The following is a 72,089-nucleotide window of genomic DNA, read 5'->3' as shown; positions in this document are numbered from 1 at the left end:
ACTACCCAACCCTGCCCACATCCCTGGCCCAAGAGGAAACTGTATAAGGCCTCTGGGCTCCCGTGGGGGAGGGCCCAGGAGCGGCAGGACCCCTGCCTGAGACACCGCCAGAACCTGAAAGAAACAGACCGGATAAACAGTTCTCTGCACCCAAATCCCGTGGGAGGGAGAGCTGAACCTTCAGAGAGGCAGACAAGCCTGGGAAACCAGAAGAGACTGCTCTCTGTACATACATCTCGGACGCCAGAGGAAAATACCAAAGGCCATCTGGAACCCTGGTGCACTGAAGCTCCCGAAAGGGGCGGCACAGGTCTTCCTGGTTGCTGCCGCCGCAGAGAGCCCTTGGGCAGCACCCCGCTAGCAAACTTGAGCCTCGGGACCACAGGTAAGACCAATTTGTCTGCTGCAAGAAAGCTGCCTGGTGAACTCAAGACACAGGCCCACAGGAACAGTTGAAGACCTGTAGAGAGGAAAAACTACACGCCCGAAAGCAGAACACTCTGTCCCCATAACTGACTGAAAGAGAGGAAAACAGGTCTACAGCACTCCTGACACACAGGCTTATAGGACAGTCTAGCCACTGTCAGAAATAGCAGAACAAAGTAACACTAGAGATAATCTGATGGCGAGAGGCAAGCGCAGGAACCCAAGCAACAGAAACCAAGACTACATGCCATCATCGGAGCCCAATTCTCCCACCAAAACAAACATGGAATATCCAAACACACCAGAAAAGCAAGATCTAGTTTCAAAATCATATTTGATCATGATGCTGGAGGACTTCAAGAAAGACATGAACACACTCAGGGAAACACAGGAAAACATTAATAAACAAGTAGAAGCCTACAGAGAGGAATCGCAAAAATCCCTGAAAGAATTCCAGGAAAACACAATCAAACAGTTGAAGGAATTAAAAATGGAAATAGAAGCAATCAAGAAAGAACACATGGAAACAACCCTGGATATAGAAAACCAAAAGAAGAGACAAGGAGCTGTAGATACAAGCCTCACCAACAGAATTCAAGAGATGGAAGAGAGAATCTCAGGAGCAGAAGATTCCATAGAAATCATTGACTCAACTGTCAAAGATAATGTAAAGCGGAAAAAGCTACTGGTCCAAAACATACAGGAAATCCAGGACTCAATGAGAAGATCAAACCTAAGGATAATAGGTATAGAAGAGAGTGAAGACTCCCAGCTCAAAGGACCAGTAAATATCTTCAACAAAATCATAGAAGAAAACTTCCCTAACCTAAAAAAAGAGATACCCATAGGCATACAAGAAGCCTACAGAACTCCAAATAGATTGGACCAGAAAAGAAAGACCTCCCATCACATAATAGTCAAAACACCAAATGCACAAAATAAAGAAAGAATATTAAAAGCAGTAAGGGAAAAAGGTCAAGTAACATATAAAGGCAGACCTATCAGAATCACACCAGACTTTTCGCCAGAAACTATGAAGGCCAGAAGATCCTGGACTGATGTTATACAGACCCTAAGAGAACACAAATGCCAGCCCAGGTTACTGTATCCTGCAAAACTCTCAATTAACATAGATGGAGAAACCAAGATATTCCATGACAAAACCAAATTTACACAATATCTTTCTACAAATCCAGCACTACAAAGGATAATAAATGGTAAAGCCCAACATAAGGAGGCAAGCTATACCCTAGAAGAAGCAAAAAACTAATCGTCTTGGCAACAAAACAAAGAGAATGAAAGCACACAAACATAACCTCACATCCAAATATGAATATAACGGGAAGCAATAACCACTATTCCTTAATATCTCTCAACATCAATGGCCTCAACTCCCCAATAAAAAGAAATAGATTAACAAACTGGATACGCAACGAGGACCCTGCATTCTGCTGCCTACAGGAAACACACCTCAGAGACAAAGACAGACACTACCTCAGAGTGAAAGGCTGGAAAACAACTTTCCAAGCAAATGGTCAGAAGAAGCAAGCTGGAGTAGCCATTCTAATATCAAATAAAATCAATTTTCAACTAAAAGTCATCAAAAAAGATAAGGAAGGACACTTCATATTCATCAAAGGAAAAATCCACCAAGATGAACTCTCAATCCTAAATATCTATGCCCCAAATACAAGGGCACCTACATATGTAAAAGAAACCTTACTAAAGCTCAAAACACACATTGGACCTCACACAAAAATAGTGGGAGATTTCAACACCCCACTCTCATCAATGGACAGATCATGGAAACAGAAATTAAACAGTGATTTCGACAGACTAAGAGAAGTCATGAGCCAAATGGACCTAACGGATATTTATAGAAAATTCTATCCTAAAGCAAAAGGATATACCTTCTTCTCAGCTCCTCATGGTACTTTCTCCAAAATTGACCATATAATTGGTCAAAAAACGGGCCTCAACAGGTACAGAAAGATAGAAATAATCCCATGCGTGCTATGGGACCACCACGGCCTAAGAGTGATCTTCAATAACAATCAAGGAAGAATGTCCACATATACTTGGAAATTGAACAATGCTCTACTCATGATAACCTGGTCAAGGAAGAAATGAAGAAAGAAATTAAAAAGTTTTTAGAATTTAATGAAAATGAAGGTACAACATACCCAAACTTATGGGACACAATGAAAGCTGTGCTAAGAGGAAAACTCATAGCGCTGAGTGCCTGCAGAAAGAAACAGGAAAGAGCATATGTCAGCAGCTTGACAGCACACCTAAAAGCTCTAGAACAAAAAGAAGCAAATACACCCAGGAGGAGTAGAAGGCAGGAAATAATCAAACTCAGAGCTGAAATCAACCAAGTAGAAACAAAAAGGACCATAGAAAGAATTAACAGAACCAAAAGTTGGTTCTTTGAGAAAATCAACAAGATAGATAAACCCTTAGCCAGACTAACGAGAGGACACAGAGAGTGCGTCCAAATTAACAAATCAGAAATGAAAAGGGAGACATAACTACAGATTCAGAGGAAATTCAAAAAATCATCAGATCTTACTACAAAAACCTATATTCAACAAAACTTGAAAATCTTCAGGAAATGGACAATTTCCTAGACAGATACCAGGTACCGAAGTTAAATCAGGAACAGATAAACCAGTTAAACAACCCCATAACTCCTAAGGAAATAGAAGCAGTCATTAAAGGTCTCCCAACCAAAAAGAGCCCAGGTCCAGACGGGTTTAGTGCAGAATTCTATCAAACCTTCATAGAAGACCTCATACCAATATTATCCAAACTATTCCACAAAATTGAAACAGATGGATCACTACCGAATACCTTCTACAAAGCCACAATTACTCTTATACCTAAGCCACATAAAGACACAACAAAGAAAGAGAACTTCAGACCAATTTCCCTTATGAATATCGACGCAAAAATACTCAACAAAATTCTGGCAAACCGAATCCAAGAGCACATCAAAACAATCATCCACCATGATCAAGTAGGCTTCATCCCAGGCATGCAGGGATGGTTTGATATACGGAAAACCATCAACGTGATCCATTATATAAACAAACTGAAAGAACAGAACCACATGATCATTTCATTAGATGCTGAGAAAGCATTTGACAAAATTCAACACCCCTTCATGATAAAAGTCCTGGAAAGAATAGGAATTCAAGGCCCATACCTGAACATGGTAAAAGCCATATACAGCAAACCAGTTGCTAACATTAAAGTAAATGGAGAGAAACTTGAAGCAATGCCTCTAAAATCAGGGACTAGACAAGGCTGCCCACTCTCTCCCTACTTATTCAATATAGTTCTTGAAGTTCTAGCCAGAGCAATCAGACAACAAAAGGATGTCAAGGGGATACAGATCGGAAAAGAAGAAGTCAAAATATCACTATTTGCAGATGATATGATAGTATATTTAAGTGATCCCAAAAGTTCCACCAGAGAACTACTAAAGCTGATAAACAACTTCAGAAAAGTGGCTGGGTATAAAATTAACTCAAATAAATCAGTTGCCTTCCTCTATACAAAAGAGAAACAAGCCGAGAAAGAAATTAGGGAAACGACACCCTTCATAATAGACCCAAATAATATAAAGTACCTCGGAGTGACTTTAACAAAGCAAGTAAAAGATCTGTACAATAAGAACTTCAAGATACTGAAGAAGGAAATTGAAGAAGACCTCAGAAGATGGAAAGATCTCCCATGCTCATGGATTGGCAGGATTAATATAGTAAAAATGGCCATTTTACCAAAAGCAATCTACAGATTCAATGCAATCCCCATCAAAATACCAATCCAATTCTTCAAAGAGTTAGACAGAACAATTTGCAAATTCATCTGGAATAACAAAAAACCCAGGATAGCTAAAGGTATCCTCAACAATGAAAGGACTTCAGGGGGAATCACTATCCCTGAACTCAAGCAGTATTACAGAGCAATAGTGATAAAAACTGCATGGTATTGGTACAGAGACAGACAGATAGACCAATGGAATAGAATTGAAGACCCAGAAATGAACCCACACACATATGGTCACTTGATTTTTGACAAAGGAGCCAAAACTATCCAATGGAAAAAAGATAGCATTTTCAGCAAATGGTGCTGGTTCAACTGGAGGTCAACATGTAGAAGAATGCAGATCGATCCATGCTTATCACCCTGTACAAAGCTTAAGTCCAAGTGGATCAAGGACCTCCACATCAAAGCAGACACACTCAAACTAATAGAAGAAAAACTAGGGAAGCATCTGGAACACATGGGCACTGGAAAAAATTTCCTGAACAAAACACCAATGGCTTACGCTCTAAGATCAAGAATTGACAAATGGGATCTCATAAAACTGCAAAGCTTCTGTAAGGCAAAGGACACTGTGGTTAGGACAAAACGGCAACCAACAGATTGGGAAAAGATCTTTACCAATCCTACAACAGATAGAGGCCTTATATCCAAAATATACAAAGAACTCAAGAAGTTAGACCACAGGGAAACAAATAACCCTATTAAAAAATAGGGCTCAGAGCTAAACAAAGAATTCACAGCTGAGGAATGCCGAATGGCGGAGAAACACCTAAAAAAATGTTCAACATCTTTAGTCATAAGGGAAATGCAAATCAAAACAACCCTGAGATTTCACCTCACACCAGTGAGAATGGCTAAGATCAAAACTCAGGGGACAACAGATGCTGGCGAGGATGTGGAGAAAGAGGAACACTCCTCCATTGTTGGTGGGATTGCAAACTGGTACAACCATTCTGGAAATCAGTCTGGAGGTTCCTCAGAAAATTGGACATTGAACTGCCTGAGGATCCAGCTATACCTCTCTTGGGCATATACCCAAAAGATGCCCCAACATATAAAAAAGACACGTGCTCCACTATGTTCATTGCAGCCTTATTTATAATAGCCAGAAGCTGGAAAGAACCCAGATGCCCTTCAACAGAGGAAGGGATACTGAAAATGTGGTACATCTACACAATGGAATATTACTCAGCTATCAAAAACAACGACTTTATGAAATTCGTAGGCAAATGGCTGGAACTGGAAAATATCATCCTGAGTGAGCTAACCCAAACACAGAAAGACATACATGGTATGCACTCACTGATAAGTGGCTATTAGCCCAAATGCTTGAATTACCCTAAATGCCTAGAACAAATGAAACTCAAGACAGATGATCAAAATGTGAATGGTTCACTCCTTCTTTAAAAGGGGAACAAGAATACCCTTGGCTGGGAAGAGAGAGGCAAAGATTAAAACAGAGACTGAAGGAACACCCATTCAGATTCTGCCCCACATGTGGCCCATGCATATACAGCCATCCAATTAGACAAGATGGATGAAGCAAAGAAGTGCAGACCGACAGGAGCCGGATGTAGATCGCTCCTGAGAGACACAGCCAGAATACAGCAAATACAGAGGCGAATACCAGCAGCAAACCACTGAACTGAGAATAGGACCCCCATTGAAGGAATCAGAGAAAGAACTGGAAGAGCTTGAAGGGGCTCGAGACCCCATATGTACAACAATGCCAAGCAACCAGAGCTTCCAGGGACTAAGCCACTACCTAAAGACTATACATGGACTGACCCTGGACTCTGACCTCATAGGTAGCAATGAATATCCTAGTAAGAGCACCAGTGGAAGGGGAAGCCCTGGGTCCTGCTAAGACTGAACCCCCAGTGAACTAGACTGTTGGGGGGAGGGGGACAATGGGGGGAGGGTGGGGAGGGGAACACTGATAAGAAAGGGGAGGGGGGAGGGGGATGTTTGCCCGGAAACTGGGAAAGGGAATAACACTTGAAATGTATATAAGAAATACTCAAGTTAATAATAATAATAAAAAAAGATAAAATAAAACAAAACCCTATCACATCAATGTTGGATAAGACAAACCAACAGATGTTAAAATTCTTACAAGAGGACCTGGTGGAATAAGGCACTGAGTTATGAATATAGCAGTCATTAGGAGTCATTTTATCACTACTATCTTTCTTTTTTAGATCGGTATCAAGGAGCTAGGATAAAGTCAAATAATGCAGGAGCATTTAAGAGAAGAAAGGTAGAGATGAGTGGTAGAGATGTTTTAAGGAAATGAACAGAATGGGCAGGATTAAACCGGAAAACAGGCCAGATAAGGGAAAGAGGGTGTATGAACAGAACAGTAAATCCTTTGAGAATGCTATATGATAACCTACTACTTTAGAAGCTCCCTAATGCGTGTGTACACACGTACCCCGCCACTTAAAATGGAATTATTGTAAAGCAGGACGGCGTGCCCCTCTAAGAGCACAGGCTAATGAATCAATAATCCTAGTGCTTTTATGCCTTTCTCCTTTTGTACGCACTGGAGAATGAGTTCCCATAGGCCTCCAAACACTACAAATATTTCTAATGCTCTTTGCTACCCCAGAACTTGATTGTAATACCCTATTTCTGAAAACACTACCGAACATAGAGATAGTAAGCTGGTACTGACATGGAAGCTTCATCTCTACTGGCTAGACAGTGCTGTACCAGCTAGTAGAGGAGAAAGGGATCATCAGTCTTATCCAGCTCCCAGCCTTTCCAGATACAATAATAAGTCACCTGACAAGACATGCCCACTAGTGTAATGGTAGCATGAATCTCATGGGAGTTACTTCCCAATTTATGATTTGATTCATCTCCTGATTCACCCTCCCTGAGCCAAGAACCTGTGGCTAGATAGATCATAAGCCCTAGGATAGAAGTTTAACTGTTATTCTGCTAAATAGACATAGTATGAAACCAGCTCATAGTAAATAGATGCTATACCCATAGATTCATGACCAAGGTCCATGTAAGCTCATGCCGGGCCAATTCCGATAATGGAAATGAAGGTGACTACATAATTCTACTCCCAGCCAACAAGCCATTGATAAGTGATAGTTGCTCGAAGAAGGAGGGTCTGCTTTAGTTTAGAGTGTAGGTCACATATCCAAGAACACGTGGGTAGTACAAATTGGACTTGATGGGTTAAAAATGAGACATATGCAGCATTGAGTGCATTGAAATGGGGATTGATCTGGAAAAGGGGGACTGCATATGATCATAACACATTCTATGAATTGCTCAAAGAAGTAGTAAACATTTTTTAAATAAAAATACTAGATAGTTTCTTTCCTGATTGAAAAATTGTTATATAAGCGTTTAGTAAAGATCTAATGAAATTCACTTTTAATAGATAAAAGAAAACACAAATACCAATCTAAAAATATTTAAGCCTTAAGCAATAATGTCCTACCATCATCCACAATTAGAGTTTGGATCTGTTCCTAGTTTGTTGCATTGCCTTATTATTGATTCCAATTCCACAGTGTTCATAATACATTCCTTTTCTTGTTTCAACTGCTCAGTTTTTAGGAGGCCATATCTGGTTAAAGATGGTGGCTGGAGTCTGGTGTCTTACAGCAATATAAATTGTCCAAATTATGTGACCTGTGTGATCTCGGTTTCTTCCTGTACAGAATAAAGGTAATCGTTTCTGTTATATTGACTATTTGTAAATATGTACACATTAAATAACTGCATATCTAGAAGGTGACTGTCACAAGTCTGGGCACAGGTCCCAGGTTCAATAAACAATGACTAGAATACAATCCCATTTGGGAGCTGCTCAGAGCCTCTCAGTCTGCTCCTTCCCCTCTCTCAGCCCCGACATCTCATTATTCTTGTAGAGCTTTCTGCATACAGTCTTGGTGTTACCCATAATGCCCCAGCTCAGCTACTTCCCTTGAAATCCAGACTTTGGGTTCACTCTCAGTTTTGCTTTTCCAAATCAGATGACAATGCTGAAGGAAATCTCCCTTTATCATTTCTCCATGGCAACCAACTGGTGCTAGAAATTCAATAGCAAACCTACAGTTTACAATCTCTTCCCACCCCCTTTCCCCAGATGGATTTATGTTAGCTATTTGGCAGATTTTCTCTGATTTTTATAGAAAAAATAAATGCCTTCCAAAAATAAGCATGTTTAAATTTGAATATATTTCCACTTCTTGCCTCTCCTGTTCATACAGAGACATACAAAGAAAAATAACAGACTTTGTGGTTGACCAGACTGTTTAACATAGACCAATGTAAACATTATCTTCCACTGGATAAGTGTCAGCCACCTCCTATAGGCTTATGGAGAGTTTACCAGGACCATGCTGCTTGTTGCTTCAACCCAGACTTCCAAGCATGACTGGATTATTCCATAAAATTCTATATTTAGCATCTCATGCTTTGCTTGAGTCCTACTGTTTTCCTCTTAAATGTTTTTGACCAGGAATTCCTGGTGTCAATCACCAGGGCTTAGAATATGACATCAGCTTTGTTTCTGTAACCCTTTCTTTTTTATCTTGGCCATGACCTTTGGATACCTGTTGATCGCCTGTCTCCAGGACGACCGCCTCCTCGTGCCACTGTGGCTACAATACTGTGCAGTCCATGGAATAAGCCTGAAATGTACATTTAAAAAAATCAATACAGTGGAGATTTGTGTGTCCTCAGTGGTTGTTCGGTTTATTTATGCTGTTTTTAATACTTCCGAACCTTGTATAGCAACTTGAAAATGGGAATACACACAAAATGAACACATCCAATATTTTTCCTCTGGTGTTTAAGTTGTAGCTGATTTAATGAGACTGAAGCTCTTGATAGACATCCTTATTCGAGTTGAATATTTGTGTTTAGATAAATGAAGAGAACTTATTGGCCCTAAGAGCCAAAACTGACTCTGATTTAAGTATAATGTTTATTTTGAGATAATTATAATATTTTATATGCTAGATTTTTAAGAATGCTATTCTTTTTCCTTGTCAGCCTAACACTCCTTTATCAGAAGGCTGATGTGTAAATTTTGCTATCCTACATTTTGTATCTCCTGAAATTTCTCATCAGAATATAATAGGGGGATAATTCTGCAACTGGTTCAGTTTCTGCATTAGAAAAAAAGGAGTAAATGTTTTCATTGCATTTGGATTTTGATACAGGTCCTTTGGTGGCAGATGATTACCTTCAGTTTTGATCTTTCTGCCTCTAGCTTCTTGGTACTGGGGTTATAGGAGTATAACAGCAAGTTTTATGAGATATTGAGAATCAAACCAGGGGTTCCTGCATGGTAGACAAGCATTTTAAAAGCCTGTCTATATCTCTAGCCCTGAGATAGTTAATGTTAAGACTCACAAACCCCAAAACATATGGGGAGCATATCTGAAGAGATGACTCAGTGGTCGAGAATGCTTAAGGCTCTTGCAAAGGACCCGGTTTCAGTTCTAGCATCCACACTAGGAGGCTTGCAACTGCCTGTACCTCCAGCTCCAGGTGAATCCTATAGCTCTGGCCTCTGCCTTAAACCTCTACACATACCCATCCCCCTATATTTATATATTTTTGAAAGGTAATCATAACTATTTTTAGAAAAACATGGTAAGAGTCTACTGATAATGGTCTCTGTCCAGAGTATCAAAGTGTTTTGGAAAATGTGAAAAACAGGCAACATTCTGTCCTGGGAAGAGGTAAAAGTAGAAGATGAGTTGGAAGTCTTGCATCTCAGGTCAGCAATTAGGCATGTCCCTAAGAGTAATAAAGAAAGGCTAAAATGGAATCCTTACTCCCGTTTGAGTGATCTTTTGGTTAGAAAGGGAAATCTCAGAGTGTTGTAAACTGCTTGGAATCCATGTTAAACTTCCTTGGTAGACTCTGGGAGCTGGCTCTCTACGGACAAGAACTCTACCTTTCTCATCATTTCTGAATTATCAAGGCTTTCTTCATTTCCAGTTGAGTATTGATGTTGATTGTGTTTTATTACTTTTTAATCCTGTGAATATTGGGAAACTGCATGTGATTGGTCTAGACTGCTCTCTTTGAATCCATTTGCTGCTCCAGAGACTTGTTTTATTTTGTTATTAAAATACAAATCTTATCACGCTGCTCAGATGTTGGGAACTTGCCATTCTGTTTACATTGCTCACTGAATAAGGCCAGAATTTCTAACCTGCCAACAGCTTCCCAAATAGTAATTTCCTAACTCTTCTGCAAATTTTACCCTTCAGTGGTATGTTTGTTCTTTGGGGCCCTTGTCAAGAAAAAGACACATTTTATTTATTACTGCTAAAATTTAATCTCCATGGTGCTATGAGCTACCAGGATTACTCCCCATTCTTTCTTGACTGGGCACCAAGCCTGGCACAGGGCAGGACATGTGCTCTTTAAAATGTTTAAAGTGAATTGTTAATGAAGGACAACAAGAAGACGTCTGATGCTCTTACTCTGAGCTGAAGATAAATCAATATTGAGATAGCAAGAGTAAAATAGATTAGATTAGAGGAGGGAAATGTGGGTCTAAGGAAATAATTTAGAATTAAATAGAGAGAATATTTATTCTTTAGAGGCCATTAAGAGTGAAGAAGGATAGAGAGAAAGGATACGGTGACAAGTGAGTAATGGGTACAGAAACACAGTGGGGAAGTTGTATGGCATAGTAGAACAGTCGTAATTTGTAACAAGCAATGCTACATTTCAATATAACCTGGCTCACAACACATAGAAATAAAGAGATTTCTATGTGTAAGTACAGGGAATCTAGTCACCCTGATTTGATTATCAAATTAATACATGCATCAAATTATAAAACTAAAGCACATAAATATTTACCAATTATATACATTGACTTAAGGCAAAAAATGAAATCATTTATTTATTTCTGGTGAACTACAACTTTATAAGTGAGTTTTATGAAATATTTACTATGTATGCCAATAAAAATAATTTGCTCTGAAATGTCTCAAGGTAGACCTTCTCTTCTCTTTTTCTGTTTTCCCAGACCCAGTCCCTCAGTCATGTCCTTATCACTGCAGCAAAACATGGGAGCAGAATTTCCCTACTCGTACCCACATCTCCACAGATCCTCCTCTCTTAACTCCTTCCCACTCATCGCCTTTTCTTTCAGATACATACTATAGTAAGCAACCCTCATAAACCACAGGTCACACCTGCCAGAAAGCTAGGTAGACGGCCCACAGACATTCTCCTCTCTCTATGGCCCCTGAGATGCAGTCCTCCAGCCTCATCAGCACTCTGCAGCAGAACATCTGTGGCAACCTTCTCTGCTCTCCCTACTCCTGTGGATCTCTCAGATCTTCCCCTTCTAACCTCCCTTCCCCAACATGTTGCTTCATCCTAAATCCCCACTCCAACCCCAACAGGCACCCCTGCTAACTCAAGGGCTGCTCCCCTAGTGCTCTGATTACCACCTACATGCTAGCACACCAACAGACACTGACTTTTTCTTGAGAAATATGAACATAGTAGTTATAAAATTCAAGAATTTAACATGGCCTGCCTGGCTATTGTGTAGAGACAGGAGAACTAGTTTAGGCGCTATTTCAAAGCAGAAATGATATGCACATTAGACGAGTAAATACCACTTTAAAAACGTTGAATTTAGAAAACTTTATCTCACAGGCTCTTACAAACTTTATTACAAGGTATTAATATGCAGAGCACAACCACTTAGATATACTGATGTAGCAAATATATGATGATGTAATAGGTATGCCTTAAGATTGGTGCTCAGGTATAAAAGGTATGATTTACTCTTTTGTCAAAGTTTATAAGTTCTAGTTAGAATGCCATTAGACTTACTTATTGCCTCATACATTTAATCATGGGATGCTTTGTCAGATGGGATTTTTAAAAGTTCAGTTGAAGAATTTCTGCTTTTTTTCATGGTGAATATTTCACACTACCTCTCTTTACTTAGGGGCTGGTATTAGCATGTGAGCACCAGATTGTCCTTGCTAAACTATGTCAGACATAGATGAGTTGCTTCTGGATTTAAACATTTGTTCCTGGTTTTATAGGTTCCCAACCTCTGCAAAGCCTATCCTGTCTGTCCCATCCCATCCTAAGTGTTCCTGGGAAGAAAACAGCTGACAATCGAATTTTCTCGTGTTTCATGGCTGTAAATGCTGAGAGGAAAAGAAGAAAATGCTGTCTCTTTCTTTATGCCTTCTCCTTTGTCAAATGATAACTTGAAGTATGTTCTACCAGGATTGACTGTCCTAATCCTTAGACTCTTTTCTCTCCAAGACACTCTTTCTCTCTCATGTAACATTGGTCAATGTAAAAATACTAGTGAATGTAATAAACAATGCTCAATGGTGCAGTATAGATAAATCTCAGATCATGCACTGTGTAAACATACTTTTTGATACATAAAATTCAAGGCAAAACAAATTAATTCCCAGAACAGATAGAAGATCGGTCCATAAATAAGGCAAAAAGAATAATTTGCCGAAGTCATGAAGATTTTTTGGGGTAAAGTATAGTAGTCTTGCATTTGTCCTCATATGCAAAAACATACCAAACTATATATTTAGATATATTCAGTGTGCATATGTTAGTTAAAATTCAATAAACCTGTTAAAATGAAGTGCTTTAAAAATAGGCTTTCGGAACAGTTATATTATTATAAGAACTAACTGAAGCGGTTGAAGCCATGGCACTTGACTTCTACATCTTTAACTCTAGTCCAATTTTAATGGATTCCATGGTGGAAATATTAAATTTTTACTAAGATTTGTATAGAGTGAGAAGAAAATACAAAGAGTGCTGTGGTTTACACTTACAGTTTGGGTCTTACGTTCAGTGATAAGAGATCTCTTGATAACCATCACACCAGTGCATGTAGCCCTCTTTTCCTGGAGACTATTCCTCTGGATTGAGACAGTATCTTGGAAGGTTTAATGGTTATCTATCTGTGTCAATAAACTATTTATTGTTTTCTACCAGCTTTCCAGATTCTAGGCTAGCTTCGGACCCAGGCACTTTCTGACTGGAGATCAGTCTGTCTCAGTACCACTGTCTCCGATAGCTGGTGAAATGAAGCTGGTGACCCCTGGTTTATGATTCCATTACTGATGATGGAAACCCCAGTGGGCACAATCATCCCCTACTATGTATGTAGAGGAAGAAAGGAAGAAAATGATTCTCAGTATTGTAAATTGTACCACCCTGTCGCTAATTTTTCAAGAGTTTGGAATTGACCCATCTCAGTGTAATTGCTGCCCTAAAATGTCCAAGAAGCTGTTTTATTAAATCAAACTTCTCATCACCAAAAGATACTTTCCAAAACTATTGTCATACCAACAGAGGCATTAGACTGCTTGGAACCATCAAGAAGTTCAAGAAATGCTGTGGAGGTGAACTATGCAAAGGAGGGTTCAAAGTCTCCAACTCCAATACCCAACAAAAGCATCTAGTTCATGGGGAAATCTAGATTCCTTTTTCTTCCTGTAAAATACTTCACAGGAGTATAACAGACACTGAGGAAGACGAGTTTGGACTGTGTGTACAGCCCTGTACATTTTCAGAAATGAAGGACAAATTCGGTACGGGACCAAGAAGCAGTACTTGTCAGCATCTAGATGGCTCCACCTGTCACATTCTCTTCTATTTCCTATGTACTCATCCTACCATGTCCTGACCTCAAATACCACAGAATATCTTTTCTTTTCAAACTTTATATACGTAGAATTATTCCATTATTTACTGTCTCTGTTTTTTCTTTCGCACTTTGTTTATGAGACGCGTTTGTTGCTTACGCTGAGTTCATTCACTCTCATTGCATCTCATTTTCATTCTATGAAGGTACTACAATTATTTGTAATCTGTTCTGTCACTGATGGACATTTGCAGGGTTTCCAGTTTTTAGAAATTACCAAGAATGCTCCGATAAAAATGTATGCATGGATTTGTTATATACACCTCATCACAGTGTTTTCTAGTCTATCTGTAGATTTTTCCCTCACAGAATAGTCTTTGAGTATATCTTATTTTATCAGATTACAGATATTTTTCACAGTGGCTAGTAGTTGTTATACACTGTGGACAAGACTCAGGTTGTAAATATATTTTTCAAATTACCCATCCCTTTCTTCTGGAACTGAAAATTTTCTAATATTCCCCTCTTATTTACAGGTTATGTGATCTTGAAGTATTATTCCATTCTCACTAAATTGGAGCTTTATCGCCAGTAAAATGAGATATGTGTTCTTTCCATTTGAGTTTCCTGAGATTGCATTATATACATTCTTTGACAAAGATTGAGTAAAGTTCTAAATCTAAACAAAAATTGAGTTTCTTATCAGCTATCTCAGAGTGGAAGTTTAGGAGGCAAAGGAGCACTGGTGTCTCTGAGCCTGGGTGACAGTAATAGGTCACCTATACTCTATTATTTTCACCTTCTTATGGTTCAAATACATCTTTCCCAAAGGTACATAAGCTATAAAGTTAATCTCTTTGTAGGAAACATTAACACATGGTGGAAGCTTTGGGAGGTATAGGATAGGCCATTCGAATATTGAATATGTGCCCTCAAAATAAATTATGGAACCCCAGGATCTTCTGCCTCCGTCTTGCCATCTTGATCATAAAACAGGAATTTATGTCTGTGGTGTTTGTAGTGCTAATCATATTTGTCAACTTGATTATATCTGGAATAAACTAAAACCCAAGAAGCCTAACACCCTTCTGTGGTATTTTCTTGATTGGATTTCTTGAAGAAGACCCAGCCTAGGTCTGGGTCATTGAAGGCAAGAAGACTCACCCTACCCTTGGATCATTTCAGAAGACTGACTGTCAGATCAGAAGACTGACTCTAACATGTGACATGCTTCCTATTGATTAAGATAATGGAAAAGGGAAGCATTTGCATTTTGCCTGCTTGCTCTCATTATTGCTGGCAAATGTATCTATCTACTGCTGAAGTCATTCACTAGGACCAGGACCTGGTTTATGATTTTTGGTTTTGTTGTTTGTCCTTTTTTAAACTACAAGTTAGAGTGTAGCTGAGGCATGTAGACTCCTAGATTAATAAACTACCAGACTTTTTTTTTTGCTATTTATTGGTAAACAGCCATTGGTGGACTAACAAGGCCACAACCTGTAAGCCACTCTAATAAATCACACACACACACACACACACACACACACACACACACACACACACACACATTCATTTTATCAGTTTTGTTCCCCAGAGAGCCCTGACAGTCCAGAATAATACAGGTTGCTCTAGAGTACCAGAATGATTAGGATAAATTATTTAAATATGTGGAACAGACTTTCTATTTTGTTGATACCAAGACTTACTAATATCTTTCCTAGACACATGGGACCACTAAAAGTCGATTGTGAACTATATACAGAATTTATCAAGACAAATGAATTTGTCTACTAATTTACCTACTGTAAGGAGCAAGGCAGCAAACTATCCTGCCATGGTTTCTGCTTCTGTCCCTGTCTCCAGATTCCTGCTTTAAGTTCCTGTCCCGACTTTCCTTCATGATGGACTGTGGTTGGGACATGAGAGATGAAATAAATGCTTTTCTCCCAAGTTACTTTTTTGTTGTGGTATTTTATCATTGCAATATTAATTCTGACTAAGACATGTCTTACTTATCAGTATGAGGAACCCGTCTGACTCCATTTTGTTCCTGGGATCCATTTTGAGTCTGTAGTTAAGTTTCTGTTTAGTTTACAAATTAAGTTTCTGTTTCTCAGAACCGGTGTGTGTCCCACTCTGTAACCATAAAACATCTGTAACAAATCATTCCAGGAAGATTTCATTAACTACTTTGTAAAATATTAACTGTTTGAATTCACATTGTGCAACCACACTTGTTTGCAGATTCCCCTTACCCTAAGGTAGTACCCTATAATAAAGGCAAGGGAAGTTGGCTATGGGCTGATCTCTGGAACTCCACCTAAAGGTGGTGTCAGCTGCCAGACCAGTTTTGCTGTGTACAATAAATCTTATGTTGATTTGGACATAATTTGTGGTCGGTGGTCTTCCTCCTCACAACTATGGAGTTAACGTTTGAGATTTATCTCCTCCAGAGGAGGAGAACAATGGACTCACTTTATATAAGACCCCAGAAGGTTGAAGACTTCTATTAACTACAGAAATGTGAATTTTGGGAAGCTGGGACATCACTCAGTAGTAGTTTACACTTAGCATGTGCAAGGACCAGGATTCAATTTTCATACTAAAATCCAAACAAATAAAGTTTGTGAGTTTATTATCTGAAATATTTCATTGAAGTAGTATAAAGCTAAGTGATAAATGGTTTCACTAGATCCCCAGTGATTTAAGAACTGAGTGAAAAATTGTACACTCTTGAAGGAATGTCTACTAATGAAATTTTGTTCCCATGCAGGGTAGTAACACCCTTTATGTCCTGCTCCACAGAGGTCCTATCCTGGTAAACATCTAAACCTGTGATTCAGTATATTTTTGATGGTTTAGATAAAGATTAGTATTGCCCTCCTGAACACAAGATAAACCTATACACTAGTACTGATGTTTAACAGGCTACTCTGCTTTTTTTTTTTAAATAGAATGTCACTTTGTGGTTTAGACTGGGTTAGAACTTATGACAATCCAGGTGTTAGGTTACAGGCCTTGATTATCATGCTCAGAATAAGCTAATTGTGTATGTGGGTGTATGTCTGTGTATGATGTATGGGCATGAGTAGGGAGCCAGAGGTCGATGTTAGGATGGTATGCATTCCTCAATCACTTCTCTACATTATTATTAATTATTATTAATTGCTATTAATTATTATTGTTATTATTTTAGAAATTGCCTCTTAATCTGTAGTGCACTGCATTAGGTAGTATGGCTGGCTGGTAAACTGCCTGTATCCACCTTCTAGTGCTTAGATTACAAATTCATAGCTTCATACCTGCTTTTTATGTAAGCGCTGAAGATCTGCGCTCTAACCTTCATGCTCACAAATCAGGGCCTTTACTCGCTTAGCTGTTCCTGAATAAGCTGCTTTTTAAAGGGTAAAAATTATCTTGGGATAAAATTGGGATGGCGATAAAGGTGAAGAGAACTTTAGTAGAATTTTACTTTCTGTATTTTCCTGTGCTCTAATTGGCCTTCTGATATTTTAGCCTTTGTGTTTCCTAAGGAGAATTCCAGCGGAGGTCAGAGAATCACAAGGCTCTACTAGGAGTTTTTACACATGAGTTTTTGACCAAGTTATTTCTTTGTGCATTTAAAAAAATCTGCTAAATGGAGTTTATGCATTAACATTTCTGGGTGCTTTTGAAGAATCTTAACTAATGAATAACGACTAGACATTCATGGCTATTGAACATCTGGAACATCATCCAAATTGAAAGAGACTGTAAGTTTAACACATAGACTTAATTTAAATTCACGGTAGAGTTGATTTATTTTTAGCACCCATTAAAACAATAATACTTTGGCTACATTGTGTTAAAATGTTAAATTTAGTTTTTATTCTTCCATTTTTCCTCTACTTCTCCCTCTTCTCCTCCCTTTAGCCCCCTTCTTTCCTTATGCCTTCTTTTCTTTTGGTGGGAGTGATGAATGGAGCCCAGGAAAGTTGGTACAAAATGTGGCTAATGTTTTACTCATAGCCCTAGTCGTGACTATGGGTTCACTCCTGTCACACTTGAGAAAGGTTCTGCTTATTCTATTTCATTCAAGTCACAAGGAGAAAAGACAGAGAAAGGCAGAAGTGTGGCCATTTCTTCTTGCCTCCGTCTTCCACAAGATGTTTTGTTTCTTGCCTCCTTTGGAGTGTAAAGCTTTGGGAAGCCATGGGTATTCTGTTTTTTGCTCTTGTCATGGACCCTCTTCTTGCAAGACTTGTTTTCTCTCTCACTTAGATGCACCTATGTCTCTGTCCATCATCATTCGAGTTAAGTTCCCTTTCAAATACATCTCTGCCTTTATAGAAATCCCAGGCTTATTGCCTCTTAGAATGCAAGGACTGGTAAACATGATATGGGTTAAAATTTGTCTTGAAATGCTTGAACCTGGTTGGTGTGATTGAGAAGAAAATTCCTGCTGCTAAGCTACCCATAGGGAAGACTGGAGGAGAAAAAGGACACCCAAATTCATCACTTAGAAGTCCTGTTGCTATGTAGTAATGTTTATAGAGTGCTTGACTATACCAGTTAACACTGATTAATAACCAGGCAGTTGACAATAGGTTCAATACATTACCTCATTTATCCTAGCAACAAGCTATTTTGTGGCCATTATTATCCCCATTTTACAAATGAGCACCGAGGCTTGACCTCTCCAGCACCCCATTCAGCTTAAATTCAAACTCTAATGATCAGACTTTACTGCTTACAAATTTAATAATTGTATCCTGGACTGCCCCGAGTAAAAATCCCTGTAGAATTACTAGTCTTTCCTTTTTGACAGGCAATAAGCCTGGAATTTCTATAAAGGGAGAGAGCAGTTGGATGGGAACTTAGGTAGAATGAAAATGAGCAGGGAAATAGGTGCACCTGAAGGGAGAGAGAAAGCAAGTCTTTCAAGAAGGAGGCCCATGGGAGGAGCAGAAAAACACTTGTGGGTTTCTACTGTTTCACCTGAGTTCCCCAAAGAGCAGCAGGAAATAAAACCTCTTGTGAAAGACGGAGGCGAGACGATGTAGCTATACCATCATCTCTGCATGATACGGGCTTGGTGAGTGATAGCTTTCAGTATGCTCACTGTTTCTATTAGTGTTCTCTAATAAACAAGAAGAAAGTGTGGTTCTTTAATCCCATTTCCCAATATTTTCCTGTCTCTCTGGCCCTCAACCTGTTTTTATTATTACTCATGCCCTACCCTGTACTCCCCTCTCTCCTCATCACCAGAACCCTCTGTGTAGTGTAGATCAGCAGCCTCAAACTCACACTCCCTCCTGCCCCAGCCTCTGAGTGCTGGGTTATAGATGTGGTCCACCTCCTGGCTTTCTAGCTCATTTGGATGCCTTGAGCAGAGTGAAAATGTCGTGTAATCTCAACAACATGCAAGCTTTTATTAATGTCATCAGCTGGGGATATCAACAAGGATTCGGCATTAGAGGAGAGGAAACAGATTAAGAATGTCTCTCTTGTGGTTGGAGAGATGGCTCAGTGGTTAAGAGCACTGACTGCTCTTCGGAGGTCTTGAATTCAATTCCCAGCAACCACATGCTAGGTTCCAACCACCTGTGAAGGGATCCAATAGTCCCCTATGGTGTGTCGGAAGAGAACGGCAGTGCAGTCACATAAAAGAAATAAGTAAATCTTTTTTAAATTAATCACTTTGTTTACGTTTCAAATGTTATCACCCCTCCCAGTCTCTTCTCCGCGAACCCCCCACTCCAACCGCCTTCCTTTTGCCTCTAAGAGGGTGTTCCCCCAACTACCCACCCACTCTGCCTTACTCCTCTAGCCTCCCACTTCTCTAGGGCATCAGGTCTCCACAGGACCAAGCACCCCCCATTCCACTGAGGCCAGATGAGCCAGTCCTCACCTGTAGCTGGAGCCATGGATGGCTCACATACTCTTTGGTGGTTTAGTCCCTGGGAGGTCTGAGGAGTCTATTTATTTGATACCTTTGTTCTTCCTATGGGGTTGCAATCCCCTTCATCTCTTTCAGACCTTCTCCTAACTCTTCCATTTAGGGTCCCCCGACTCAGTCCAATGGTTGGCTGTGAGTATTTGTATCTGTCAGTTGAGTTTTGGCAGAGCCTCTCAGAGGACAGCCATACCAGGTTCCTGTCTGTAAGCACATCTTGGCATCAGCAATAGTGTCGGGGTTTGGTGTCTGTGGATGGAATGATAATAAGTAAATATAAAAAAAATGCCCTTGTAGGGATAGGAATGAGAGAAGTAGCCCAGCCTTAGAGACTTCTCTCCAAATTCCCTTCCTATGTGTTCATTGCTTGAGTGAGTCTAACCACTGAGACTGTCAGTCCATACATCTCCCTCTGCCGTTCTTCTGTGGTCTTTAAGAGAGAGCCACCTTTTAATTAATTTAAGCCATTACCATGAAGATTAATAATAATTTCCCAAAATGCTAATGGCAAGGCCCCGTCTCCTAATGGCTGCATATCATGTATTTGGAGGTGTGAGCCTCCCAAAATATGTGTCAGATAGACAGCTACAGTTGAAAGCAGTGGACTTTTCCTTGTATTTTTTTAACATTCTATTTATGTGTGGATAAAACCCTGCTTAGTGATAAATAGATAAATGTCCCTAGCAAATCCCAAATGTGCGGATTTTAAATGTTTTTGAGGCTACTCTTATTTTTTGTCCTCAGAATAGAATCCATTTCTTCCCCATAACAGAGATGATCGGGAAAACAGATATTTTCCTACAGACAGGCCCAGATACTCTTTATTACATGGCATAAACACAAAGCACTGGTATTTGTTTGAAATATGCCCCCAAAGCCTCCAAAAGGGAAAAAGTGTGTGAAAATGGCATGAATTAGGACAGGCTATAATATTCAGAATGTACAGTCTGTACTCAGCCTTGCCGGTTTGCAAAAAGCATCTAAAATTTATGCTTTTAGATTTGTCAGTTTAAAATTGTGAGCTGTATGTGAGCCTGGCTCAGTAAAATATTGAAGATCCTGCTGTAGATGGGGGTGGGGGTGGGGGTGGGAAGAGTAATACATCACAGTCGAAAGTGTCATGCAGACTTTATAAATTCTGCAGAGATTTTTATCCCATCTCATTTGTGAATTTCAGGATTTGCATATTATCTTCCATTTCTTCCCTTAGATATTTATGAAGGACAATAAATTATATTGTTTTTCTGTTACTCTCTGCAGCACACTGTCAATGAAAACACTGCAAAAGCCTCAATATCCTGAATAAATATATGTGGACAAATCACAGTACAAAGAAGTTTAGGATAAAAGGTGACAGGGTTCACTGACCCATCATGGCGAAGACAATGAGGTTGTAGCCTCCATGTTCCTTTCAAAGCAACACAGTCACAACTCCCTTCATTCTGAAGCTCTTCAGAAGATGCGGTTCTCCCTCTCACTATCTACCCTCATCTAAAAAGAAAAACATATAACATGAAACACAGCAAAAGGAAAGGCCTTTGGGCCACGTTCAAATAAATCCTGATCCCATTCACTTACAGAACATGCTGAAACAAGAGAATCTAAATTAAGCCATGCTTTAATTTTTATTCTTTCAGACAATGCCTGTCTTTGTTTGGGTTTCTATTGCTGTGATAAAGCAATTTGGGGAGGGAAGGGATTATTTGGCTTATACTTCCAAATTGGTGGTGGTCATTGAAGAAAATTAGGACAGGAACTCAAATAGGGCAGGAACCTGGATGCAGAGGCTATGGACGAATACTGTTTAGCACTTGCTCCCTCTGGCTTGATCACCCTGTTTCTTCTAGAAGCTAGGGCCACTAGCTCAATGATGATGCTACCCACAATAGGCTGGGTCTGTCCCATTAGTCTTAAGAAAATGCTTAACAGGTTTGCCTACAGTCCAATGTTTTGGAGGCATTTTCTTGATTGAGGTTTCCTTCTCTTAGATGACTTTAGCTTGTGTCAAGATGACAAAAGCTAGCTAGTACAATGTCCCAGCCTTTGAACCATGTTTGTCTTCTTCATAAACCCAACCAAGAGATCTTTAAAGTTGGCCTGGGGAACATGGACTAACTTTATATCCTTTAGTAATTAATTTTATTCAATCATATGTGATCACACTAGCTCCTTCAATTATGCCAAAGGACCCTTGAGATATAGTTTTGGAATATGAGTAATGTGGTTCTGTTGGATACTGAGAGGAAGGTAATTGAGAAACTATCCATTCCTTCGAAGAGACAAGACAGTCTAAAAAATTGGTTGCTCACAAAAAATATGTCATCATAATATTACATTAAGAAGCAGATTTCTTTCTTGCTTTCCACTCCCCCCCCCCCAGCACTTGGGATATAATCTAAGCGTTCACATATGCTTGGTCCTACTAGCAGGCTGCATTCGTAGCCTGCTCTTTATTTGTATCTAGTAACAGGGTCTCACAAAACTGCCCAGGTGGGTCTTGAATTTGAAATGTTCTTTCCTTGGTTTACCAAAAAGCTGGCATGGTAGCCCTCAGCTATAAGGTCTTGGGAAGAGAAACTTTGATGCAGACATTGTCTTCATTGTATTGGTCTATTCTGTACAGAAACAGAGCTGACTCTGTGAGCATGTTGTATTATAACTGAGTTTGAGTGCATGCAACATCTCAAGTGAAAGAAGAACGTTTAACAATTCATCAGTTGGGTTTCTACTTAGGAATCAACTATTTGAACCATTTCCCCCATATTTTTCCTGACTATTAAAGTGTTGACTTTATCTCTTGCTAGGAAGTCTAACACGTGTTCTAAGGAATCTTTATTGGTATCAGGCACAGCACTATTTGAGGGCATCCCTCCCTGGGGATGACAACAACCTAATGAAGGAACATAGGCAATCTTCCTTCAGTCATTGATTAAACATTGATATGCAGCTCTGACGAGAAGGGCCTGAAGGTAGTGAATCCTTCCAGAATTCTTCCTGTGCATGAGGTACCTTCAAAACCTGTTAATCCCAAAGCCAATATTCACAGTCTACATGCAGTGTTCTCAACAGAACATTAGTATCTTGTTAATAAGTGGGTATGTTCTTAAGTTTCTCAAAATGGGCACTGGTAAAAAGAATCTGTTATTAATGGTAGTAAATTTCATCTTGAACCAAAACCTGGTCATCCACAGCATGCTAACGGAAAAGAATTGAATGTTTTTTTTATTGGGTATTTTTAATTTACATTTTAAATGTTATTCCCTTTCCCATCCATAAACCCCCTATCCCAACCCCTTCTCTTCTTCTATAAGGGTGTTCCCCTCCCCAACCACTCCCCTTCCCACCCCCCAACAGTCCCCTGTGCTGGGGGATCAAGCCTTGGCAGGACTAAGGGCTTCTCCTTCCATTGGTGCCCAACAAGGCCATCCTCTGCTACATATGCAGCTGGAGCTATGGGTCTGTCCATGTATAGTCTTTGGGTAGTGGTTTAGTCCCTGGGAGCTGTGGTTGGTTGGTATTGTTGTTCTTATGGGGTTGTAAGCCCCTTCAGCTCCTTCAATTCTTTTTTTTTATTATTATTATTATTTTTTTTATTAACTTGAGTATTTCTTATATACATTTCAAGTGTTATTCCCTTTCCCGGTTTCCGGGCAAACATCCCCCTCCCCCCTCCCCTTCCTTATGGGTGTCCCCCTCCCAACCCTCCCCCCATTGCCGCCCTCCCCCCATAGTCTAGTTCACTGGGGGTTCAGTCTTAGCAGGACCCAGGGCTTCCCCTTCCACTGGTGCTCTTACTAGGATATTCATTGCTACCTATGGGGTCAGAGTCCAGGGTCAGTCCATGTATAGTATTTAGGTAGTGGCTTAGTCCCTGAAAGCTCTGGTTGCTTGACATTGTTGTACTTTTGGGGTCTCGAGCCCCTTCAAGCTCTTCCAGTTCTTTCTCTGATTCCTTCAACGGGGGACCTATTCTCAGTTCAGTGGTTTGCTGCTGGCATTCGCCTCTGTATTTGCTGTATTCTGGCTGTGTCTCTCAGGAGCGATCTACATCCGGCTCCTGTCGGTCTGCACTTCTTTGCTTCATCCATCTTGTCTAATTGGATGGCTGTATATGCATGGGCCACATGTGGGGCAGAATCTGAATGGGTGTTCCTTCAGTCTCTGTTTTAATCTTTGCCTCTCTCTTCCCAGCCAAGGGTATTCTTGTTCCCCTTTTAAAGAAGGAGTGAACCATTCACATTTTGATCATCTGTCTTGAGTTTCATTTGTTCTAGGGATCTAGGGTAATTCAAGCATTTGGGCTAATAGCCACTTATCAGTGAGTGCATACCATGTATGTCTTTCTGTGTTTGGGTTAGCTCACTCAGGATGATATTTTCCAGTTCCAACCATTTGCCTACGAATTTCATAAAGTCGTTGTTTTTGATAGCTGAGTAATATTCCATTGTGTAGATGTACCACATTTTCAGTATCCCTTCCTCTGTTGAAGGGCATCTGGGTTCTTTCCAGCTTCTGGCTATTATAAATAAGGCTGCGATGAACATAGTGGAGCACGTGTCTCTTTTATATGTTGAGGCATCTTTTGGGTATATGCCCAAGAGAGGTATAGCTGGATCCTCAGGCAGTTCAATGTCCAATTTTCTGAGGAACCTCCAGACTGATTTCCAGAATGGTTTTACCAGTCTGTAATCCCACCAACAATGGAGGAGTGTTCCTCTTTCTCCACATCCTCGCCAGCATCTGCTGTCACCTGAGTTTTTGATCTTAGCCATTCTCACTGGTGTGAGGTGAAATCTCAGGGTTGTTTTGATTTGCATTTCCCTTATGACTAAAGATGTTGAACATTTCTTTAGGTGTTTCTCCACCATTCGGCATTCCTCAGCTGTGAATTCTTTGTTTAGCTCTGAACCCCATTTTTTAATAGGGTTATTTGTTTCCCTGTGGTCTAACTTCTTGAGTTCTTTGTATATTTTGGATATAAGGCCTCTATCTGTTGTAGGATTGGTAAAGATCTTTTCCCAATCTGTTGGTTGCCGTTTTGTCCTAACCACAGTGTCCTTTGCCTTACAGAAGCTTTGCAGTTTTATGAGATCCCATTTGTCGATTCTTGATCTTAGAGCATAAGCCATTGGTGTTTTGTTCAGGAAATTTTTTCCAGTGCCCATGTGTTCCAGATGCTTCCCTAGTTTTTCTTCTATTAGTTTGAGTGTGTCTGGTTTGATGTGGAGATCCTTGATCCACTTGGACTTAAGCTTTGTACAGGGTGATAAGCATGGATCGATCTGCATTCTTCTACATGTTGCCCTCCAGTTGAACCAGCACCATTTGCTGAAAATGCTATCTTTTTTCCATTGGATGGTTTTGGCTCCTTTGTCAAAAATCAAGTGACCATAGGTGTGTGGGTTCATTTCTGGGTCTTCAATTCTATTCCATTGGTCTATCTGTCTGTCTCTGTACCAATACCATGCAGTTTTTATCACTATTGCTCTGTAATACTGCTTGAGTTCAGGGATAGTGATTCCCCCTGAAGTCCTCTTATTGTTGAGGATAGCTTTAGCTATCCTGGGTTTTTTGTTATTCCAGATGAATTTGCAAATTGTTCTGTCTAACTCTTTGAAGAATTGGATTGGTATTTTGATGGGGATTGCATTGAATCTGTAGATTGCTTTTGGTAAAATGGCCATTTTTACTATATTAATCCTGCCAATCCATGAGCATGGGAGATCTTTCCATCTTCTGAGGTCTTCTTCAATTTCTTTCCTCAGTGTCTTGAAGTTCTTATTGTACAGATCTTTTACTTGCTTGGTTAAATTCACACTGAGGTACTTTATATTATTTGGGTCTATTATGAAGGGTGTCGTTTCCCTAATTTCTTTCTCGGCTTGTTTCTCTTTTGTATAGAGGAAGGCAACTGATTTATTTGAGTTAATTTAATACCCAGCCACTTTGCTGAAGTTGTTTATCAGCTTTAGTAGTTCTCTGGTGGAACTTTTGGGATCACTTAAATATACTATCATGTCATCTGCAAATAGTGATATTTTGACCTCTTCTTTTCCGATCTGTATCCCCTTGATCTCCTTTTGTTGTCTGATTGCTCTGGCTAGAACTTCAAGAACTATATTGAATAAGTAGGGAGAGAGTGGGCAGCCTTGTCTAGTCCCTGATTTTAGTGGGATTGCTTCAAGTTTCTCTCCATTTAGTTTAATGTTAGCAACTGGTTTGCTGTATATGGCTTTTACTATGTTTTGGTATGGGCCTTGAATTCCTATTCTTTCCAGGACTTTTATCATGAAGGGGTGTTGAATTTTGTCAAATGCTTTCTCAGCATCTAATGAAATGATCATGTGGTTCTGTTCTTTCAGTTTGTTTATATAATGGATCACGTTGATGGTTTTCTGTATATCAAACCATCCCTGCATGCCTGGGATGAAGCCTACTTGATCATGGTGGATGATTGTTTTGATGTGCTCTTGAATTCGGTTTGCCAGAATTTTATTGAGTATTTTTGCATCGATATTCATAAGGGAAATTGGTCTGAAGTTCTCTTTCTTTGTTGTGTCTTTATGTGGTTTAGGTATAAGAGTAATTGTGGCTTCGTAGCAGGAATTCGGTAGTGCTCCATCTGTTTCAATTTTGTGGAATAGTTTGGATAATATTGGTATGAGGTCTTCTATGAAGGTTTGATAGAATTCTGCACTAAACCCGTCTGGACCTGGGCTCTTTTTGGTTGGGAGACCTTTAATGACTGCTTCTATTTCCTTAGGAGTTATGGGGTTGTTTAACTGGTTTATCTGTTCCTGATTTAACTTCGATACCTGGTATCTCTCTAGGAAATTGTCCATTTCCTGAAGATTTTCAAGTTTTGTTGAATATAGGTTTTTATAGTAAGATCTGATGATTTTTTGAATTTCCTCTGAATCTGTAGTTATGTCTCCCTTTTCATTTCTGATTTTGTTAATTTGGACGCACTCTCTGTGTCCTCTCGTTAGTCTGGGTAAGGGTTTATCTATCTTGTTGATTTTCTCAAAGAACCAAATTTTGGTTCTGTTGATTCTTTCTATGGTCCTTTTTGTTTCTACTTGGTTGATTTCAGCTCTGAGTTTGATTATTTCCTGCCTTCTACTCCTCCTGGGCGTATTTGCTTCTTTTTGTTCTAGAGCTTTTAGGTGTGCTGTCAAGCTGCTGACATATGCTCTTTCCTGTTTCTTTCTGCAGGCACTCAAAAGAATTGAATGTTAAAGCAGACACTTCCCCTGGTTTCAAGGTAGTAAGATGAAGTATCTAACATGGAGGAAGGGCTAGAAGAAAACTGTTCTGTTCATTTCACATATGGATTTGCCTCTGTCTTCTTAGTCTTTTTGGTTTCTTATCTTTCAACAATCTACAAATGCATACTTCCACTTCATAGATGAAAGAGATCATGGAGAAGGGACCTGTTGTAACATGACACACTGGAGAATTCATCTTAGAAACACACACCACTGTGAAACTGCTGACTATATTTTAGCCAAATTTCTAAGGTTGTGGTGGTTTTAATGAGTAAAGTCCCCCTTAGTATCAGGCACTTTGAATCCCACTGTTGACCTTTAATGAACTTTGGGAGGTTTGGCCTTTCTGGACAAAGTATGTCACTGGGTATAAAACTTCAAGTTCACTTCCTCTGCTTCATGCTTGCAGCTTGCATGTTCTCTCGGCTGTTTTTCCTATCACCATGCCTGTCTACCATGATGGACTCTTTGGAACCATAAGCCAAAATAAATTCTTTTTTCCCCATAAGCCATTTTAAATCCAGGTGTTATCTCACAGTAACATAAAAGTGGGAGGCATCTCCAGGACGAGACAAGTCTGGAATAAGGAAGGTGCCGAAGAATCATGGGGGTGACCTTAGCTATGACTCATAACACTGGGGATATGGAACCTGAAGAGGTCACCTCCTATAGTCAGGCAGGAACTCCAGTAGAGTCATAGAGATACCAACTTGCCCACAAAACTTTCAGCTCCAATTTTTTCTGTCTACAAGGAATGCAGGCACAGAGGATGGAGCAGACTGAGGGAACAGCCAAATAATAACTGGCCCAACTTGAGACCTATCCCATGGGCAAGCACCAATCCCTGATACTATTAATGATATTCTGTTTTGCTTGCAGATAGGAGTCTAGTATGGCTGTCCTCTGACAGCTTCCTCCAAGCAGCTGATTCAAACAGGCACCCATGGTCAAACAGTAGATGGAGCTTAGGGACTGTTATGGAATATTAGGAGGAAAGAATGCAGCCACTAAGGGGTTAAGAACTCCACAGGAAGATCAATAGAGTCAACTAACATGGACCATTGGGGCTTTCAGAGTCTGAACCACCAACCAAAGAACAAACACTGGCTGTACCTAGGCTTTTCCACACATATGTAGCAGATGTGTAGCTTGGTCTTCATATGGGCCCCCAACAACTGGAGTCAGGGGCTATCCCAAAAGCTGTTGCCTATACATGAGATGTGTTCTTTTAGCTAGGTTGCCTTGTCTGGCTTCAGTGGGAGAGGATGCACCTAGCCTCTCAAGGACTTGAAGTGCCAGGGTTGGGGGATAGCCAAGAAGCCCTCCACCTGCTCAGAGGAGAAGTAGAGGAAGGATAGGGGAAGGACTGTGAAGGGGGTGACTGGGTGGGGGCAGTGAGCAGGATGTAAAGTAAACAAGTAATTACTTTTTTAAAAAGTAACTAATACAAAGGGCTTAGTACAGCTGATAGACCTGAGAAGTTCATTAAAAGATGTTTACACTAGAGTATGTGTACACTAGTGTCTTCATAACTATTCAGTGCCAGTAGCCCCTGTGCTTGGTACTGTTCATAGATCCAAAGGATATTTTGACTCTAACAATGGTCTTTTATCCTTTGTTTTTATTCTCTTGTCTCTTTCCTAACCCCACCTGTGTGTCATTTGGATCTTATTGTTGTAAAAGTAAAATATGGTTCAATTCGTTTAAGAAGCTTTGGTAGTTTCTAAAGTTATGAATCAGAAACTCCATTTCTGAGTATGCATATATCCAAAATTAAGGACTAGATAGTCCTCTCTAGGGAAACCAATATGAGCCACATGCTAAGTGATCATGAGAATCACACTGAGTGCATAACCAGGATGAGATCATGTGTGTCAACAAGAGTAAATAAAGTATAACTGTATGTAACAGCATAAGTGAAGCTTACAAACAAAATGCAAGACAGTCAGATATAATTGAGTATATATTAGATGCAAATGTCAATAAAATATTCTTAATTGTCAGGGTAATGACTCTTTTTTTTTTGGGAGGCAATAGTTGGAAGGGATACTAAACACACATATACACTCACGAACAGTTAAGTCGTAAGTATAAATATGCCGGAGTAAGCCCTTTCCCATTCCAGATCATCATTATCAAAAAGCTGTTTGTGTCTGTTAACCTTTATCCCAATTTGAGTGTGAGAATTAGGAAATAGCCTGATGTGTCCCTGTTCTCTTAATCTTCCAAAAATAACTCTGGGTCACTTGTATCATGATGAGTCTGATTAATCATATGCTAGATTGATTATTGTACCTCTCTCAATGTGGCAAGGGAAACTGTGATAATTATAGAATTCATGGACCTAGTTCAACCTCAGAAATTTGCTTGAGTAAACAAGAGACAGGAGGAAAGGAATTTAACATGAACTGCCATTGTGAATAAAGACTTTACAAGGGTTTCATCTAAGCTAGACTCTGAATGATTTGTAGGAAATTAATCAATGCACAAAGTAGGGAAAATGAATTCTAACTTGCCAAGTGAGAGTGACTTGTGCTGTTTCCCTGTAAGACTCATTTGATTATCATAATAACCCTATTATAATGGACACGGGACTCTCATCTTACCCCTCTCTAATAATTAACTAATCTAAGTAATATGTTCAAACTCACAGTAAGTGACCAATATTTGAAGCAAATGTCTTAGTCCCCTTGCATGTTTTATTTTATAAAAATAGAAGTGATAATCAGCATATCTACATGTATTCTCTCGAGACAACGAACTACCATTATAATGAAAGAATTATCTTGACTTTTGTGGATCTTTCAGGTAGAAGCCTTTTGTTTCCAGTGAGCAAATAGTAGGATATTCTTGTTTTGCTTCTAGCCTAGGTTGCTATTTCTTTACAGGCTTAATCCATTTGACCATTGAAATCTGAACCAATAAGGCTTTATAACAGTCTTGTCCATGGGTGAAAGAAGTTTGAATATAGTACCAATCTGGATAATATCCTAAATGTGGAACTGGAGGTGAGGAAAGGGTTTGTGTATGAGGTTGGATGGAGGAATGCCTCCAATGCAAAGACAAGAATTACCCTGGATTTCTGCAAGGCCTGGTGCCTTTGGTGCCCTTGCAGGTGAGTCTCATGTGTTTCCTAGTGCCTAGATGTTTATGAGCCCAGGACATGGTTAAAACTCTTAGCTCTCCCGTGTTTAGAAAACCAGTCGATATACTTTGAAGTTATGTTTTATATGTAAACTATACAATTATGAAGCTGGGGGTGATAGTGCACAGAAAAACCAAACTCAGTGAAATGATTTTATTTAATAGTTTTCTTTGCAGACGATTAATTTAAAGCCCACAGATATTCCGTTAGTTACGATTTGCTGTCTAATCAACCACTTTAAATGTAGTAGCTCAAAATAGTACATTTGCATGATTTTTAGATAGAAAGGAAAGGTTCTGGTTCTACTTAGAACTGGGTTCAGGGTTTGTGTATGAATGCTCAGTCAACTGATGGGTCAATAAAGGTGAGCTGGTCTACGACAGAGTTTTTTGGTGTGGCTTGTTCTCTGGAATATTTAAGCAGGTTTCCCCAACATGACCCCATGGTCAGTGAGTTAAGGCTACTGTTTCCAGTGCATTCTGTTGTAATCAAGATACAAACCTAGATCAAATTCGGGGGGGAGAATAGATTTTGACACATGACAAAATAAGCAGAAAGCTCACACTTTTCAAGATAAGAATATAAAATTAGATAAAATCTTAGGGATAATTTTGAATTGTCACTAGAGGAGTGACATGGGGGCACTGCCTAAGGCTACTAGGCCATTAGGACAAAAGTAAGATCAGCTCAGTGTCCCAGGCTGAAGCCATTTACCCTCTGTTGTGATTCTTGGTCCCTCTGAGTGGTAAATGATGTCTTCTTCAGAAATGCTGCACCTTTGCTGGTGGTGTGTAATATCAATTTCATATAATACTGATTTCCTCTTATATTTCTTGGTTTTATTGTTAAAGTTAAGGAAAAGGACAATATATAGTAAGCTATAACAATGTAATGTGGATAATCTATAATCATATTTACATTTAAATTAATAGGGGAAATTCTTAATGCTTCATTGTTGGAAATCAAGGTATGTGTCAAGGCGTTTTTTTTGGAAAGCCCAGCTGTAGGGGAGAGGGCCTTCTTATCCTGTGAAGAGAAGGATATGGCATGTGGCAATGACTCATGGACTCACTAAGATAGGGTAGGGAAAGAAAAGTATCTGACTACCTAGTTCAGTACCTGGATCAAACTCCAAATAGAATATGTTCTCTGAGAAGAAGAATGACTTGGAGACTATGGTATGTTGTTACCTATTGCCTTATAATTCTCCATGAGAAGAGAGGACCCTGACCTGCAAACAGATGTGCCTGTGACAGTGGACCCTGGTGAAGTGAGGTGGCCTGTAGCCTCTTTCAGTGGTAGTGCAGATTAGAGAACCATAAATTTCTATGTTATAAGCTAGTGTTTACTGCTGGCAGATTTTATTTTTACTGTGAATATTCTTTGGTGAGTACCAAGGAAGCTCATTTGTTATTTCCTAGTACTTACTTACTTCCTCCACTTACAGATGATGCTGTCGATGCCTCTGCATACTCCGGTCTCTTTCCCCTAGAGGTCATCTTTGCTCTGGGATACAATTCCTGTACCCTGAGTACCTGGCACCTCAAGCTCCTGGGTGTTTCTGGGTGATGTCCTTCTGTAACTGCAGGAGATGGCTTGGTGTTGAGAGACAGGGTACCGCTGCTGATTATTTGACAACCCAAAGGAAAAAAAATCCTCATCCAAAGTGAAGAAGAACCTGACAGACCAAGTGCTTAAACTCTCTCATCTCACACTAACACAGTTCCGAAGTGTTACAAGCTTTCGTACAGCATCTCCAGAGCCTAGAAACCGGCTCGTTAAGTACGCTCTTCCTTTTCTCGGAGCCTTGGGATAAGACTTCAGTGCCTAGAGCGGGTTTCTCTCTCTTTGATTTCTCTGGTTGATCTCTCTTGTTAGGTTTTCTTTGTTGCCTGTATTTAATGCAGACGTTTCTCCAACACACCTTTGTCTGTGCTCCTTCTGCTTTACACTGTCTCCTTGCTGAGTTTACTTTCAGATTAAACTTTACACATAATAATATAAAGATTGAGCGGGGGAGCTGGAGAGATGGCTCAGTGATTAATAGACTTGGATGCTCTTCCAGGTCTGGGTCCAACTTCTAGTACTCACATGTCAGCTCACAACTGTCTATATCTCCAGTTCTAGGTGATTCAATGCCTTCTTCTGGCCCCTACATCAGGCAAGAATGTAGTACACAGTTATGCATTCAAGCAAGATACACACACACAAAGAGAGAGAGAGAGAGAGAGAGAGAGAGAGAGAGAGAGAGAGAGAGAGACAGACAGACAGACAGACAGACAGACAGACACATACACACACATAAATAATAAAACATTTTTAAAAGAATGTGACTATGAATCTTCTCACTGTAGCAATAGAGACGAAAGGACCTAGACCTTCCCTGAACCATCATTTAAAGTCCTAAGCTAAGTATTGTTCAATAAATACCCTCAATGATAAAACCGTTTCATACCTGCAGTATTTAATATGGTTGGCAACAGTCACATTTAGTTATAAAAACTTGAAATGTAACTAGAGTGTTTGAGATACAGAATTGTTAACAAACTCTAATGTATCTATCTATTTTATATTTAAATAGTTATACATGGTTACTATTTTAGATACTCTTGGCTATATTCTGGCTACATATTCTCATAATTTTATATCTACTCCCCAATTTTCTTATTGACAAAATTATAATATAATCAGGTTTTTTATTTCTCAAGTAGATCGTTCATAGAAAAATCAAATAGGTAATTCTAAAATAATGCCCTAGACTGAGTAAATAATAATCACAGATCAATAAGGAACATATTTGCAACAAATATAAAAATAAAATATAAAGTATGAAAAGTAAGCCCCTAATTACCAAGAAGAGGTGCTTTAGCTAAAAAAAAAAAAAAGCGAGACCAATAATAGTAAGAACAGAAGTCTGGAAATGGGTCTTATGAGCACCCGGGGCTTTGCTATATGATAATGGTAGTCATTAGAAACAGAAGGAAAAATCAATGTTGTTAGGACTGCTGTGGCATGCCTAAGGAAAAAAAAAGTACCTGCTTTCATTTTTTAAAGGAACTTGGGTATTTTGATAAATAGAAATAACATATAAAGTAATCAAAAGAGTTTCTTGATATAAACTAGAAAATGTCTTTAAATGAATAAGATAAAGACAGTCTCAAAATAGCCAAGTGTAAAAGCTCTCAGCCATCGTCAAGCAGATCACATCTCTACCTCTTAGAAGTGGGAAGGCAGCTAAGAGTTTCCTTAGAAGTAGGTGACCAGGAGAGTCCCTGTTTATATTAGTTTTCTAACAGCATTACTGGTGCCATTCTTTGTCATCCCCTGCAGGCACCAGGAAATGATGCTTATGATGTCCTCAGAACCCTTCCACCATAGAGAAGTTGTAATTGACTTAATAATGATACCAGGGATAACCACATTTTATTCCCTGTGATTTGTGAATAATGACATGGTGATAAAGACTGTTCAGAAGTGATTAAGGGTAGGGGCCTTTGGACTATAAGAGGGGAACATTGTCCTCAGTAAGGTGGGCTCAAACTAACCGTATGAGCACTCAAAATGGAAGTAGGTATAAGGACGCATCAGCTAACCCAGTGTTACATGACTGACTTTGAAGTCAGGGGCGGACTATATACAGGGCAACAGGGGATCCTCTAAGTCTGGGAAAATCTTGCTTTTAAACCCAGCAGTAAAAACCACATCCCTACTAACAGAAGGAGAAACGCTGGTGACCCTTCAACTAGAAACACGACTTGCAGCATCATAGTTTTGGCTGATGAAACAGTGTGTGTCTGACCTACACTACTATAAGATAGTACATTCTATTGTTCAAGGGCTTTTAGCTGGCGTTTCTATTCGTCAACAACAGGAAACTCATCTAGACAGATGGTAAGCTGTAATAGATCCTTTCTATTGGTAACCAATTTATTTTCCATTTTCCATTATTGCTGTGCTTCAAACGAACTCTTTTCCACCTTCGTCCTGACATATATTTGTGAGCAGTTGATGAGAATAATGGAAAGTATCAGAGGATATTATGGTTTGTTATAAATGTAAAGCCTATGTTTTGCATATTAATTATTCATTTATATTTGCTTTAAAAATCTTGTTTTATTCGTTATTGAAAATGATGTTTTAGTATGTTTATTACTGAATAAAAGAACTCCCCAAACCTTCTAGGTAACATTTGATATAGCAGAATTTTATGAAACATATCTCTTCTGTATTTTAACTATATTGATTAGATACTCATAAATTTTAAATTATTCAGTAAAATTAAAAAATTGGTCTGGCCACTCAGATTTCTGTTGAATATTAGGACAAATTATATTTTCGAGAATGGCCTATTAGGTTTTCCTGAGTCCTCACCTTCCTAACACTGCACATTGTCATTCCTTTTGGTTTTTTATGGTCCCGGGAAAATTCTTTTTATTTTTCTCACACATCACTGATGAATAATGAGACTGGATATGCTACTGAATTATCAGTGCTATACAGCAAATCTGTAAACTGTTCTTATCTAGCTCATCACTCTCTCCTCTGCAAATGTGCTGTTTTAGTTTCCTTTCGATGTGAAGCAATTTATCAGGAAATCTCTTCTTACCATAACGCTGTAATATAAGCTTGTTTTTCATCTTCCTTAACTGTCAACTCTCCAAGACTAGTTTATCCCCCACCAGAGACTTGCTGTAGATGTCGTCACTCTTTCTTTGGCTCCTCTATGGCTTTATTAATTCAGGTTCCCTTTCCTTACACCTTAGTTGCTTCCTCTATTCTTAGCAAGACTCACTACCCAAATCTTGGTAAATGGAAAGTGCTATCCCAGCAAGCCTTATAAAGCATTAACTTTGGGTGTTCCTTTGTAGTAATGTTTTCCTGTTTATGGCTGATTCTGTTAGGTCAAGTCTAGTTCTTTCTTTGATAAATTGGGCAAAGATTCTGCCAATTTGTTTATATATTATTTTAAAAGGCTCTTAGATTTGATTATTTTTTTATTCCATCGTTAAAATTTCTGTAATTTCTGCTTTTATTATTATTTCTTCTTATCAACTGTTATTTGTGTTTGGTTTATTTTTGTTCTCCATATTGTTGCATTGCATCCTTAAGTCATTTATTTGTGGGGTTTGTTCTCTGACTCTTTTAAATGTAGACAATTACATTAAAATTTCCAGCTGGGACTGATTTTAATGTGTCCAGAACTTTTGTAGTGTTATTTTCAAATTTTCTTTTGTGATTTTATTTGTGGCCTATTTATTTCTCAGTAGTTTGTTATTTAATTTCCATTTCACAGATTTAATATTATGCCCTGTCTTTAAAGTTGAGACACTGTGAACTCCACTGTTGTTCTAACTTGTGGTTTGCTCTAGCAGTTTTCAGTTCCCTCTCTTTGTTCTGTACTTTATAATGTGCCACAAAGGGTTTCTTTTCCAGAACTAGTGTTTTGTGTGTTTTTTGTGTCTATACAGATGTCTTTCATTGTTTTCAGAAATACTCTTCTATGATCTTGTTGAATAAAGATTTCTGGTCTATGCAATCTAACTGGAATCCTTCTTCTATAATGCCTAAAATTCACATATTTGCTCTTTTCATGTTGTGCAAAGAAAGCATGCAAATGTGAATCCTTGCTGGGTTGGTGTCAGATCGGGTTCATAATCCTCCCAGAAATAACAGGGGTAGAAATGTTCTTGGTCAAAGTTGATGTGAGAAGTATATGTTTTAAGGTAAGACTATAAGTACATGTAGAAAAATAAATAGCCTTGATCAAGGCTCAACATTAAGAATCACATTTGAAACTTTGAGAGTTACCAAAACCAAGGAATTTTCCACAACAATAATTTTGTACTCAACTTACTTGAGAGGCTCAGCTGTGTGAACAGCAGTGTGCTGGATGGTTTGGAATAAAACCACAGTAAATTGTTTTCATTTTCCTGTTTCTGGAAACTTAGAATCTTAAAGACTGAAAATGTCACTGATATTTCACCACTGAGACAATGTGGTACTATGTTGGGGTCACTCTAGTGACCACTTAGACTTGAGTCACCTTCTAGTAAGTGTTGACTTCAAACACCATCATTCTGTCTTAGTGTAATTAATGACCCTTTGTCACTACTAAGGGAAAACTGAGATTCTTTTTAGGAAGTCATGAATCAGTCGCAAAATCAGTACTTTTGTAGCTGCCTTTGTTTCCCCTGGACAAATCAGTAGATGGAATGATGAAGTATTAGTCCCATCATTTGGCACTCATGAAGCACATTTGGACTCAGCATACCAAGAACAATCAATTTTCATCTCAGATACTTGCAAGAGCTCTGCATTTCTGTTGGAAACAGTTAAATAGGCTATCTTTCTCGACAAATTGACACATATGCTCTCATTTTTTTCTCCATGTTTTCTTCGGAATTACTGTCAACACAGTGGTCTCTTTTTGCAACATTTTGTTTTAAAGAGAAAGTCAACTTTCTAGATGAGACCTACACTGCAGTTACTGAGAAGCATCCCGGATATAGGTGTGTAGTAACAATTTTGGAATTTCGTATTGTTGAAAAGCACAGAAATAATTTAGAATATGTTTTCATTTTAATCCCAGGTATAGGTTATGGGGCTGCTTCAGATCGTCCATGGCAGCTGACCATGTGCCTTGTGGTCTGGTAGGGACATGATTTTGCCAATGGCAGACAGTTTCTGTTATTGTGTGATGTGTTGAATTCTGGGGACTTTTCAGAGAGTATATAAATGCAGGGCCTCTGAGAGGAGGAGTGAGGTGTTGGTATGTGGTTGGTTGATGTTGGTTGCGGTTTGTTAAGTTGTCCTGCATAAAAAAATGAAGGAAAAGAAGGAGGAGGAGGAGAAGGAGGAGGAGGAGAAAGAGGAGGAGGAGGAGGAAGAGGAGGAGGAGGAGGAGGAAGAGGAAGAAGAAGAAGAAGAAGAAGAAGAAGAAGAAGAAGAAGAAGAAGAAGAAGAAGAAGAAGAAGAAGAAGAAGAAGAAGAATTTAGTTATTCAGACGGTGAAAATCAAACTTGCCCAAGGAACTTGATGTTCCTAATCAGCAGGAAGTAACCTAATAATAGCATCACCTCCTTTCCTTTCTATCCTTTTATCTCCTACATCTAATACAAAAGGGTTAAAAGGGTAGAAAAGGATGGAAAATGAAGAACCCACAAAGTTTGAAAGACTGACTACAATTGTCCAGAGAGAATGTTCTTTAGAAGTGTTGCAAATCATCCAGTCTTTAAGAAAATCATTCACACTGCCTTCACAGAGGGATCACACTTCAAAGCAGGTTTCTTCTCTTTATACTCCCAGTGTTGCTTTTTGAAATGCTCATATTTGTGCATTCATATTCATTAGGAGTCAAAGCAATCTGCCCTTCTGGTTCATTTCCCCTTGTCGACAGCACTAGAGAGTTCTCCGATATTGCCTGTGGTGGTCAGTGAGAAATTCCTAACTCAAGTCACTCAACTTGGTATGTTTCCTCACTGGGTAAATGATTCAGAATAGTTAATAGGGCATGGAAATCTCCACAGACAGAAATGCTAATGCCTTTGCCAAATACCTACGATTATCAGCTCAATCTTTAGTGCTTGGAATCTGACATAAATCCTCTGAATATATTAAAGTCCTTTGCGGTACCTGCTGGAGAGTCTTGTTATGTTGACCTTGTGCAAAGCCTTTCCTGACAGCAATTCAATAGAAAGATGGGTGCCCAATCTGTGTTCTTGTAAGGAAGAGAGTAAAGTAGCTGTTTAAATTACTTTCATGTACCATAAAACAGGATTCCAGCTCCTATGTAGCAGCCATTTTCCAATGAGATCCTGGAGAAAAATTTTGTACCAAGTTCAAAGAGGTTGATATCTCACTACACATTACTTACTGCAGTAAGAGGTTCCTTCTGACTGACAAAGTTTTATTCCCACAGACTGTCATTTTGAAACAGTATGTGCCCTAAGTCATCTATAATATTTTAAAGATAATTGGGATACAGGAATATATTGAATGAATTCAATAAAGACTTCCTAATGAGGAGTAATTAGCAAGCTGAAATCTGCATAAAACATGAAGCTAAACAAGTATTACAAAATTGCTAAAAACCCATTCTCTCTCGAATACAAGGTATAACATCTTCATATAATATCTTAGAAATGGGTTATGTGTAATTAAAATATGTTTTGTCTGTTTCTTTTCTTTTTAAGTAATACAGTTGTTGAAAGTATTAAAATTAAAATTGTGGCCCACATTGCATTTTGCATTTCTACTGTGCATTGAGCTGTATAATGAAGGGTTGGTGTATGCTGTGGCTCATGGACTCATTCTGTCCTGCAGGATACTTTTATAAGTACATTTTTTTATTTGAACATAACCACACCCATTTATTTACATGCTGTCCATGGTTGCTGTTTTAGTATCACTGGATTTTCACCACATGTTTTGTATTCTTTAATCTTGGCTATAAATTGCAATAATCATTTCCTTCTTTTTTTATTCAATCCTCCTTGCAAACCCTTTCCCTCAGCCATTACTGCATGTGTACAGTGTGTTTTCATACAACAGTTGGGATTAAGTAATATTTTAAAACTTGCATTAAATTATTCTATTTCTCAAACAAAACCATCTAAGGCTTAACCTACCTGAATTAAAGAACAAGTCCCCACACAGGCTCACAAGACTCTGTATGACTCAGACTTTTATGATATCTTCAATTATCCTTCCCAGCATCCACCACTGTAAACAGCTCTTTAGACATACTGGGTGTCACAATGTTCCCTGGATATATAAAGTTAAATACTTCCTCAGGGACTTTGTATTAACTAAGTCTGAACACGTGCCAGTTGAAATATGCTTTAGAGTTTTTCATTTTTTTTGCTTCTCTTTATCTTGGAAGGATAGCCACTCCCCCAAGGAGATTTTCTAGTTTATATTACCTAAAATATTCTCCCACTTTCTAGCAGCAAAATACCTTCTTTAACTTGCTTTGGTTTTTCTCCATGTTGGCAGCCATTAGACATTGTATATGATGTTTTAACTTTGTTTATTACTTGTGTGATGTTTGTTTACATCAGCTTTGGTATGTTCTAGAAGGAAAGATAGTGCAGATGAAGAAGGCACAGTGGGGTCCTAGATCAGATTTGTATTGGTAAAAACAAATGATAAATTTGAAAGAAGCATGAGAGCTCATTTAAAAATAGGCGATATAAAAATTTAATTCATACAGCCTCGCGAGAAAGGCACTACACTAAAAACAAAGGTAATATTCAACTTTCATACTGGCTGCTTGCTGCTTTCTTATATCTTGCTGCTCCATTCTTTAGGCCATTTATAGCAATACCATGTATCTGCAAAGTAGAAATTCAACATAATGGTATGCTACAACACATGTTTAATCAGTCTGGAGGCCATTTATTTGTTGACTTCCAGTTGTCAATAGTGAGTCTGAATGCGGTATGCATCCATATTCTGTATGGATACTGTGAATGTTAGCAAATTCTACATCATTAAACTATACATTTTCTCAAACAAAACCTCCTACAGCTTAAGCTATTTGAATAAAAAGAACAAATCTACACCATGGCCTTTCCCCTTCCTTTTGGGGGTGGGTGGGATGTGGTATTGGCAGAAGTCCTAACTCACTAGCAGTATATCATTGCACCAATTAGGAGCAGACATGCATCTTAAAAGATTTGGAATGATTTGGAAATCTGAGACATGAAGTGTGTGTGCATGCATACATATGAACATCTTATGTCAAAGGAGTTGCATAAGCAAATACATGAGAAATGAGACATTTAAAATGAATTCCTGGACTGATAGCATAACCATTTGTAGTTTAGAAGACAGAGGAAGATGAGAGTGATTTCTGCAGACCAGTAATGAGATTTTAGCAAAGCTCTGGGTTTCTGAGCAAATGAATGCATATGGACCTACATTTGTCCTACTGGCACTGTGAACCCTGAGTTGGCTTACAGTAGCCTCGCTGAGTCCTTTCCTCCTCATTCTCTAAGGAATGTTTATATACCTCCTGCAGGTCTTATGCCCCACTAATGAGCATCTAATCTCGGTGTTTAGCAATTTCTCATAGTTTCCACCTTTTCTTTCTTACAAGGATGTGTTCTTAATGCCTACCAACTCATGCAGAAATTTTAGGTATTATGATATATTGTTATTCCAGATGTCAAGAATGGAGCCACAGGCTGTACTTTATTTCATTCAATGTGTGTGTGTGTGTGTGTGTGTGTGTGTGTGTGTGTGTGTGTGTGTTTCCCCTGTATTCGCTGGAGGTTACTTGAGACCGAAGGATGAAAAGGGAAAGAAGAAGTCAGGCCACTGTATACCCAGTTTTAGCTCAGCATAACTGTCATGGACTCTTTAGAGGTCCTCTTACAGAGAGAACTAGTGAAGATTTTCTTTGAAGTTCAATTTGCATAAAATATAAAGAAAGCTAGCTTAATAAAAATGAAAGTATATTCTTAAGGAAAGATGCATATGTGGCAAGTAAGTGCATGAAAAAGTTCTCCCCATTATATGGCATCAGAGAAATGCAAACTAAAGCAGCCAGATGCCACTAAATCCTCTTAAAATGATCCAAATTCAGAAAACCAAGAATGAAACATGCTGGAGAAATGTTGGAGTCATGGGAACACTGCCTATTCAGGAATGGTTGGATAGGAATAAAGACTGGCATAACCCTCTTTGGAAGACAGGCAGCCTCTTACAGAATAAAGCCTTCTCTTAGAGTATAATCCAGCAGAAATGACTCCTGCTATTTGTCCAGATGATCTAGAATGTTAAGTCTATCCAGAAAACTCCACAGTGATTTTTATATCATCTCTATTGATATGTATCCTAATTTGGAAGGAACAAAGATACCCCTCCATAGGTGAATGGATAAATAAAATGTGTTATATCCAGAACATGAAATTTTACTTTGAGAAAATGAGATAAAAAGCTGTGAAAAGCCATGATGGAAATAACCAAGTTAAAGAAGATTATCTATAACGTGTAAAGGTCACATAATGTATCATTTTGACTATAACATTCTGAAAAGTCAAACTATGAAGAGAGTAATAAGATTAGTTGCCACAAAGGGATTTTGGAGGAAGGGAAAAAAAGTCAGGGCAAAGAGGAGTTTAAATTCTTCTCTATGATTCATAGTGGTGAATAAATTTCATTACAATCTTATGTAAACCCATGGCATATATACCATGACTTCTCCCTAGTATAAAGTATAGCATTTTTCCAATAATGATGTTCTATATCTATTCATGGGACAAGTATACTACTCTATTTTAAAAAGTTAGGGTGGGGACATTTTTTCACTTTGAGTTTTTTCATTTAAAAAATAAATTAGATTTTTGTTAAATAATTTTAGGCATGCATATAAGACATTGTAATTTCTCACACAACCCTACCCTTTCATCTTACCTCCATCCCAAGAGAAGCTCTCTCCTTCCAACAGATCCATTTCCCACATCCTTACCATTCTGCTTTTGATAATGCAGGAAGCTTATCATCATAAGTGAAAAGACTACATGGGATAGTTTTACTCAAGTTCTCAATAAAATAAGAATAATTAAAAACTAAGACACACATATATTTTACACACACACACACACACACACACACACACACACACACACACACACACACAGAGGTGTTATGGAAAAGGCCTTTCCCTAGGCACAGCTTAATCTAAATGTGTGATAACATCACCAGGAACTATTTTCATACCTGTCTGTCTTAGTTAGGGTTCCTATTCCTGCACAAACATCATGACCAAGAAACAAGTTGGGGAGGAAAGGGTTTATTCAGCCACGTTGCTGCTCATCACCAAAGGAAGTCAGGACTGGAACTCAAGCAGGTCAGGAAGCAGGAGCTGATGCAGAGGCCACGGAGGGGTGTTTCTTACTGGCTTGCTTTGCCTGACTTGCTCAACTTGCTCCTTTAGAGAACCGAAGACCACCAGCCCAGGAATGGACGACACCACCCACAATGGGCTGGGTCCTCCCTACTTGAGCACTAGTTGAGAAAATGCCTTACAGCTGGGTCTCATGGAAGCATTTCCTCAACTGAGGCTCCTTTCTTTGTATAACTCCAGCTTGTGTCAAGTTGACACACACGACTAACTTTCTTTCCTTTCCTTTCCTTTTTTTTTTAAATTTTAAGACATCTAGACCCTTCACAGACCCAGATGGCTCTGGTAATCCCAGATTTTATATCCATTTGAACTACAAATACCATGGAATAGTGTGGGAAATTTCTCTAATAAAAATCTTAAGGCATGTTTAGAGTAGCTAATATTTAAGAACACTTTTAAAGTGATACCATATAATTTGCCAATATGAACTCCTTCATCCTTCATAACATCAATATGAGAAGTGCTCTTAAGAATACTATTGTACTGTAAATAATAGATCCGAGGTAGGAAAAGTTATATGGTATCCAAGACCACATATCTAGAAAGAGGCAGTATGGTTGTTGGAAACATGATAGCTACTCCCTGGGATGTGTATACATAAGTATAGTCTCCTACATAACCTACAACATTTCATACTCTCCAGGAAGTCTTTTTATATCTCACTGGTTCTGAGTTATCCACTTACCCCAAACCCCAAACCCCAAACCCCAAACCTCAATTAGTCTCAAGGCCAATAGCTGCTCAGGCTCGAAGTTGGGGTGTTTTTCCCTATTCACATTGTACAGACTGAATGTAAGGAACACTGGGTCTTCTGGCTTTCATCACAGAGAAATTGGAAGCCATTGGGCGGGAGATTTTTACCTGAGCAAGATAGAACCCCTCCTGTCATCTTTCAACCCACTGGCACAGCAACTTCCTGGAAACTATCCTATGGTGGCCAGACAGTTGTTTCCTTGGAGGAGCTAAAGAGGAGGACCCACCCCTTAGCCTGCTGACCCAGAGGAGCAAGTTCTGTATGTAGGGATACACTTATCCTTTTGTAGGAACTTAATGACTGGGTGTTCAGTCTGTATGCTCTGACCATTTTCAAGAGGTTTCTGGCAAGGAATTGTGCTGGATTATAAGGGATGTGTGGCAGCAAAATAGAGGTAAATATGCTGCTATTAGAAATGAGAAAGGCACATCTTCATCAAATGTAGCACCCTAGGGGATAGGAAATGAACCTGCTGGCTGTCTAGATCTTCCCACCTTGTAGGCTTAATGTATTCAAGTTACAGCGCCTGATGACAATTGTCCATGCTCAAAGAGGCAGTGATGTAATCCTGATTGAGATGGCTAATAAGGAATTAATGAGAGGTTATCTCCTTGTCTTCAATCATTTCCTGGTGAGAAGAAGATTCTTGAACAGAACTCATTAGAGCTGTTCGTTTGCAGCCACTGAAATTGCCGTTTTGAAATTACTCTGAGTTTTCAAGAAGAAAATGCATTTCAAATCATTATTTCATAATGTGTGACATAAAAAGTTTTACATTTTAAATCCAGCCCAATCAAACAAATATTGACTCTTTACCTTCTGTATTGTGATAAGCATACTATTCAAGAAGTAAAGCTAAAAGAGTCATCAGGAAATGTTAAGATCACAAGTGGAAGCTGAAAGTCTCAGCACCATCTCTAACTATTTTTGTAATTTTGAGTAATTAAGCTCTCTGTGTAGATTTTTTACATGGAGACTTTTATTGGATATTTTTATTTGCATTTCAAATGTTATCCTCTTTCCAGGTTTTCTTTCCATAAATTCCCTATCCCATCCCTCTTCCCCCCTTTTTATGCTGGTGTTCCCCCTTTCCAACCACCTACTTCTTCCTGCCTCCCCAACCTGCTATTCTCCTATACTGGTGGAGCCAGTCTTGGCATTTCTAAGGCCTTCTCCTGCCATTGGTGCCCAACAAGGCCATACTCTGCTACATATGCAGCTGAAGCCATGGTTCTGTCCAGGTGTACTTTTTGGGTAGTGGTTTAGTCCCTGGGAGCTCTGGTTGGTTGGTATTGTTGTTCTCATGGGGTTTCAAGACCCTTCAGTTCCTTCGATCCTTTATCTAACTCCTCAAATGGGAATCCCACTCTTTTTTTTTTATTTTAAATCTGTTTAATTGTAGTGTAGTACAGATATGGAAAATCACACCAATTTATCATTCATTTAATGAAGACTGTTCACTGTCACTGCCGTCCTTTCCAAACTTCCAAAAGCCGCATTCATCACGAGGGCACAATTCTAATAGTCTATTTTGTAGACTATTTTTGTGGATGCATGACATGTGTTCATATATACATTTGTCCCCAGGAATGAGGAAGCCAGAGCCCAACACTGGGTCCCTCTCTCACTTATTTTCCATCTCATGTTATGAGACAGAGTCTCTAGTTGAGCTCGGGGCTGAGTTGCTGGCTGGCTAGTGAGTGATCTGGCTATTTCTACCTTCCGTGTTATGATTACAGGCAGGCATCAGTGTGCCCAGTTTTTATATGGCTGCTAGATCACACGGCCTCTCACTTGCACAGCAGGCACCTTTCCTGGGTGATCTATTTCTCCAGCTCCTGATGCTAAACCTCTCTACCTGCCTGATCACAAGCTACTGCTTTTATTATTTCTGTTTGTATCCTGCGGTTTTTTTGTTTTTTTTTTTCTTCTGGTCACTTTTATTTTATTTTATTTTTTTTTATTATTAACTTGAGTATTTCTTATATACATTTCGAGTGTTATTCCCTTTCCCAGTTTCCGGGGAAACATCCCCCTCCCCCCTCCCCTTCCTTATGGGTGTTCCCCTCCCCACCCTCCCCCCATTGTCCCCCTCCCCCCAACAGTCTAGTTCACTGGGGGTTCAGTCTTAGCAGGACCCAGGTCTTCCCCTTCCACTGGTGCTCTTACTAGGATATTCATTGCTACCTATGGGGTCAGAGTCCAGGGTCAGTCCATGTATAGTCTTTAGGTAGTGGCTTAGTCCCTGGAAGCTCTGGTTGCTTGGCATTGTTGTACATATGGGGTCTCACTCTTAATTCAATGGTTTGCTGCTAGCATTGCACCTCTGTGTTTGTCATGTTCTGGCAGAGCCTCCCAGAAGACAGATATATCAGGCTCCTGTCAGCATGCACTTCTTGGCATCAGCAATACTGTTTGAGTTTGGTGGCTGTATGTATATGGGCTGGATCCACAGATGTGGCAGGCTCTGTATGGCCATTCCTTCAGTCCCTGCTCCAAACTTTGTCTCCATATCTCCCCCTATAAATATTTTTGTCCCCCCTATTAGGAAGGACTGAAGCATCCACACTTTGGTCATCCTACTTCTTGAGCTTCATGTGGTCAATGGACTGTATCGGGTAATTCGAGAGCTTTTGGTCTCATATTCACTTATCAGTGAGTGCATACCATGTGTTTTTTGTTTGTTTGTTTGTTTGTTTTTGTGATTGGGATACCTCACTCAGGATGGTATTTTCTAGTTTCATCCATTTGCCTATGAATTTCATGAATTCATTGTTTTTGATAGGTGAGTAGTACTCCATTGTGTAGATGTACCACATTTTCTGTATCCATTCCTCTGTTGAAGGGCATCTGGGTTCTTTCCAACTTCTGGCTATTATAAATAAGGCCACAGTGAACATAGTGGAACTAGTGTCCTTGTTATAATGGAGCATCATTTGGGTATATGCCCAGGAGTGGTATAGCTGGGTCCTCAGGTACTACTACGTCCAATTTTCTGTGGAACCTTCACACTGATTTCCAGAGTGGTTGTACCAGCTTACAATCCCACCAACAATGGAGGAGAGCTTTCCTCTTTCTCCATATCCTCACCAGTATCTGCTGTCACCTGAGTTTTTGATCTTAGCCATTTTGACTGGTATAAGGTGGAATCTCAGGGTTGCTTTGATCTGCATTTCCCTGATGACTAAGGATCTGTACTGGCTAGGTTTGTGTGTCAACTTGATACAAGCTGGAGTTATCACAGAAAAGGAGCTTCAGATGTGGAAATGCCTTCATGAGACCCAGCTGTAAGGCATATTCTCAACTAGTGGTCAAGGTGTGAGGTCCCAGTCTACTGTGGGTGGTGCCATCCCTGGGCTGGTGGTCTTGGGTTCTATAAGAGGGCAAGCTGAGCAAGCCAGGGGAAGCAAGCCAGTAAGAAACATCCCTCCGTGGCCTCTACATCAGCTCCTGCTTCCTGACCTGCTTGAGTTCCAGTCCTGACTTCCTTTGGTGATGAAACAGCAATGTGGAAGTGTGAGCTGAATAAACCCTTTCCCCCCAAACTTGCTACTTGGTCATGATGTTTGTGCAGGAATAGAAACCCTAAGGCAGGATCTGAGCATTTCTTTAAGTACTTCTCAACCATTTGATATTCCTCAGTTGAGATTCTTTGCTTAGCTCTGTACCCCATTTTGATAGGCTTACTTGATTCTCTAGAGTCTAACTTCTTAAGTTCTTTGTATATATTAAATATTAGCCCTCTATTGGATGTAGGATTGGTAAAGATCTTTTCCTAATCTGTTGGTTGCCATTGGCTTAAAGACAGTGTCCTTTGCCTTACAGAAGTTTTGGGATTATATGAGGTCCCATATGTCAATTCTTGATCTTAGAGCATAAGCCATTAGTGCACTGCTCAGGAAAATTTCCCCAGTGCCCATGTGTTTGAGACTCTTCCCCATTTTTTCTTCTCTTAGTTAGAGTGTATCTGGTTTTATGTGGAAGTCCTTGATCCACTTGGGCTTGAGATTTGTATAGGGTCGTAAGAATGGACGAATTTGCATTGTTCTACATGCTGATTGCCAGTTGAACCAGCAACGTTTGTTGAAAATGCTGTCTTTTTTCCACTGGATGGTTTTAGCTCCTTTTCAATGACCAAGTGACCATAGGGGTGTGTGTGTGTGTGTGTGTGTGTGTGTGTGTGTGTGTGTGTGTGTGTTCATTTCTGGGTCTTCAATTTCATTCCATTCATCTACCTTCCTGTCCCTCTACCAATATCATGCAGTTTTTACCATAATTTCTCTATAATACAGTTTGAGGTCAGGGGTGATGATTCCCCTAGAAGATCTTTCATTGTTGATGATAGTTTTTGCTATTCTAGTTTTTTTGTTATTCCAAAAGAATTTTCAAACTGTTCTTTCTAACTCTATGAAGAATTGAGTTGGAATTTTGATGAGGATTGCATTGAATCTATAAATTGCTTTTGGCAAAATGGCCATTTTTACTATATTAATCTTGCCAATCCATAAGCATGGGAAGTATTTCCATATTTTGAGATTTTCTTCAATTTCTTTCATCGGAGACTTGCAGTTCTTGTCATACAGATCTTTCACTTGCTTTGTGAGAGTCACACTGAGGTAGTTTATGTTATTTATGACTATTGTGAGGGTGTCATTTCCCTACTTTCTTTCTCAGCCTGTTTGTCCTTTGAATAGAGTAAGGCTACTGATTTGAGTTAATTTTATACCCAAACACTTTGCTGAAGTTGTTTATCAGGCTTTGTAGTTCTCTAGTAGAACTTTTGGGGTCACTGAAGTGTACTATCATATCATCTGCAAATAGTGATATTTTGACTTCTTTCTTTCTGATTTGTATCTCTTTGTCCACCATTTGTTTTCTGATTGCTCTGTCTAGGATTTCAAATACTACATTGAAGAGGTAGGGAAAGAGTGGGCATACTTGTCCAGTCCCTGATTTTAGTGGGATTGCTTCAAGTTTCTCTCCATTTAGTTTGATGTTGGCTACTGGTTTGCAGTATATTGCTATGTCTAGGTATGGGCCTTGGATTCCTGATCTTTCCAAGACTTTTAACATGAAGTGTTGAATTTTGTCAAATGCTTTCTCAGTACCTAATGAGATGATCATGCGGTTTTTTCTTTGAGTTTTTTTAATAGAGTGCATTATGTTGATGGATTTCCATATACTGAATCTCTGGGATGAAGCCTACTTGATCATGATGGATGATCATTTTGATGTGTTCTTGGATTCAGTTTGTGAGAATTTTATTGAGTGTTTTGCATGAATTTTCATAAGAGAATTTGATCTGAAGTTCTCTTTCTTTGTTGGGTCTTTGTGTGGTTTGAGTATAAGCATAATTGTGGCTTCATAGAAGGAATTGTGTAGTGTTCCATTTCTATTTTGTGGAATAATTAGGGACAATATTGGTATTAGGTTTTATATGAAGATCTGATAGAATTCTGTACTAAACCCATCTTTGTCCAGGGCTTGTTTTGGTTGGGAGAGTATTAATAACTGCTTCTATTTCTTTAGGAGTTATGGGACTGTTTAGATGGTTTATCTGATCCTGATTTAACTTTGGTATCTGGTCTCTGTCTAGAAAAATTGTCCATTTCATCCAGATTTTCCAGTTTTGTTGAATGTAGGCTTTTGTGGTAGGATCAGGTGATGTTTTGAATTTCCTCAAATTCTATAGTTATGTCTCCCCTTTCATTTCTGATTTTGTTAATTTGGATACATGCTTGTGCCCTCTGGTTTGTCTGGCTCTGAGTTTATCTATCTTGTTGATTTTCTCAAAGATCCAACTCCTGGATTTGTTGATTCGTTGTATAGTTCTTTTTGTTTCTACTTGGTTGATTTCAACCCTCAGTTTGATTATTTTCTGCAGTCTACTCCTTCTGGGTGTATTTGGATCTTTTTGTTCTAGAGTTTTTAGGTGGACTGTCAAGCTGCTAATGCATGTTCTCCATTGTTTCTTTTTAGAGTCACTCAGAGCTATGAGTTTTCCTCTTAGCACTGCTTTCATTGTTTCCCAAGAGTTTGGGTATGTTGTACCATCATTGTCTTTAAATTCTAAAAAGTCTTTAATTTCTTTATTTCTTCCTTTACCAAGTTATCATTGAGTAGGCGTTGTTCAACTTCCATGTGTATATGGGCTTTCTGCTGTTCTTGTTGTTACTGAAGACCAGCCTGAGTCCATGGTGGTCTGATAGGATGCATGGGAATATTTCAATCTTCTTGTATCTATTGAAGTCTGTTTTTGGCTGATCACATGGTCAATTTGATCTCATGAGGTGCTGAGAACAAGGGAGATTTTTTTTTAGGATGAAATGTTCTATAAATATCTGTTAGACATAGGCAGGAACTGAAAGGTTCCTGTCCTAGACTACTTCTGGGTTTGTGTGTCCTGATGGCTCCAGGCAGGTCACTTGGAGCAGAAAAGTTGGTCTTACCCCTGCTCTCAGGTGTGTCAGCGCTCCTATTGACTGGTTTTTAGCCTTGGGCACAGGCTGAGACAGGAAGGATCCTTTCCCTGACTTCTCCTAGGTTTCTGTGTCCAGAGGGCTCTAGGCAGGTTCCTTTTGGGCCAGGAATGTGAGCAGAAGTAATGGTGTCCCCTGAGCTCTCAGAATTGTCTGCAGTTCTGAGAGTCCAGCTCTTTCCCCCTCAGGATTTGGGTATAGAGAGCTATAAGATCAGATCATTTTCAGGCACAAGCAGAAACAGGGAATGGTCCTGCCCCGTGACTGCTCCTAGGTTCCTGAGTCCAGAGGGCACTAAGCAGGTTTCTCTTGGGCCAGGAATATAAACAGAACTGGTGGTCTCCCCTGAACTTTCAGGATTGTGTGCACTTCTGAGACACCAGCTTTCTCCCTCAGTGGGATTCGGGTATCTACATACTGGCTTAAGATAAAGATAATATTGTTTACTAGGATTACTTAATATAGGAAGTAAAAGAAGTATTAAAAAAAGAGTGTAGGGGTTGGGGATTTGGCTCAGCGGTAGAGTGATTGCCTAGCAACCGCAAGGCCCTGGGTTCGGTCCCCAGCTCCGAAAAAAAAAAAAAAAAAAAGAAAAGAAAAGAAAAGAAAAAAAAAGAGTGTGGTTCATAGGAAGCATCTAGTGAGTATGAGATTGTTGAGTTTTAATCATCATTGAACTAAATCTGAACTTCCTTCCTAGAAATTAGAAAAAAACATATGGGCTATGTTAAGATCAAGTTCCTTCTGTTTGTAAATTATACATTATTTCATATGATGTTAATGGCTTTTACTGACTATATTTCAGTCAGAGTGCTGAGAAAACAGAGTTTACTAGCAGGTGTGTGTATGAGAGACAGAGAGAGTTTATCATACTGAGATTGCATTTTGGTTCGGGAGAGTTTACTGTTTATGTTTGATGAAACCATTACTACTCACATTAGAAACAAGAACCTTTCTTTATAAACAAATGTTATTCTAGATGGACTAAAAAACTAAATAAAAATTGTATTTCTTTAACAAATTATAAAGGAATATTTTCATAACCTGAGTTGATAGGACATTCTTTATTTAGAAAGGAATATCAGAAAATAGAGCTGTGTAAATATAAAACAGTATAATAAGCATTCCAAATATTGAAGATAAGAGTTAACATTTAAGCTACATGTATTGTTAATTACAACAGATAGGCCATTAAAGGCAACTACTGGTTATACTCTTCAAGTGACTAGAGAAAGATCCAAAGGCAAAGAATTTCAGTAAGTGTGAAGAGGTAATTCAGGTAAGAAGAGAAAAAAGCAAGTGCTTTTTAAAAATTCCTAACCTTACACAGAAAAATACACACAAAAAGGAAAGCTATGCTTTGAATTATCAGATTTTCCAACCCAAGTGGAAAGACTACTATTTTTGCATGACATGGTTAAGGTGAGGGGGTAAGAGGACACTGTCAGATGTTCCCAGTGGGAGAGCAAGTTGCTATTATATTTGAAAAAGTTATTAGAAATATTGTTTAAAATTATAAATGTTGATACTTTAGTGCAAGCATTCCTGCCCTGGGGAATTTTGCCTAGAGAAATAAAAGCACAAAAAGGTGTGATGTGATAAATGCAGGAGTGTGTTTATTTCAGTTTTTCAAGGAGGAAAATGGAAATTAAGCTCGAAAAAGTATCAACAATGTAAGGATTGAATACATTATGGTCCATGCATAATGCTGAATATTAGGCAACTTTTAAAGAAAATGCTTTAAGAATGGGTGTTCCTTTCTTTGTATTCCTTGACTAAGAAGGTTGTCCTGACTATTGCTTTTTGCTGGCATTTCTTAGCTTCATAAAGAAGTTTTACTGGAACTTTATGTCTTCCTCACATCTAAAGTACAATAACTAGAATCTGATGGGAATTCACCTATTAAGTTCACATTCTGGATAGCAGGAAATATTTGCCTAAAAACTTGTCAAGCATGGGTTTGTGACTCAGTGGATAAGAGCTGGCTGCTCTTCCAAAGAACCTAGGCTTCATTACATGCATTCACATGACAGATGAAATCATCTGCAACTCCACAGAGGATGCAACATCGTCTCTGGCCGCCACAGATACTGTATAAACACAGTGCACAGATGTACAGGCAGGAAACACACACACACACAAACACACACATACACACACACACACACACACACACACAGATTAAACACATCTCTAAAAGAAATCATTGAGGAAACAGGAGGGACTTCATATGGAAAACACATCAGTATTATCAAAGAGAAGACTGCTGATATATAATTCTCTTAGTTTGTTTGCATTTTGATGAATTTCAAGAGGTGGATACTCATCTTGAAGATAAGTAACTTCTTATAGCTATCTGACCTAGAGTAGTTCTTCTGACACTATGGTTAGTGTGCGTGCATGTTGTCATTTTTCAATCTGATGTCATAATGGTCTTCTGAGTCACACAAGTCAATTATTTACAAGGCTTCCACATAGTGTGTTTCGATGACTGCAAAAAACAGTCATTACGGTACCTGAGTCAGCTCATTCAAGCTGTCATTTCTTTAAGTAATTATTGAGCACCTGAAAGGAGTCCTGTGATATTTTAGGAAGAAAATAATGAGCCAAAAGAGTTAAAGCATTCATAGGAAGTTTATATTCTAACCAATATCAGACATGTGGAATAGACAACACAGAAATAAGCAAAAGCATATATAAAAGAAGAACAGCCTATAAGGAAAAATAAAGCATGTAGGCAGTGGAGAATGCGTGCACTATTGTATGCATGCATGTATGCTTACTACACTATAAATAAGGTGGTAAGACAGACTGGTATAGATGCACAGTATAGACAAATATGTCAGGTAGATCCTCGGTAAAAGAGAGCATAAAGTGGGGAAATTTTTGGTGAATGAATATTTTGGCAGTGACAGAGTGAGTGTTTCAAGCCAAATCAGGAATTTACCTATGGACATATTCTAGTATAGAGTGAGGTATCCAAAATTTGGGAGCATCAGATGAGAAGGGACTACCTGGTTCCTATCCCACTGAGTTGCTAAAACACTCAGCTCCCTCTGATCACTGTGAGATTTTGTACTTTCCTCTGCTTAAAGCCGTGCAAGGATTTTGAACAGGATACAAGAAGACTCTGTTAAATTGCTATACACTAGCAATTTGACAGACACAGCCATGAACTACCTTCAGAGTCTCGACTGAGTAATCAATAGTCTTTATCAGGTTGGTCTGGGCACATGTTAGTGAGAGATTGTCTTGATGGTCTTAATTGAAGCAGGAGGTCCCGGTCCACTGTGAGCAGTGCAACCCCCAGAAATGTTATCCTGCACTGCGTTACGTAAGAAAGCTAAGCATGAATGTGGAAGTATGCCAACATTCCTCCATTGTTTCTACTTATAGGGTTTACCTTGAGTTCCTGCCCTGATTTCATTCAATGATGGATTACACCTGGAAGTGTCAGACAGGTAAACTCTTTCTTTCCTGTGCTACTTTTAGTGGGAGGTTTGGGTTTTGTTTTTTTGTGTGTTTGGTTGTTTGTTTTGTTTTGTTAAGCAAGAACACAGGTCTAGAACAGGATCCTACACACCATTTAAAGAAAGATCTGTCAGGTTGCCATGAAGGCTGCAAGTAGCGGGGTAGCAAGAATGAAAGCAGGCATTTAGTGTGCAATGGGGTTCATTTGAGCTTCAGAACAGGTAAGAGGATGACAGCTGTGGAGACGGTGAACAGTGGTCAGACCTGTGATGTTCTGAAGATGGAGATGGTCACAGTTGCTGAGGGCTCAAATGCAGATAAGAAAAGGGTCTTGGGTGATCTGTGATCCTTTTGCTTAGCAGAGCCTCTAAAGAAGTGCTTGCTACAGGATCCTGATATAGCTGTCTCCTGAGAGGCTCTTCCAGAGCCTAACAAACACAGATGTGGATGCTCACAGCCAACCATTGGACTGAGCATGGGAGACCCCAATGGAAGAGTTAGAGAAAGGACTGAAGGAGCTGAAGGGGTTTGCAACTCCATAGGGAGATCAACAATACCAACAACCAGATACCCCAGAGCTCCCAGGGACTAAACTATCAACCAAAGAGTACACATGGAGTGACCTATGGCTCCACTGCATATGTAGCAAGGGATGGCTTTATCTGGTATCAGTGGGCAGAGAGGCCCTTGTTCCTGTGAAGGTCCAATGCCGCAATGTAAGGGAATGTCAGGGTGGTGAGGTAGGTGTGGATGGGTGGCAGAATATCCTCATATAAGCAGGAGGGGGAGGAGGAGGGAGTTTGTGGAAGGGAAACTAGGAAAGGAGATAACATTTGAAATGCAAAAAACTAAAATATCCAGAAGAAGAAGATGGAGAAGGAGAATGGTTATAGGTCTCCCCAGTGTCCTTGTCTGTCTTCTCAGTTTCCTTTAAACAAAAAGTGTTTGAATTTTTCACACCCAGCTTCAGGTCAGCCACAAAAGTTGGCAGGCTGTGGTATGTTGCTCCAATTTGGTGTTGTTCAACCAGTCACTCTCTTCTCACAGACCCCGTTATCTAGTCTCTCTCCCACAAGTGCCAGATGCTTCCTTGCAGTCTCTCCTCATGGACTGGGCAGATAAGAAAGATGACTGGTTTCCCTCACCTTGGTAAGACTCTTCCCACTTGCTCTGACCTTAAGTTGTTCTAGGCTTTGACCAGTGCTTTCTTGACTTAACACACAGGCTTGGACTCCCAACGTTGAACGAGGCCCTCCTATTCTACCACTGAAAACTTAAAAGGCTGCACCCTTATTCTTTGGATATTACATGGTACCATCAAAGCTTCTTGCAGCCTTCATGATGCCACTCTTAATATCTTACATGAATATCTTAAGATCATCTGAAGGATAATTTATCCTTGTTTCTTTTCTATGAACCTGACTACATTATTTTTTTAGCAGTTACTTAATGATAAGATACAATCTTTCCCTTTCATTTTAAATTTTCTTAATCAGATTTCATTTTTTTTATATAAATGAGAAATCCCTCATGATTTGCCCTCAACCTGCTAAGTTCTATCCTTCAGCATACTGCATCCGTTTTCAATGCCCTATCTCATCCACATAACATTTGTCTAGAACATGGACGAGAAGGGAAGAGCCAAAAGAAATGATGGTGGACAGTGAACCTTAGGCATAGCCTACTGAGATGCTCATGGTTCAACCGGCTTTATTCCTGGTTAGGACCGAGTCATGGTCAGTGTGGTGATCTGTTGTGGCCCAGAGACTGCTAAGACTCTGAAATCAACAACAACAAAAGTTAACAGAAAGCATTTCCTTTCCCCCAATTAGAACATGGGGTTTCTCTAAAACTACGGCCTTCTGAGTGCCCTCTAGATGGCTCAGTGAGTCACGGAGCATGGTACGCAAGCCCAGAGAGCTGAGTTCAATCCCTAGAACTCACAAAAGGCTGGAAAGAGAGGCCCAACCCCACAGTGTTTTTCTCTCACCTCCATACTTATGTGTGGCGTGTGTATCCACATATAACTCCCGATCTTGAGTCCTTGTAGTCTCACTGTCTAATAATTAACGATAAAAAATAAAACAGCAGTTTCTCCAAATCTAAGTTAGCCAGGGCTCGGCTTTCTCTTGAGGAGTCCGCTGGCTTCCTTTCCACGCCCTCCCAATGAAATTTCAGCGAAGGATGCAACTCAGAGTTGCAACCTCCCTGCAGTCCAGAAAGCGTCTGTGTACCCAGGAAGCAGAAACACATTGGAAGACAAGGGACACAGCTAAGCTTTCCCTGTATTTAAAGTCCGGAGCTGTTTTTCAACCCCTTCCAGAGTAAGACAACTTGTGAAGGAACATCATAGTAACAGCATGATCCCAGCCTCTCAAGAAGTACTGCTCCTCTCAGCGGATGTCTCAGAAGGTGCCAGGCAACAGGAGGCAGAATCCTTTCATTCCAGCCACTTTCCTGTGTTTGCCTCCAGCCTGCTGCAGGAGACAAGACTGGCTGGTTGCTCTGAAGGGCATGGCAGCCCTGTCTGCTTAATTTCCGGTGGGCCCTCTGTGCCCAGGGAGAGAGCATGCTTTGCCTGTGATGTCGGTAATGAACTGCCGCTGGGAACAAATTAATGAGTGTGTCAGAAACGGCAGCGGAACTGCATCACGATTTATAAACACCACAGTAAAAATGCCAGTACAGCTCTAACACAAATGCATAGGAACGCTGAAGAAACAAAGCGCCTCTTCTAATGAGAGAAGAATTTAAAATAACATTATTGTGCTCTGACCAGCACTGCCAAGAGTATTCCTGAGCCCACAGATTGTTCTTTTAAATTTTCATATTTGATTCGTAGAGAAACATAGGTAGCTTAGTTTTCCTTCTTATATTCATATATGCGAACACAAAATGAAGTAAATACAAATTAAATGCAGACATATGCAGTGGATAGGTTTAATGCATATGAAATGAAACCGACATTAACTTTCTAGACACAGTATCATGTTTGCTTCTTAATAACCAACCCCCCTTTCTCTTCTTGAGGACCATCAGCTTTCATCACTTTTGAATAATCTTATCCGTTTGTACTTTGAGTTTGGAACTTGGATACAGAAATTAAAATTCAATGGAGGAAATGATCACATAAATTACAGAGATTCATGACTTTAAAGTTCATGGCTCTGGAGGAAAAGGAACCCCCGTTTATTTAGACGGAACAGTCAGATCGAGTAAGCACCCAAGTGTGTGACCTACACCATGTATGAGGCTGTCTGTACATGTGTAAGATGATTCTGGATTCAATACAGCATCTCCACAGAAGGCCAAGGGGCTGTTGCCTGGAGAGGTTAGGGAATCTAAGTTGTGTGATTTCAGGCTTTCTCAACCAGAGGCTCCCTTCTTTCATACGCTTCGCTTATGATAGATCCACATATATTTTGCATTTTATTAAGATGCCTCCTGAGTTACAGATAGAAAACTGTTATACTAAATTGAGCACGGATTTTCGAACCGATAAGACTTAATTTCATGCATTAACACCAGTCTTTATTAGCTATTATACTTGGAGACCATCTAACTTCTTAGAGCCTTGGTTTCTATCAAAGGTGGCGTAATAATAGTGCCTACTTGCTTGGTTGCTATGAAGACTATAGACAGTGAATGACAAATACCCTGTCCTTAATTGATTTTTCACACAAGAGCGTGATTATTATAACAAATTCGAGCTGGCAACTAGTTAGAGATTTAAGTGACGTGTTTTCTTCCTCTAATAACTACTGAATGGGAAGTCTCCTTCCTCCACAGGTTCTGATGTTAAGGCTAACAGGAAGTGACTTGCCTCCAGTCAGAGTCTACTCTGGCTAATCCCAATCTCCAGACGTTGAGTAGCATTTCAGAAGGAACAGAGCTTCTGAGGAATCCTGCTTATTTGTCTCAAGTGAGAAACTCGAATGTGGAACAATTGTAGGAAGTGCCTTACTAAGGCTTCACGCAGCATGTAGTAGTTCTTTTTGCAGCTCCATTTCCAGTTGTAAATTATCCTTTAGTAGTTTTGTTTTTAATGTGGTAACCCATGGATGTCCGTTTACAATGGTATACAAAGAAATCGAAGTGACTAAATCAGGACTAGGTGTCTAATCAACCTTTGTGAGCAGAGGCAGGTCTGTGTGAGGATCTTCCTTGGTGTGTCTGTCTCTAACTTTGGAAGCTGTGGTTTTGGTGGTGGTCGTAGTGATGTCTGCTCCTTGACCTCCATCTCTGCCACCTCACTGCAGGTTTGTCTTGCCCATTCCTCTTCCCTCTAAGCCCTATCAACAGGTGGACTTCCCAGTGACCTGGCATGTTTTCTTTTCTAAATTCGATGTGGAATAGATAATGAATGTCTCAGTAGCCAACACAATGAGGAAAAATGAGAAGCAACAATCACTTTGAATCACTGTGTTAGTCTTTCCAGTGCCTTTTTATAGAGATTAAAAAGGAAAACATAACTGAACATCTGCAAATATCCCCATTGATTTTACTTCTGAAAGAATTCTTTGTTATTACTTTTGCTTCTACATTACCACATGTAAAAAAGTATTTGTAAACAAAATTCTCCAATAACTAAATATAATTGTTCGCATCAGGGATAAAGCTATCCTATGGGTAAAAACTTTTGGATTCTTGTGCTTTTATTTTTAAAATTTATGTATTTTTAAAAAAACTATATACATGAGTGTTTTGCCTTCATGTATGCCTGTGTACTTTGGGCATGTCTGGCGATCACAGAGTTCAGAAGAGGTGACAGATCTCCTGGGACTAGAGTTACAGATGGATGGGATATGCCAAGTGGGTACTGGGAATCCAAGTCAGGTCTACTGGAAAAGAATCAATCCTTTTAACCATTGAGCCATTGCCCAGCTCTAATATTCGTGTTTTAAACCATATAGTAGTCCTCTTCAGATGGGCCCCGAACGAACGTTTGCGTGAAAACATTTGTAAAGCTTTAACATCTCAGCAGTAGTTCATGACAATTTGCTTATTGTTGCATTTATTCTCATACTTGGTATAGGGAACAATATTATTTCTTTTATTAAAATACTCTTTGAAGATGTGTCACAGTAACTGCATAATAGTGTATGTAGGGCATTGTTGATATAGTACATTGCATTATAGATATCGTAAGACAGTGCATTGTAGATATAATAAAATGCATAGTGCATTATAGAATAATATTTAAGAGAAAACAATCAATTTTATATTTTTAGGATTTTTTTTCTTGGAACTATTATAATAGAGTTTGGCTTGGTATACAGAACAGGAAGAGTCTCAGTAGGAATTAAGGAGTTAATTATGAGTATACAAGGAGTATAAATTTTATAAAACCATGCATGAGATGTTGAATAAGTACACAGCCTTTTCTACAGCGAAAAGGAAAAGAGGCGAGATGGTTTTAAAATTCCAGGTCTCTCAAAGCACAAAAGCACAGGATGCACAAAGGAAAAGGCCCCTGATACAGCAAATGGTGACTTTCCCCATTACTTTAAACAGATCTTGGCCAGGTTGAAGGAGAGTGAGATGAGGAGGGAGACAGACCAGGGAGGTTGAAGACACATTAGTTTGTTTTATCGCTTAATGGATAGACTACAATTTGATTTAAATTCCAAGCAAAATTGCATTAGCTGAGTTCAGCAGAACTCTTGAGAGACAGTTATCAGCCATCCCTAATCACTTCTCGAGTGGTCACCTGCCCAGGTTTCCGCAAGTCAGCTGATTTCCTGACTTGCTGGGAGTGGTGGCCAGAGTACTATTGGAATACAATCATTAGCTTGTCTTTGTGTGTGTGTGTGTGTGTGTGTGTGTGTGTGTGTGTGTGTGTGGCATCCGTATGCACAAAGAGCTGTCTATTTTGTTTAGAAATCGGGCTCACAGCTATGGTGTTTAAGAGGACATATTTTCGTATAACAAAGTGCAGGTCTGCTTGACTTTTGTTTATGAATTTGGAATGTGATTTATGTCTCCAGAATGTTTCTTTCTTCAGTGCAGGTCCTGAGTGGATACCATCTGGGTGTCGACTTTGGATAGCTGATTCTAGGTATGGTCACCCTTTACTGGTTATATTGTGAGGCTCATTCCTTCTCTTTTCAAACAATCATTTTTCAGAGTGGTGAGAAGAATACTGCTCATTTGCCTTTATACTTACATGCGAACACATTTAGGTAATGTGGGCTCATGAATAACTGAATATATCTATAATCATGGATTTACTTATTTTGCAAAAATCGTGATTAAATTTGGAGCTTAGAGAAATGAGAATACTTAACATGGAATGGATCCAGGGAGGTAGAGCTGAATGTGCACTTTCAGAGTTGAACTGCCAAAATATAATTTGTAGAATCCAAGTGTTTCAATCAAAAGTTAATGCTGTGGTATAAACTGAAAATCAAAGAATTACAGGTGAATAAATTCGAGTTTGCGGGTTTTCTAGTCCTTTTCTTACAGTGGCAAAACATGTGTGAAGCCTAGAGTCACATAACAAAATTGAGTCCAATATTGATTTTGAAGGCACATTTCCCAATCTGCAGATTCTCATCAAATGCTCAATCTCCCCAAAGCTGGCATTATAACCACAGAGATGTATGCCCCTTCACCTCATGCCCTGTTCCCACTGTGTTCCCATGCTGATATTAATTTGAGTTTAAATGTCCAACTCCAGGTTAGTGGTTACACACCTGTCAAAGAATTCTATAAAATGATCCAATTGTGATGTCTTGCAAGGGAGAAAAAAAACGAAGGGGAACCCCAAAGCCAATCATAGTGTTCTTCAAGGGGTGCTATCCGTCTGATCAGAGAGCCCGTCCTGGCTGCTTTTCCTCATATCATTTGCTGCCTTTCCTTACATGCTCCCTGTCTATCTGCCAAACTGGACAGTTGACTTTTCTTTGTTGTTTAGTCTTGTACTAAGTCTTTTGGTGTATGCCCGTCTTCTAAATTAGTGTGTGTATTTGGTGTTTTGGAGTGCCTGACCATCCAATCATAATCCCTGTGTACCATCATCATGACAGGGATTAAACTAGGATTTGATTGATTTCTATATTTACCACCAGACTACAGAAAACTAGAAAATGAATTAAAAGATAGATATACATAGATACTCCATCATCTGCTCTTGGTTACATTCAAGCTGTAGTTCCACATGGTGATGCTTAGAAGTTTCTGAAGAAAGCAGGGAGAAAGAATGATTTAAAATGTGGATACCTCAGAGGCTCCTTGAGCCAATAAGATTTACCCCCACTATGTGTTCCCCTGTCTCTCTCCATCTCTTTCTGTCTCTCTGTCTCTCTCTCTCATCAGTCAAAGAGAATGTGGTCATTTATGACAAAGCACATAAGTCTAATGTATCAACTGTGGACTGTGGTTTGGACTGCAGAATGGATTTCAGAGAAGTGCTATACTTTAGCTTGTTCCAGCCACACCAAATCTTGGGCCTTCAACATTTGATGAGAAATCATAGTGCTCTCTCCAAACTCCACCATGGACTCATCCTCCCTGACTGTTGGAGGATTTAGAGGTAGCAGCTGAAAAGCCTAGAGATGCAGAACAAACGTTATCTACCTCTGGTCTTCTACTTTCTCATTACGGTCATACTACCTACTCAGTGAAACATCTGAGTCCTGCCAATTATGCTTTACATTGCCTTGAGGCTCCTCGGCATGTTTCCCTAGTACATAGAGATCTACATGATGCTATCTCTTTCTCTGTAAACAGACAGTAAATGGGTATTCATTTGCCGAAGCATCAAGACCCAATACCAAGAAATAATGGGCCCAGGACATTGACACATATTTTTATCGCATATATCATTTGACCATGGATTTTCTCTCCAAATTTAGGCACTAAAAAAAAAACAATCTTTAAGTTTCCCAGTAGGTGTTCAGGGACAAATCAAGAGAAAATGAACTGGCAGAAAACAAAACAAAGTTTCTGTTTTAGTCAGGGTTTCTACTCCTGCACAAAACACCATGACCAAGAAGCAAGTTGGGGAGGAAAGGGTTTATTCAGCTTACAATTCCACATTGCTGTTCAACACCAAAGGAAGTCAGGACTGGAACTCAAGCAGGTCAGGAAGCAGGAGCTGATGCAGAGGCCATGGAGGGATGTTACTGGTTTGTTCAACTTGCTTTCTTATAGAACCCAGGACTACCAGCCCAGGGATGGTACCACACACAATGGACCCACCCCCACCCCACCTTGATCAATAATTGAGAAAATTCCTTACAGCTGGATCTCATGGAGGCATTTTCCCAAGGAAGTTTCCTTTCTCTGTGATAACTCTAGGTTGTGTCAAGTTGACTCACAAAACCAGACCATATCTAATGCAAATTATCTCAGGTTAGAGGTTGTGTTCTTTTTCAAGTGCTCAGATTTATTTAAAAAATTAAAAGGTTAAAACTGGTTTTGAAATAGAAAACTGTTAACTAGAAAAATAATTTAAAATCATTAAATTATATTTAAGCTCAATAGGCATAAATGATGGCTAGATATTTATTTGTAAATCCTATAAACATTATTGCCCACTTTCATAGTATGGGAAGCACGAACCACTCTAGTTAAAATATGAACTCTAATGACCATCTGCCACTTGTTCCTACCTTTTATGATTGTCTCTGAGTCCAAGAATTTAGTTGCAATTTAGGAAAGCTAATTAACGAAAGATAAACATTTGACTTTTTCTTTGAATTTGGTTTATTTATTTTAGTAGATTTTGTTAAAAGTTCCAAATCCCTGGATGGGGAGGGGGCTCTGGCTGGGTGCACACAGAATTTGGATCTCCAGACCCCAAGTAAATGCTGGGTGAGTATGGAAACCTGCTTATAATTCTATTGCTAAGACAGAATTGGGGAACCCTTGGAGCAACTTCGCTATTCTGACTAGTTATATAAGGGAATTCTGTGTTCAATTGAGGTAGACAGCCTCAGTGAATGAGGCTGAGAACTATCACAGAAGACTCCTAATGTTAGCCTTGGGGTCAGCCTTGGGGCTGCCCATGTGAATATATGCATACAAGTGCCTGTGCACCACATGGAGATCCACGTAAGAACAAGTTCCAGAACCTAATAAAGAGTGGCAATCACTAGTTTTAAGATGCAATCTATTTGTTCTTGTACCGTTCCTCTTCCTGGGACCATGTTAAAGCAAGAAGCAAAAAGATTACAACCAATAAGGGAATTCCTGCAGTTGGAAGGTGATAGAAATTTTGAAATGGAAATGACAGAAAGGGTGTTGAAGTTTCTGTACAGAATCCAGATATGAAGTCATCATCTCTTGCTTTTCCTGAAGTCGCAATGCTGTCATTCCCAGGAGCAAATGATCTATGAAGTTACTGACAGAAATTAGTATTCTTTCTCTATAATCATATGAATGAGATACACTAGATAATTCTCTGTCTGAATAATTTCAAAGGCTATTTTCATCTATCAGTTGAAATAGATCTACAAAGGTTTAAAATTTCTTTAAATGGCTCACACTATTTAACCTATAGTTGGCCACAGTATATTTTTATTTTTTTGAGTTTTTTTCATGAGTACTGACTTTACATAATCTCTACACCTTCCAATTTCTTCCATGTCTCCACTCCTTTGCAAATTCAAGACCTTTTCTTCTCCCTTTATTACGGTTGCATGCAGAGTCCATTTAGAGCTGTTCCTATTTACCTGTTTACTGCTGACTGCTGGGTTATTCAGTGGGCGGGGAGGGTTGACCAGTGCCTTTGCATATAATTAATAATTGCACACATTTAACAGATCCTTACTAACAGACATATATTTTGCATTGGTGTGAGGTGTATGCACATGTGCCCATCGGTACATGCACTATTCATACCTATGCATTTAGGTACAGATATTGGCTGTCTTCCTCCCTCAGTCTTCATCTTGGATATGGAGTTTCTCTATTGGAAGACATGCTAGCCTGCTTGTTATGGTGATCTGTGTCTAACTCCCAGTTGCTGAGATTATAGGGAGACTGCGCTGTTTGCTCTGCCCTTACATGGGTGCCAGGGAACAAATTCCTGTCTATCTGCTTATACCCACTGAGACATCCATCCCCTCAGTTACTGTGAATAATAATTTAGTTATAAACAACACCCTATAGAATATCAACAGTACAGTACCCATTATTTCACGCAAGCATACCTAAAGAATAAATTCCCAAAAGGTGAATTGCCATTTCCTGGTTATTTCTAATTCTCATAAATTTTTAAGTTTTTCCCATTCTTATTTATTGACAATAAGAGAAAACATACTTATCCAAAATACAAATATACATCCCCAAATTCTTAGTTCTCTTCTTATCTTCCAATGTAATCTTGAGGTGACCAAAATTACCATTTTTAAAACCAAAAGTAAAAAAAGAAATCTACTATCCAAGAATAGCACAATCAAAAATCTCAAAAATTCATAACAAAACTGTGGTGCATTTTGAAACAGGAGGCTGACAGCAGCCACATCCTGACCACCTCAAAGAAGAGACACTGATCTGATGTACCTCAGGCTAAATGCCAGTGGTCAGACAGACAAAAGTAAGGCTGGACAACTCCATCAGTAAGGAGACTCTAAGTTCAAAGCCAGGCATGTATTGCTGTACGTGAAACAACCTCTCTCTTGGACTTGCCTTTTGATTTTAATTCGAGACAATTAAAATCCTACAGCCCAGGTTGTCCTTAAATTTAAGATGCTCTTGCCTCTGTGTTCTAAGCATGCATTGCTTTTGTTTGCTCAATTGATTTGTAGAGACTATCTATAGCTGAGAAAATTGGCTTTCTCTGGATTACCCACAGGTTCAATGCAGACATTTTGAGTGTTTGAACTATTTTCTGTGACATGTCATGCTTACGAGTCAACTAGACAGTAATAAAGCCATCATTTAGAATGAGGCTGTCAGACCTTGGAAGCCCCACGGCACTCCCTCTCTCTCACAATTGCTCTCCCCCCGCACCCCACGTGCTCTCTCCATGCCAGTGATCTTTGTTTTGCTTTATTCATTTACCACCACTCTGTGCTTAGCTTTGAACTTCGAATCTGGCTACGAAGGGGAAGGGGATTGTTCAGTCTTACTCCTCTGTCTGACATTTGACATGAGGTGCATGCGATTAATCCCTCTTCTTTGAGGCAGCCAGGAACTGCTTCCTATCAGCACTGTGCTATCGGCTTTGTTTCAAATCACACTTCCGTTTTATCGTGAGTTTTTCTAGTCTACTACTGTTGGATATTAGATTTTTTTTTAACTTTTGATTTTAGAGATAGTAATTTAGGTTACCTCAGGATTTCATAAGATAGTTTTAGTTACATTTATTTTTATTTGCTCTAATAAATACATCTTTATGAATTTTCAGTTTAAGGTTGAGTATAGTTTAATATATATCTACTAAAATTATAATATATATTATTTCATATATAATTTTATATGTGCAATTTTTCCAGAAGTCTGCTACATGATTCTGTTATATTTTCTGAATAAGCCTCTGTTTTCTGGACTCTAAGTAGAAAATCTCCATGTTTAATTGTTATTTGTATATGCATGTTTCTGGACCTTTCCTATGCGCCGTCCACCAGAGTCACACTGTTTAAATTTCCAAGGCTGGTGGTACAGTAGGCTTTATGTTTGCTTGGCCTAGCTCTCCCTCCCACTCTTTCCCTCTTCACATCCAAGGTTATTTTTGCCTGCTTGTTTTTCTATATTAGGTCTAGAGTAAATTTATGTGGCTCTGAATATTCTATTACTTTTTAAAATATTTACACCAGTTTCAGTTTATAGCTAGCTCAGGAGTGCTTAGTATCTTTATGGTGATGAGTTATTTTTTCATTTCTATTTCTTTTGTTTGACAAACTTTCACTAATAAACTGTGTATATTTTCTCAATATTATCTGCATAACATTTTCATATTTGCTAGTTTATATAACGCTTATGACCACAGTCTGTCCTTTTCTGACATAGTGTGTGGAGGTTACCAGAATTTGTATGTTACACTGACATCTAGATACTTTTTGAACTTGTAAATTAGTTGTGGTAGTTACTAAATGATTTTTACATTTTCCATATTAACATCTTCTTGTAGACATTTTATTTATTTTATTCTCACAGTATTTTTTTACATTTTGTTTTATTGTGTTAGTTGGTATTTCTAGAGCAGTACTATGTAAATGTGGTAATAAAAAGAATTATGATTATATTCCTGACAGTAATGAGAATCTTTTTTAATGTTTCCTCAAATAGCATTTGTATTAACTTTGGTTTATCACCATTTTTATTTTAGCACACTAATTTATGCCTACTCTATAGTTGATTTTCTCAATAAGGAGTAATTTTGATTAATGTATGCCAATCAATACCTTTATGTAATTGCAAATATTCATTTCAGGTTTGTTTATATGATAGATATATTGATAAATTCAAAATTATTAATATTTGGAATTGATTAATGCTGTGCTGTCGCTCAGAGTGGCATTTAGTGTATTTCTACATTTCACTTCCCAATAACGTTGCTGGGAGTGTTGTACCATGTCTCAAGATAGGATTGATCCAGGGTCTTCAGTTTAAATGTTTTTGTAGCATTGTTATAGTATTTCCAAAGAAAGAAAAAAAACTGAATTTTTCTTTCTCCATACTTCAAACAAATGTAAAAACATAAACATTAGAATTCTGTGATCTTTAAAATGCAACCAAGATCTCTTGGGATTACCAGTGCCTGATGATTTTGTGCCATGGCATATCTAAATCCAGATCCAGGCATCTCATGACTTCTTATGACCACTTCACATACACACACACACACACACACACACACACACACACACACACACACACACACAATCTTAGTTACTGTTCTATTGCTGTGAAGAGACTCCCTGATCTTGACAACCCTTGTACCAGAAAACATTGAATTGGGCTTACAATCTCAGAGGAAATCTTACATGTAACGATGCCATTTTGCTACATATTTTCCATCTCCATGTTATTTTGCAATTTTAAAAAGATAATTCATTCTTGTGTTTATTTTTTTATCTCATTAATTTATATTGTATCTGAGTTTCTCCTTTCATAGTTTATCTGGGTATATTAAATTTTCAATGCGTTTTAAATAAATACAGAAAACATAAAAATTTGCATATTATCACGTAACACATGGTGCCTCTTTCACATATGATACCATGTATGACCTGTGCTGTGAATTAGATTAAATGTACCCACCTCCTCCAAGTAAAAAAAGAAATATGTGTTACTTTCTATGCTGATGCTTTGTTTCAATTCCACGTCTCTTCTGGAATGGGTTCTGGGCAAGTTTTTCTCACCATGGTCACTGAAAACCAATCAGCCATGCAGCAATCATAGTTCTGGAAGCATTGTTGACAGTTATTTGGGTACATTACATTTCCTTGATTGAGCTTTTATAGAGTCAGAGATGTAAGAAAAAAAATCCCTGTAAATTCAAACCATGTGTGATAAAGTTACTAAAACAAGCTCAGGAGAGTGTCTTGACTACAAATGTGCTGCTGTCTTCCAACAGGGGAAACTGGCAGGGAAGCTTGAGTGACAGGAAAAGACAGAGGAGGTTTTCAAATGCTGGAGTGAGCCTTTGAGATGGTTTGTAGCTCACAAATATAGTTTCATGCCTGAGAAAGGAGCTTGGCAGAGACCACTCTCTTCACGACTAACACTTCCAAAACTCAGTCTCTCATCCTTGGCATCACACATTTTTGAATCTTCTCTACAAAGCTTTGGTCCATTCTTGTAAATATAGAAAACCCAGCCTCCGTTGCCAAGGTGACTTCTGCTTACCCTCACAGATTATGGCTCATAAGCGTAGTGTTGATCTTTTGTGGTACTCAAAATGTGCTGTGTTCTGCGGGCCTGGGATGGAGAGTTCATTAGATAACAGGGAAGGAAAAGAAGAAAGCAGAGAGAAAATAAATCATTTTTAATCACCCTCTATGTCAATGGCAGGGCAGAAAAGCACCTTATATTTTATCATTTAATTTTACCACTTCAGTTTCACAGAGAACTAACAAGTTCAGTGAAGCTAAATGAATTTCCTAAAGCCACATCATTAGTGGATATCCAAGTAGTAATATAGACTTATGTTCTATTTTTCTGTAACCCGAATAAGAAAATAAAGAGCTGCAAACAAAGGGGGAAAATCTATCGGTCGCCTAATATCTCAGCAGCCCCACCAAAGGCGCTAGGAAGTGCCACAACAAAAGCTACTGTCACTATGACTTTCCATCTCACCCAATTAATGTAATTCTTATTTTATCAAGACTCATTTCACATCAGGGTGAAACATGCCATTTTTCCTAGTTTCTATTTTAAATGTTCCATGTCTTTTTAAAAAAGAAAGACAATCATGACTTTGTCTTTGGCGACTTTCTGGTTTCTGAGGTTATTTTCCATGGTGACACTGAGTGGGCCTCACACAGCCTCAGCACACGGGCTGCAAATTTAGTCTGATCTCTGCATTCATGCATCCCCTATAAGAAAGCAGCAGGCCCCTCAAGGCCTTCTCTTTGAATAGATAGGCTTCACAGCTATTTTGAACTTGAAAAATTCATAGCAAAACCATATTAGACAACACACTATTTTCTGGTCTTAAAAGTGATGCTTAAGCCTTTTTAGTTGTTCACAGAAAATCCTCAACAATTACATTGGGCCCCTGATTGTATTCCGTGAGAATGAGAGTGTGTTTCTAAGACTTCCTACCAGAAGAGAGCCCTAGCTCCTTAAAATGACGCTTGTACATGATGACTTTAAAGGCAAGAAAATGGGTTTAGGAAGTGTTGCACAGACACCCAAATGTTGGTATTAATCAGACATTAAAAGACCCAAGAAGACCTTCATTAGCTGTGTTTAACTAAGTGCTGACAGAGTCATATTTGAAAAGTGATTGTTATTATTTATGAAATTCCATCATTTTTTCATAATACTGTAAATTCTATGTACAAGGTTTATTTTTTTACTCCAGTTAGAGGTTTCATAATTATAACCATGAACCAAATAAACTCAAAGACTCCTCTGTACTCCTCTGTATACTCCAGATATATTAGTCAGAGTTCTTAAAGAATGAGTTGAGGAAATGAATGAATAGTGTGTGTTTGTATGTGTGTGTGTGTGTGTGTGTGTGTGTGTGTGTTTGATTTCTCTCTCTATATATATATGTATATGCATATATATATATATATATATATTTAAAGTGAACGTATTAGACTGTCAGGATGTAGTGTCTGTGGCTATCTCACAATGAAAAAGCCAAGAATCTGATAGTTGTTCAGTCCATAATGCTTAATGTCTCAACTGTTCTGATTTGGCAGTGCAGTCTTAAAATATTCCTTGAAATCTGCTGAAATTCAGTCTCTGGTGGGATGCTAATAAATTTATTTCTTGAGTAGATGAAGTAGTACCAAAGCAGTAGAACAGATGAACTTGCCAGCAAGAGTATGGGCAAGAAGGCAACGAAGAAAAATTTTTTTTCTATACCCTTTCATGTGGGCTGCCACAGAAGCTATAACAGATTAGTGTGGGTATTCCCATCTTAATACTATTAAAAAAATTGCTTGAAGGTATGCCTAGTGACTTCAGTTTTTAGTAGAATCCTAATGTAGTCAACATGGCAAATATGATTAGTTATGATACCAATGAGAAAAATAATGATAAGAATATATATCATGTGCATTTTAATTATAATGTGATTAGAAAACCCTAAAATACAGAGTTGTCCAACTATTGTTCATCAGCACAATATATATATATACATAATTTAAATAAATTAAACCTACTAAGTATTAAACTTAAATAAGTGAGTGTCCAAAGTATGGTTACTATTGTTGTGATGAAATATTATGACCAAAGCAACATGGAGACAAAAGAGTTTAAGTTACTCACAGTTCCATATCAAAAGCCATGAGGACAGAAATTTGGGCAGGGAAGAAACATGAAGGCAGGAGAGATGCAGAGACCATGGACTGTTACTGGCTTGCTCCCCAGATCTTGTTCAGCCTGACATATTTTCTTTTTATAAATTTTATTTATTTTGTTCATTATTACTATATTATTTATTATTATTTTACTTATTCACTTTACATCCCATTTTCTGCCTCCTCCCCGTAACTTCCTCCCACAATCCTTCCCCCTCTTCCTGTCTCCTCTGAGTGCGTGGGAACCCCCGGGTATCCCGCTATCCTGGCATATCAAGTCTCTATGAGGCTAGGTGAATCTTCTCCCGCAAAGGCCAGACAAGGCAGCCCAGATAGAAGAACATATCCCATGTACAGGCAACAGATTTTGGGATAGTCCCCATTCCAGTTTTTCAGGACCCACAAGAAGAGTAAGCTGCAATCTGCTACCTATGTTCAGGGAAGCCTAGGTCCAGCTGTGAATGCTCTTGGATTGTGTGCTTCTGTCTTTGAGAGTCCCAAGAGCCCAGGTCAGTTGACTCTGTTGGTCTTCCTGTGGAGTTTCTATTCTCTTAGGGACCATAATCCTTCCTCCTAGTCATCCAGAGAAGTCCCTAAACTCCATCCACTGTTTGGCAGTAGGTATCAGCATCTGTCTGAGTCAGCTGCTGGGTGGAGCCTCTCAGAGGACAGCCATGCTAGGCTCATGTCTGCAAGCAAAGTAGTGTATTATTTATAGTGTCAGAGATGGGTTCTTGCTCATGGGATGGATCTCAAATTGGGCCACTTATTGGTTGGCCTTTCCTTCAGTCCCGGCTCCATCTTTGTCCCTGCTCTTCTTGAAGACAGGACAAATTTTGGGTCAAAAGTTTTGTGGGTAGGTTTGTGTCCCTGTTGATCCCCTGGGGTTCCTGCCTGGCTCCAGGAGGTTTCATATTCACCAATGCTATGAGACACAGTTAATGACACCTTTATTGATTCTTGGGTACCTCCTTTATCCCAAGTCTCTGTCTCTTCCCAGAGATGCCACCTACTTCTCTCTCCTGTCAGTTTCAGATTTTCACTCATTTTCATGTACATCTGGCCATCCCTCCTGTCCCTCCTCACACCCGACCCCGAATAACCTCCCCCCTCCCCATCTCCTCTCCCACCGAATTCCTTCCCTCCATCTGCCTCTTATAATTATTTTCCTCCCTTTGCTAAGTGATATTTGAGCATCTTCACTTGGGCCTTCCTTCTCGTTTAGCTTCTTTGGGTCTGTGGAATGTAGCATGATTGTTCTATATTTTATGGCTAATATCTACTGATCAGTGCGTACCTATCATGCATGTCCTTGTATGTCTGGGTTATCTTACTCAGAATGATATTCTCAAGATCTATTCATTTGCCTGCAAAATTCATGATGTCTTTGTTTTTAATAGCTGAATTGTGTTTCGTTGTATAGATGTACCACATTTTCTTTATCCATTCTTCAGTTGATGGACGTCTAAGTTGTTTCCAGTTTCTGGCTATTACAAATAAAGCTGCTATGGATGGACATTGTTGAGAAAGTGTCTTGTGGGAGAATGGAATATCTTTTGGGTATATGCCAAGAAAAGGTATAGCTGGGGTTTTAGGTAGAACTATTCACAGTTTCCTGAGAAACTGCCAATAGATTTCCAATGTGGTTGTACAAGTTTGAACTCCTACCTAGACTGGAGGTGTCTTCCCCTCCATCATCCTCGCCAGCAGGTACTGTCACTTGAGTTTTTGATCTTAGCTATTCTGACAGGTACAAGATAGAATCTCTGAATTGTTTTGATTTTAACCTCCATGATGCCTAAGGACTTTGAAGATCCTTTTAAGTGCTTGTCAGCCATTCAAGGTTCCTCTATTGAGAATTCTCTGTTTCGCTCCATGCCCCACTTTTTAAATAGTTTTTTTTTTGGATTATTGGTTTTTAACTTCTTGAGTTCCTTATAAATTTTGGTAATTAGCCCTCTATCACACGTAGGGTTGGTGAAGATCCTTTCCCAATCTGTTCAGCGTGCTTTCTTATAAAATTCAGGACTACCAGCCCAGGAATGGCACCATTCACAATGAGTTGGGCCTTTCCCTATCAATCACCAATTAAGAAAATGCCCTAGAGTTGGATCTTATGGAAGGATTTTCTCAATGGTGGTTTTTCCTTTTCATATAACTCTAGCTCAGGTCAAGTTGACATAAAATTGCCCAACACAGTGGGGTTGTTGTTTTAGTATATGTGCTTCCAAAGTGAACATGGGGTTGATGTTTATATTTCATTTTAAATATTGCTTCTCTATGTATGTAAGAAAACTTAAAATCCTGCTTTCATTATTTTGAACTATATAACTCAGTGTATTCATCATGGTTTGTATTGCTGTAGTAAAACACTATGATCAAAAACAACTTGGAGAACAAAAGGTTTATTTCATCTTAAAAATTTCAGGTCACATTTTATCATCGAGTGAACTTAGGGCAGGAACCTGGAGGCCTAGAAATGAGGATACAGGAGAAAAGGAACTAGTGTCCATTATGTTTGAGGTCCATCTAGCATATTACACATCTCAGAAGCTATGCCTAACTAGTAGAAGATATAGAGATGTTATATATGTATAAATTCCTTAAAATTTTTTACTGGAAGGTACTGACTCCTTTGGTTCTACAAATTAAAGTGTGTTCTAGTCTTTTAAGATAAGTTACATTGGAATGTGTTAAGTTCCAATTGCTTTGCTTTGCTGAAGTACTTTTATTTCAGGTATCAAAATATTTTATATTATCACATATAGAATATCATCCAATCCGGGTCATACACTGTAGAATATTTTCTTAATTCAAAATTGATTTAATTCTGCAAACATATGCAGTACACAGCATGACACTCTACTTATTGGAGAGCTTCAAGTTTCTTTGTTTGCACAATTAAATAAAAGCAATAATTGGACAGACTGATTCATTGCTTAGGGACACTTTTGCAAACAATTGATTCATTTAACTGTCCCTCTCCACTTATTCAGCCAAGTTGCTTAGTTTTCCTCATTGTCATTCTTTCTTTCTATACATATGCCTATACTCATATATACATTCCATATGCTGTCTTAATATGTATGCTTAATATGTATGTGTACTCATATGTAAATATATATTTCCATGTGTTAATCATTGCATGTATTAAGGATCTATTTATTTAAATAAGGATTGGTCTAGCCAAGTGATTCTCAATTTGTGGGTTGTGACCCTTTGGGGGCCTTCTAAGACCATCAGAATTATCAGAAATTTATACTGTGGTTCACAACAGTAACAAA

The sequence above is a fragment of the Rattus norvegicus genome, chromosome 3 (assembly GCF_036323735.1).
Source record: "Rattus norvegicus strain BN/NHsdMcwi chromosome 3, GRCr8, whole genome shotgun sequence".
In the NCBI taxonomy this organism is placed as follows: Eukaryota; Metazoa; Chordata; class Mammalia; order Rodentia; family Muridae; genus Rattus; species Rattus norvegicus.
This window is presented reverse-complemented; position numbering follows the sequence as displayed.